Consider the following 72,089-nt stretch of genomic DNA (forward strand, 5'->3'; position numbering starts at 1 on the left):
TGTATGCAGACTGGTAAGGCTCCTCTCTCCCTCTCTCTCTCTCACACACACACACACACACACACACACACACACACACACACACACACACACACACACACACACACACACACACACACACAGCTCATTCAATGTGCAAAATGTGACTTCAAGCAGGAAATGAGATAAAAGTCACACAAGCAAGCACAGAGTCATTTTTCCATCTATGGCCAAATTCTAACTGGACTGATATTATTTCCAGCTGTTTTAAAGCCAATACACACACTGAAGGGACAGCTGAAGGGCACCACCACCTGGCCGACAATGGTCACTGAGATTACGAGGCAAACAAATTCATGACAATTCACAGTAGAGGTGATCTGGCGGTGCCCAGTGGATTCACACTGCCATTACAACTCTGGAAAAAGTATCTGCGGATGCCTCAAAAGTAATGATCATATCACTGACTGCAAGGTTAACCAACCAATCATTTAATAAATGATTTTGCAATACAAAACATCTGTGCAAAAATGTTCAGACAAAATACAAAGACAAGGCCTCTCTTGGTCAAAAGGATATGAATGTAAACCTTTTGTGATGGGTACACTGTTATTGAAATATAAATTTGTTTGTATCTTGTTTTTTTTTTTGTTTTTGTTTTTTTGAAAAAAAAAATGGATCTAGAATAAAACAACAGAAAAGGTACAATGATGATTTGCTTTTGCCAAATACAAAAATACCTAGACTTGATTAAGATTCACAGTCTTGTGTACAAGTGGTTTTTGCACCATTATAGTAGTACACATACATCTTTTACATGTTGGAGGTTATGTGTACAAACTCAGATGCCTAGGTAGCTCAATCTGTTTCAGCGGGAAAAAAAAAAAAGATCCAGTATAGAGACAAGAGATAGAAATGAAATAGGAACTTGATGGAAAAATGTATTTAAAATGATTCAAATTATTTTGGCTTGGATTTAACATGAGGAACAGATGGAAACAAAAGCTTCTCCCTTCATATTGCTAATGGCAGAGCTTCTCCGTTGACGATCACATTTGATTTGGGTAAATGATCTCGGGGAAAACTAGAGCTCAGTCTGACTGATGTAAATCTGATTTATTTTCACGTTTAATTTGAGCAGCTGCTGTTTTAGTAGCCGTGACTTTAAGACTAGATGAACTAAATATCTACATTCAACAGACGTCCACTGAAAACTTGGCCATTCAACAATGCACTGTTTTTCTTTTTACTGTGCTTTATGCTTAGCACACCCACAGTGAAGTGTGTGCTTGATTAACAAATATAGCTGATTGGTAAAACAACAGTCTGTAAACAACAGCAGAGTGCAACATATACTCTTAGAAATTTGTGAAAGACCATAACCAATGATTGTCTTCTAATACACGGGAGCTGAGGGGGATTTCATAACAATAATCACAGACTCTTCTGTTACTGCAGCTTCTTCTATGACTTTTCTCAACAATAAAAGCTCCATATTTAGCATCATCATGAAATATTAGCAAGACAGATGCAACATCACTTGTGTGATTCCAGGACTGAGACTTTTTCCAAAACACAAACGCTTCTTCATATCACAAGAGGATTATCAGAGTAAATGCATCCAAACCATACGTGATTACATGCTACTGGACACTGGATATGTCAAAATATAAATACAGCTGTAGTTAGTTGAGACTCAAACAGAATAGGCTAATTTGATTTATCCTTTTTTTTTTTTTTTTTTTTTAAACTTTGCTCTTGTTGGGATCACCTTCAAGTTAGAACAGTTGGTGCTAGTGTTATAAAAACATCTCCATTTACTGATACAAAACCAGATAAAAGCAACATACATAAATCTCTCTGCACACTGGACTGCAACCTGTCCCCAGCTCATATAATTAGTTCTTTGCACAATGCAGATGCCGTAAAACAGGAAAGACAAAGGACAGAGATATGAAGACGAGCCCTGTGAATGAAATCTCTCATTTCCTTCAAAATTTAAACACTGAAGAAAAAAAAAAAAAAACAGAAAAAAAACTCTGCCATAAAAATTAAAATATCACGTCCAATCTACAATAAAAATGTTCTGTTCAGCCCTCAAGCGGTGAATGAAGTGTTTGCCCTGAGAGCGGTCCAGTTAAGCTGTTAGGTGTGAGGATGATGTGAGTGCTGTGTGATTTCATTTGCAGATGTGTAATTTGTTCTCTGCAGCAAGCTTTGAATTTAGATCTGCTGAGTTAGGGTGGAAGTTAGTGACAGTAAGGTAGAAGACAAAATGATGAAGGGAGCACAGAGAAAACTGAGATGCTCAAGTAGGCAGGTAAGACAGGGAAGTGAAGGGAGAGTGAAAGGCTGATGCGGAGTTTAATATTCAATCAAAAAATAGAAAAACAAAAACAAAGCAAAAAAAAAAAAAAAAAACTCCTTCCTTGTTTCTCAGCCTGGACAGCCTGCAGTATACTGAGGTTTCAAAAAAAAAAAGGCAAAGAGGCCTGCGTCCATGTTGCAATAGTCTCAGACAGTCATGTTGAGGTTGCACAAAAAACATTCAGGTGTCATTTCTGAAAGGATTTTGTGTGAGAACGAGTATTTTAATTCCAGCTGCTTCGATGGAGAGCTCTCATGTAACAATCTAAAATGCTGAAGTTGAGCTTCAGGGTCCAGCCTCAGGGCAGCGTACATCACCTGTACGCCCGGTGTACCTGTTGTGTTTGGGCAGGTCAGTGCTGTTTGTTCAGGCTGCTGTTCCTGTTCTTGCTCACTTGGCTGTCGCTTGCTAAATGCAGTTTCTTTTACCGTACAAGCAAATGCGTTTCAATGTCCAGAAACAAGCAGGTCACACCACTGCTGCAAGGCACCTAAAGGTCATGATATGAATATCAGTGTCTGCATGAAACTGTCCTTTGAGTTGTTGACGCAGGAACTTTTTGTCAGAATGTAATACATAGTAAGGACACAGGATGGACTTCCTACTTTTTCCACTTTAAAGTGTTTCTCCATAATAAAATGTTCTTTTGAATATATATCTTTGTATTTCATTCATTCAGGACGTATGTACCGTATTTACACAGAGGTTAAAATAATAACATTTTGAAACCATGGTAGTAAGTACACTTGCTTTAAACAATAAGGCAGTAAAAAGTCAAACAGCTGTGTATATACTTGTGTAGCTGCGACAGTGTTTCTTGCACACCAAGATGTGCTGCCTGTTTCTGTTCGGTCTCTGTATGACCAGAGTAGAATTATTAGACCAGGTCCCTGGGTGAGAGGCAAATCGTCTCATATTTGGGTCCCAAGAGGAAAGAGTGTGAGTATCCGTCTATCTATCTACAGGTCTGCGGTGATGACCGAGTCGTTGTACATCAGTACGTCAGAATCTGCAGCGAGCAGCGCTGATGTTTGTGATGCGTGGTCCAGCTGTCCCTTCTGGGAAACTTGTCCATACATCTGAGTTGGCCCTCCGCCGCTCCCCGGCATGATGCAGTGGGAAAGCAGCGGTGCGTTGGCGTCATGGTTGGAGCCTGTGGTGGAGGGTACGCCGCTGACGTGACCCGTGCTGGTGGAGCCGCTAGCGCTGCTGGGTGAGCGGCTTTTAGGGGGTGGCAGGTGGTGCTGGATTACCCTGGTGGGCGGAGCCGGGGGAGGGTAGTGGGCAGGGAAAGCTGCATATCCTGGTGGAATGGGGTATCCGTTGACGGGGATAAAGCGCTGATGGGTTTGGGGCACAGCCATGGGCGTCCAGGCAGGAATCTGAGCCATCTGGCCTGGCGTGGGAATAGCCTGGGCTGGGTAGAGGTACCCTGCTGCAGCAGCGGCAGCAGCGTAACGGGGGTTGCTCAGGTTGCTGACAGGGCTGGCACTGAGTGAGGTGGTCTGGGTGGTGGCGTTGCCTCCGCCCCCAGAGGGTGTGCTGGAACTGGCGTGCGATGACAGCCCCTCCCAGGCTCGCAGGCGGGCGTGGATGTCTTTGAACCTCGGTCTACGTCCTGGTCCCTCCTGCCAACACTCAGTCATCAAACCATAGAACCTGAGGGATAAAAGATTTAGATTCCTTATCATGTCTGGCCACTGTAGCATCAGTTAATTTAATTTAGATTAATTCAATAAACACATTTTAATACCTAAATCTCTCAGTAAAAACTGAAATCATATTTTTGGGATACTGTGAATGAATACTTGGTTATGTGACATATTCAGTCAAATTCTATAAAACTTTACTTATACTGAGAACAAGTATGTGTTTAACTGAGAAAATAGATAAGATTGCAATACACTGATCTAAAGTCTGATCCAAATCTCTGAATGTTGGTCATCCGGCGGTCCAGTGGTTGAGACGTATGTCACATAACTGCAGCATCCCTGGTTTGATTCTGTCTTAACCCTCTCTCTCCCTCCATGTTTCCTCCTCAAAGAGCCATTCCAAAAAATCACTGTAGGTAACTGTGTAGAGTAGTTCTGCTTTTTTCTTTTCTCAGTTTTTTGTCACTGACACCCCCAGCACAGCTAAATGTATATTTGTTGTTTTGCTCATGACATAAAAATGTCCAACTCAAAACAGAGAAGAAAAATGATGAACTCTATGGAACTCTATTTACCCCTCATATTGCATCAAGCAACTGTAACTTGAAGTTGTAATTTTTTTTCTGTTATGGGCCACATTTCAATTTTCAATCCACTTAGGCAATTTGTTAATTCTGTTACAAGTGTATCCTACATCTCATCAGCAAGCTATTTAATGTGAAGACAAAAGAGGAGACCTCGTGCTCACTGTGTCACACTGGCAATGAACCCAGGAAGCGTTCAGGTGCACTTGATGATAAAAAAAACTATAGTATGACAAATACAAGAACAGTCGTGCTCCTAAACTTGCCTGAACTTTTGAAATAACGTGACGATACAGTTTAAGTTCACTGGCTTTGTAACACAAAGTCAGGACACTAAGAAGTTTGATTAAACCACGTACAGTATGTTCTCTCTTACCGTCTCATGATTCACTGGACAGTTTATGTTGACCTGTAATATTAACATGAACACACCTTGGCGGGCAGTCCTCCGGGCACGGCAGCAGCTGCCTCTTCCTCACCATCTCCATCACTTCCTGGTTGGAGAAGCCGTAATAGGGCTGCAGGCCGTAACTGAAGATCTCCCACAGCACAACTCCGAACGACCAGATGTCTGAGTCTGTGGTGAACTTGCCGTAGGAGATGGCCTCGGGGGACATCCAGCGGATGGGCAGCAGGGTTTTGGGCTGGATGCAGTAGTAGTCTGAGGAGTAGATCTCTCTGGACAGACCCAGGTCAGAAATCTTAACGTGAAGCTGTTCGCCCACTAAAATGTTGCGAGCAGCGAGGTCTTTATGGATGTAGAAGTGACTGGCCAAGTACTCCATCCCAGAAGCCACCTAGATTAGATTAGATTAGTTAGAAAAAACAGTAACTGAAGCATTTATTAGATACGCAGTGAAAGGGTGCGTTCTTGTTGAACGGTCAAATAGGAGAAGATCCACTCATCAACTAAACTGCTTTCTAATCCCACCTGTATGGCCATGTGCAGGAAGTCTCCGTGATCCAGGCTGGATTTCACTGTGCCGTCCTCATCGCTGCTGCAGCCGACGTCAGAGTGCGGCGAACGCATGATGAGGAACTCATGGAGGTCACCTTGAGGAAGAAACTCAAACAGCATGCAGACGGGCTGCTCCTGGGTCACCACACCCAGCAGGCACACCACGTTCGGGTGCTGCAGCTCTGTCAGCACTGCAGCCTCCTGTGTTGGAAACCACATTAGTTAATGGTGATTTTTGCGAGAAAAAAAAAGAAAGCGGCCCAAACAAAGATTAGTCAGGAAAAAAAGGCTCAAAACTTTGAAGTGATGCTCCATTTGATTTTATTTTTTGGAGTATGAAGTATTGTGGCCTTGAAAGATGGCTGTGAAAGGTTTGTATTTGTATTTGCTTCATAGCGGATCTATTGCAGCTCACTCTACTTTTTACAGCCACATTTCAACACTACTGTGGTGAGAGTTTCATACTGAAAAAGTCCGATTTTGGGTGTAGTGTTGCTTTAAATGCCGGCAGTTTAGGTCTGCGTCGCCAGTGGAAAGTGAGGATTATGTTTTACACAAGTCATCTGTTTCAGTCCTCCTTAACGTCTAAATTTATCTGGACAACCTGCCGGTAGTTACAGTATATTTTTGGAACTATTTCAAGTGAATTCATCGGCTGTTCAGTGATTTTTAACCATATGCAGTCTCTCATCGCCCACCACATTTACCTTCTGTGGAAATATAACAAGTCATGCTTCAAGTCTTGTGGGAAGAGCAATCTTTCCACTGGGAAAGAAGTCCCTTGTAGTTTCAAACAGCAGTATTTTAGTATCACATTTCATTTTACAAGTCCACACACAACTGCCCGTTAGCATGTCTTTTAAAATGACTCAGAGCTGTTGTATAGATTATATGGATTGTTGTTTTTTTTTAAATCTTTTTTGATATAATCCTTGTTGCATACAAGTATTTCTTTAAATTATGCAAAACTGGGAGAAGTAAACTTAAAGCTTTGGTGGCAGTGATCCATTCTGTACCTGCTGGAAGTCGCCCCAATGCTGGGCACTGGAGAGATCCTTCAGGGTCTTTATGGCCACAAGCTGTGCCTGATCCATGCCAGGTAGATACAGGTGACCCTTGTAGATCTTCCCTAAAGTGCACTCTCCAAGCTCCTCCATGAAACGCACAGCGGACAAAGGCAGCTCTTTGGCCTTACTCTGTGGGGAGAGAAAGAGAAGAGGGGAAGGAAAAGGGAGGAGGAATGAGATCAGTGGGTAGAAGAGATGTGACAGAAAAATTAGATCATTATTTACTTTGTTAGACCAGCACTTTCTCCTCACCATTATCCTCGTATGGAAAAGTGAAATGTTGACATGACGTTTACATTGCTGCTTCTAATTCAATGCAGGCAAAGTGCCTGATATAACACCAAATATGCGTCTGAGCTTGTGTTTTAATGTCAGTGCATGTGTGTGTAAAAAAAAAAAAAAGAAAAAAAAGTATAGCCCTGAGAGTTGATAATTGTCATAATCAGACTCAATCCATTACATCAGCTCATAATGACTCCCTTTAAGCCTTTGGAAAGCAATGTGGGAAAATCATGAAATCTGGCAGCTTAAAAATGTTATTTATCTGACAGGTTAGCAGCGTTTAGGAAGACTAAGCATTTAATTCTCTTTCCAGTAAAACTGTAGAATCAGCTGCAGAAATAACAGAAAGAGCTTTAGCTTTCTTTGTGAGGGATGGCAATGCCTTCTTAGTCTTCCATGCCCACACTGAGAAGGACTCAGACTGGAGGTTTATTTGTACAGTTAAATCCAACAAGGGTGAAATGAACTGTGGGGTTTTAACACAGCAAGAAACCTTCATAATTGAGCTGGAGTTAATAAAATCTAGTTCTTAATAAAAATGATGAGAGAGAGAGAGGGGAAGGGAACGAGAGACAATAGTGTTTCAGTGGGTTACCATTTCATAGAAACATCATGTAAACAATAACGATTTGTGTGCCCCGAGATTAAAGGGTAAATCTGTTGATATTCTGTATTTTTCTTAATGTCAACAAGACTCCATTGTTGTCGAGAAACTATAAAAAAAAAGCACAGCACTGTTGCACTGAGCTCATTCATTACGATGAGCATGAGTCCTGTAGTTTATTTTCAGTGAATCCCACTAGTTCTGCTGTTATAAATAGTTCATCAAACATGTATTAACCTGTAGCTGAAAACACTACCTCTCCTGTTTGAGTGATGTTTGCTGAAAACTAAAGTGTCCAGTTGTCTTAGAGCACTTTAAAAAAAAAAAAAAAAATCAAACAATATATTTTGTAACCTGTTTTTACAGATTTACATAGGAACAAATGGGTTTCCTATGGGAAGTAGAGAAGTTGGAAACTATTGAGAGACGGGCTGTCACATTGTTGTTTTGTTGTTTACATGGGACTTGTTGACAAGTTAGACCAAAGATAATTTTCGGGTTGCATTATTGTAATTTTTTGCTGAGCCATTTCTAACAACCGCAGTGCCACAGATTCAAAACTAGAGTAGATACTTAAAACATGAATTGTTATTTGTTTAAAGAACTGCACAACTACGAGAGACATAATCAGAGACATGATTGTGTGCATGTTTGTTTATGAGTGTGTGCGGGAGTCCTTTGTCCCTTTTGGTTTTGTTGTGTATCCTTGGTGACTCCAGCTAAACTCATATCTAAGAGCTATCCAGGTGATCTCAGAAACAGTGGGAGTGGGAATGTGTGTGTGTGTGTGTGTGTGTGTGTGTGTAGCTGTACTTGGGAGAAGATAAAAGGTGAGGAGAGGTTGGCAGAGATTTTCAGATTCCAGGAACTCAGAGATGAATAATGAAATTCCTCGGTGAGCAGGACACACACACAAACACACACACACACACACACACACACACACACACACACACACACACACACACACACACACACACACACACACAGGCCTCTATGAGCTCTGTGGGGGGTGGTGTGTGTGTTTCTGATGTGTGTCAGATTGTGTGTATCAGAGGAGTGTGGGGCCTGCTGATGTTATGAGAAACACAGATGTTTTTAGTTATGGGTTTGTTTCACCCCTTCTTTCCTCCCCACACCCAAACCCTCAGATCCTCCTCACACCGCCGCAGGTTTGTGTGTGCGTGCGTGCACGTATGTTTATGTGTGTCTAAATGGATTGTCACAGGCAAGTGACCCCTGGGTGACCCTGCGGCAAAGCCTGCTGGGTAGCAGCCTAACCCTAACCCAACACAAAGGTGTAGAGAAAAAGGGTTGAGAAGAAGGAGACTCACCATGGCAATATTATACACAAATTAATGTAGAATATGAGGATTTACCACTCATCAAAAAGTTTTGAAAAGGTAGAAATGGAAACTGTCTTGTAGGTTACAGTAGTTAGGAAAAACAGCAGATAGCTGCACTTCTGTAAAAGCTTTGTTTTTTGCTTTTTAAGTCTTACAATGGCTGGTTATGTGGTCTGACATGTGTGAACCATATCACAAGACCTTGTTGTTCAGAACGACCGTTTGAAATCAACTGTATAATTCCGCAACTGCAAAACTTTCTTTGATGTAGCGTAAAACTTGACTCTGTGCAGATGCAAGGTCGCCATCTAAACACAGCGAGGGAAAGATTCCCTTTTTAGGTCAGTGAAACATTTGTTCCATTCCAAAAAAACAAAATAAACCAGAGATATTAATGGCTTCTGACGCTTCTGTGACATTTCGCAGTTCTCTCTACAACTGTTGATGGTAATGTCATGCACATTACCTTGAGCATCGGCTCTGGTTTTGCACAAGCAGACACACTGTCTACAGAACCACACCACCCACCACCACCAAAATTATGTGGAAAAAGATAAACAGACATGATATGACTGAATGTGCAACCTTGAAAGAAATATGATACAGATCCTAATGTGAGCGATGTGGTGGCTAATCTACATTACAAAGAGATTCTGTGAGAGAGGGAGGGGAGGTAGGAGAGATTGAAGGATGAAAAGGAGTTCCTGAGGTAAAGAGATGGAGGGAGAGAAGTTAAAAAAAAAAAAAAAGGAGACAGTTGGAGAGAAATAAACAGAGAGGAGAGCTGCAGTTGAACACTCCTGGACCTGCTGAGCTCTGATGATAGAGATCTGAAGTTCTGGCTGGGACAGGTCATTTCCACACACACACACACACACACACACATACAAACACTCAACCCAGTAACCCCAGCATGCTGCGACGTATCTCAGTTGACACACAGAGGGCTGTGCCAGTGTTTTGACTCCTTCCTCAGTCTGCTCTTATGACTAAAAAATACCAAGACAGCAGAACAGTGCTGTGCATTTTGAGAAAGCACAAGAAGAGTCCAAAATGTTGTGCGAGTATACACTCAGCTGCTAGTTTATTAGTTACATCTAGATAAAACTAATGCAGTCTAATTCTACAGTCCTGCAATAAATCCTGCTTTCACGAAGTTCATCAATGTGGTTTTTTTTTTATCATTTTATCCAATCCATTCATAGGCTCAGTAAGACACACAGAGAACCTTCATCATTTACTTTCCCTCCACACAAAGTGTCATTTGCTGCGACCGTGCTGCTCTCTACCTTCGGCTTGTATGCAGTTGCGAGCATGGACATCTCAACGTTTTGTCCTCGGACAGGTTTGGGCTGGCGGGGGGCAGGAGGCCTGGAGGACTTCTGGTTGTTGCGGCACACACAAATGAAGAAGAACAGCAAGGCAATGGCTAATGGTATAGCCACACTGGGAACCAGGATGTACAAGATCTCCATGTTGCTGCCGCCAGATTTGTCTTTATGGTCTACGGGGATGGATGGAGAGAGAGGATTAATATCAGATCTACAGATTATTGCATGAGTATGAATTGCAAAAACAGTACAGACTTAAACATATTGTGGTCTCTCACCACAGATGGGTATGTCACAGAGCTCCAGTGGGACCCCCTCATCCAGCGTGAAGCACCACGGGGCCTCAAGTTTGTTCCCTGGGTTGCGGCAGTACGAGTGTCCCCCGTTCAGCTCTGGATAGCGGACGGCCAGGTAGGGGTGGGTGTGAGGATACTGTGAGTTCCACGGCTGACACTGACGCCCCGACTTTGTCTTACTGACTGTCCCGCGGTAGTCTGACCCGCTGTTGTTGTAACACTTGTGATCTGGGAAGCAAGGACGAGGTTGTGTGTTACTTGATTGTGTGTTGGGTTCGTTCTTTTTGGCTGACTGGTGGTGGTGGATGCGGCTTATGACTGAACTCAAGATACCCATGTGTATTTAGCGCTCATGTGTAGCAGCATTGACGGATGTCTTTGGTGAGCTGCTGGTGGACAGACAGAAAGTCTACACATTTGTTTAATGGCTTCCAAAAATCATTACAAACCACTTTGCAGGAATATCATATAATATTCAGAGGGAAATAATGCGATACCTCGAGTATCACGAGAGGGATACTGTAAATTTTTGCATTAAAATAACATATTCTGCAGTTAAATTTGATGTCTACAAATATAAATAGCATATTGTAGCATAATGAGAACTTGCAACTGAGGAGAGATTTCTTCTGAGTTTGACTAGAGTTGTGAGGATTACCTGATTGATTTATTAGTTTATTAAAAAAAATAAAAATAAAAAATTATTACTTTGATAGTAATCATTTTTCAAGCAAAAATGCCAAAAGTCTTCCGGTTGGAGTTCATCAAATTCTTTGTTAAAGATGATAGTAAATGAAATTTCTTTGGACTAAATGATCAAATAACTTATCTGAGAAAACAAAGGGCAGAGTGATTGACGATGACAATAAAATTGTTAATTTCTGCACTATGTTTAACCATAGGTGGCCCATAAAGTTAATTCTCATATATATAATAATGAGCAGCATTAGCAGTAGTAATAAAGGAAGTCATTAAATCAGCAGGTGAACTAGTCTTACTCTTGTTAATGGGCTCGGCCATGGGGATTCCTATCCTCAGACAGTTCGCGGCCTCAGGACTGTCGGGGGCGGCGAGGTCGTCACAGTTGGGCAGCTTCAGTCTCTTCAGGATTAAAGGGTTTGACCGGGCAATGATGTACTCCGTTTTACACAAGTCGTTCTCCAGGATCTCACACTCGTCCTTACACAGGTCCCGGGGTTTGTCGGTTCCCGAGCTGCGGTCGCATGTCGGGAAGGCAAAGTGGCAGAGAGAAGGGATGGCAAACTGGGAGCAACGGTCGGACAGATGGTTGGACGTCCCAATCATGGTGAAGGCCGCTGAGAACGAGGCACGCAAAGGTGGGATTAGAACAGATAAAGGCCCATGAAGATTCTTTCATCAATACAGTTTGGCCTCAAAAATTCATCAATAAATTTAGCATCTAGATGAATATTAAGGTTTTTAAGAGATAAATACTGAATAAAAATGAATTATTTCAGATATTCTTTTAATTCATTGTTTCTTCATGTGGGATAAAAGAGGGAAACTGACAATCGAAGCTGAAGCTTCAAATGTTTGATTAATGGTCACACTGCATGTTTATTGCAAACATATGCTTTTCTGGTGGTCATTGTGAGTCAGGCAGATCTGCTGCGGCTGGAGGAGAAGATAAACAATTAAAAAGTAAAGTTGGCTCTAATCCAAATGCTTCTACACTGCATCTTTATAATAATAGAGATCAGTAAAGGTGACATTAAATTTTAGACGGTGAATGGCTACCAAATGTGGATTTTCTGGATATGAAATGAATGATTTACAGTTCCACAGTAGGCTTATTACAGCTCTGTGGCATCATAAATCTTAATTATCACTTCTCCTTGATGTTTCACATTACAGTCTGAGTTCATGGCCCCTTTGTCCCTGAACTGTTCGGGGGAAAAGCTGACGGCTGCACGGATGTAATCAATAACACGCACATTAATCTGACCTCTGAGGACATGCACATGCAAACACACAAAACAAAAACGCAGACGCAGAGACACGGACAAGTAGAACAGTATGAAACAGTTTGTGGGCCATGTGCGCTCCATACAGTGGTGACCCCGCTGAACTTCCTTTGAACTCCATAAATGATGTTCTGCTTTCTTCCTACTGCATTTTAATTAAGGTTTACCTTCTTAATGGTCTTTATTTGCTGAGGGTTGTCACTGATTTAAGGGATGAAGATTTACAAAGGTGCTCTATCGGCACTGGCTGCTGAAGACATATGTGAGCAGAGATTTCAAGTCAGGAAAGAACTGCTAAATCCTACTGAACTCACTGGATGAAAGCAGGCTGTCGACTTTTCCTGTCAGACACAAAACTCCTGAGAGGGAACGACTAGTTTGTCCTTAAAAATAATGTAAGGCTTTGTTGATCTGGCAACATTCAGTGTGGATGGATCATCATCAAAGTCTGACGCGTCAGAAAAAACAAAATGATACAGAATCTGTCCAGTGAAAAGTCTGAAAGAAATGCCAATGTGCTGCAGAAGAAGATGTATGTTATGAATGAATGCCATCTCACTTCACATGCAGGAACAGATTTGGACCAATCTCAAGACTCTCAAGCAGAGGGACAAATTGCAGTGAGGTGTGTGAAACCCACGGAAAAAACATTTCCTCTTTCTCACCTGTAATCTGAGTCTCGATCTCGCCCTGCATCTGCAAAGAATCAACGAAGATGCTGCGGTTACCGATGAAGCGGGCGCAGGCTATGCCTCTGTACGGTTGGCAGAATCCCTCTTCATCAAATTCCTCCCTGTGACGTACAGAAGCACAGAAAGGGGAAAAGAGAGGTGGAATATTTAGTGAGTAATAAGTTAGTTTTAATTTGGCTGAACAATATTAGCTTATCCCTCGGCTACATTTATAGTTTAGGAGAGTTAAAAAAGACCAGATACGCAAATACGCTGCAATACACAGAAGCACCACTAGATGTCAGTCTCTCTTTGTATATCACACAGAACCATCTGGTTGCACTTCTGTGGAGAGAATAGCCGTTTCTCGTTGTGGGTACTATAACAAGAGGTCTCCCTTTGCTTGGCTAAAGATAAATCACACTCAAGTAAAAGGCAGAGATCTAAAATCCAAACACCCACACACACACACACACACACACACACACCCCAGTTCACAGTACAGATGTAAACCGCGTTAAGAATTAATGTTTGGCTGTTTGACTTTATTCCTGTTTATGGCACAGAGATGTCATCATGAGCCATAATTTGAAACATATGGACAAAGAGAGAGAGAGAATCGGTTGATGATCACGTTTGCACAACTATACAACTTTTACCTCCTTCAGTGACTCTTGATTTCACACATTTTCTGATTTGAAATCCCAGGTTACGTTATTCGGTGTTCATGCTGTTCTTTTTTTAATCCATTTATCTCACTCCCTCTTTCTTGTTCTGCCTCGATCTCTCACCTCTCCAATTCTGAATACACACGCACGCACGCACGCACGCACACACGCACGCACACAAACCACATGCTGACTAGCAGGCTATTTGCTCAGTGTGAGATCACTGTGTCATGTGCTTTAAGTTGTGCCATATGAGTACTGTAAGACCAGGCACAACCACAATATATAGGGGAGTGCATGGTGCCACTACACACGGACACACACAGACACAGACCCACACAACCGAGCACAAAAGAACCATACTGTAGCTACTGGCCGAATGAAAGTACATCCTCGTGCTTCAGACACCGCTGCTCGTGTAATAACAAACAGAGGCGCTCCATTACGAACTGACAAGACTGTGAATTCTTTGGAAATACTTCAAAACATAATTATAAAATGGATAGGTGCAGTCTTTAGCTCTGATTCGCAGATAAATAATGAGAAAAACACTCGCTAAGAATCAGCCTTTCTACTCTGAAAGAGCTCTGTTTTAAATAACAACACAGTGACTGATGTTTCATGGCTTCATGTTGATTTAACAAACAGTACATTTTCTACTTTGATTCTATAATAAACTTTTGCTCCCTCTTTCTGAAAACAACAGCAGCAGCACAATGCTTCACTTCAAATTGTGCCTGACAGTAAAATAGAGCGTCTTGTGGCTTAACGCTTCATTATCACCAGTACATTTCCTGCTGCCTTTGTTGACATGAGTCAGGGAGTTTACAGGGGACGTGTGTGACAATGTGTGAATTACACTAATTACTCCACAAACTGCAAACCTGCAATAAAATGCTTTAAAGATGCACCTGAAAACAAGGTGACAATAGTATAGGCATGCACACACAAATGCATGAGCATACACACATACAACTTTAGTAATGCCAAAGGTGTGTAAGCACGGTGTGAGTTCAGGGTCATTAGGTTCCCGCTCTCTGAGGAGTGTTAAGTGACTGAAAGGCCAAGGTCAGATCTCTGACTCTACCTCTGTCTGTACAGATTTAAATGAGCTTTCCAGACATGGACACACACAAACACACACACACACACACACACACACACACCCACACGCACACACACACACACACACACACACACACCCACACGCACACACACACACACACACACACACACACCCACACGCACACACACACACACACACACACACACACCCACACGCACACACACACACACACACACACACACACATACACACAAACACACACACACAGTGGTCTGCATACTGCCAATTCCACAGAGATATGGTAACATAACATTTACAGCTTAATACAGGTTTAAGCAGATTTTATCCTGGGAATATGTAATTTCCTACTAAAATGCGGATATCAGTAATAATGAGTTCATGTTGTGGTGTGCCTGCAGATGGCTTAGCACCCCCTTCATCAAACCACAAACTGCTACATCTTCAGATATTTTTCCTTTTGGTGGAGGCTTCTTCTCTTTAGGTGAAAATCATGTCTGGCATTAAATCTGTAAGAGGAGAGTCTCTGTGTAAAAAAAAAACTTACCAGTGTGAGAAGTACTCGAATGATGTAAGGGATCGCTGATTGATTGGGCTTCCAACATTCTGAATGTAATGAAGCAGAATACGAGAATGCAGCTAGGGCATGAGAAAACGCACACAGAGGATAAAGAGCGAGGGCTGGAGTGTGTCCAGGCAGCCGAGAGGTTAGCTTGGTTGTGCGTCACTGAAGACGGTGGACACACACACATCCACACTAACGTCAAGCCACACACAGACAAGTAAATGACAAGGGAGAGCAGACGATCCACCACAATGCAGCCAGATCCCCGCGGGCAAATTACAGCTCAGGCAGGTCCAAACGGCCTCGACCGAACCAGCTCAGTCAAAATCACAAATCGCCCCTCACTGCTTTCTGTATTTGAATTTCTTTCACTTTTCTCCAAGTGCAGTTAGATTGAAAGCTGTGTCTGAGAGGCATATTAAAGTGGCTGTATCCTGACCAGTATGGCGTAAATGACTTATAACATGTTTAAAGAGAGAACTTGGTAGGAAAGACGCATCTACAAAAACCTAATCACTCTGAGACATCTGAGGTTTTCTGAAAATCTTTCCCTAGTATCCATTTATTTCTGTGTGTTTGTATAAGCTATCCCAGGCAAGGAAAGCCAAGTGCGGTTGCTATTTGTGTAAACAGTGGATGGCTGTTTAGGCCTTTTATTTTACACACCAACGCCACGGGCCCTCTGTGTAATGTTTTATAATATTTAATTACAAGGAGAGGCTTTTCCGTCTGAGACCCAATCTATAATCCAGAGCTAAACAGAAAGGCGAGCCCGACCACAGAACCTAAACAATGTATTCAGGACACTGATTCATTGTCCAATTACATTTTTTCCAACCTCATTATTTATTCAGGGAAGCGCTTGGTTTCCAGCACCACTCTGATTCAAATCCATATGGTTACATACATTTACACCTGAGTGGTGCCAATAAGAACAGGGAAGTTTAACAAGCAGTTTAAAACTGTGCATCTACGCAGAGTTGCAATGTTTGTTTGTTTTTTAATCAAATCAAGTTTTTTTTGTCAAATCAAGTGGAAAAGGTTCCTTAGAGAATAGTATGTAAAATGTATGGATTAGCTGAAGATAAGAAATGTAGCCAGAAAATATTATATAAAGCTAAATTGGCAACATATCTGCAAGGCAGCAACAGGATACAATATACTTGCTTTCTAATGTGCACACACAGACACAACAGCACAATTACAGACACACTCCCCTGACCTCAGAGACGAAGGTTTTGCGGGTGATGACCAATGACAAATGAACCATTAACAGGAAAGAGAAAGTTTTTCAGGTTGAGGAGGTTGAATATTCAGCCCACAAAACACGGATGATTCATTCAGAGTCGACTCCACACTTAATCATCCTCGGAGAGAAGTTCAATTTGGCATCAAAGACAAAACAACTGGATTCTTTTAAAACTCATAATCGATCAAAATGTCAGGACCCGCCAACACCCCCACCCTGAATCTCTCCTGCAAAGATGACTCTTGATTTTTTCCACAAAGATTGTCACACAGCACAGCACTGAAAACTGCTAGATAAAAAGTAAATGGAGAAAACGGCAAAGTACCTTCAACGAAGACGACGGAAGAAAAGAGAAAGAAAGACACTAATTGATTGATCAGCTGTCTTTGTTTTGATGACTGATCAATCAATGCCATAGCAACATCTCTTTGGCAAAGCTAGTGATGTGTGAGTTTATGCTGGAGTCTGTGTGATCTATCCAAACCCTGCAGCTGGACTAGAAAATCTATTTTTTTCCAGCATTGTGAAATATCAAAGTATAGGCCTACATGTGAGAATGACTACACAGACTTCCGAGCATGGGAGTATTCCTTAAAATACCTTCCAAAAACACCTTGGAAAGTGTGTGACATTCCTACTGTAGCACATCTTCTGTTTATTACAGAATAAGCAAACCCCGTAGTTGGGTCTGTGCTTTGGTTTTATGTTTTGATGATGGAGGAAATCTTTAGGCAACAAGCTGTGGGCTGGAATGACGGGTTTGCGTTGAATTTTGGGGTTAAGAGGATGTGAAACTTAACACTCTTTGTCGGAGGGGATTCGGAGAGGATGCAATTTGAGGGTGAGGGGATGAGGGGCGGAGCCCAATGACATTTTAGATTTCAGGGTTTCGTTTCTAGGAGTCACTGCGGGTGTTGAGTGAAGAGGAGATGAGCTGCATGAGGTCGCAGCTGTTGTATCCTGATTGGGGATGCCCCTCAGCTTGTGCCATATGTGTGTGTGTGTGTGTGTGTGTGTGTGTGTGTGTGTGTGTGTGTGTGTGTGTGTGTGTGTTTTTAAAGATATATTGAGCCAAAATGTCTTCCCAGCTCCCTGGTGATGTTTTGAAAATACACATCTTTGAATTGTGGTGACTTATGAAACAATGATAAGCTATTACAAAAATTGTGGATTTGATGACACAATTCAACAACTTCAATTAAATCAAGAAGTGTGTTTTTAGCATAGCTCAATTTTTAGGTCCTGAAATAAAAAAGAATTCCTTTTTAACATCTGGTCAGTAACAACAGATGAAAATGATCTTCCTGGACAAACACCGTTTCTTCTTTCTTCTTTTTTTTTTATCGCAGTTTCTGGTTGATCCATCACAGTGAGCATCAAGTCTGTATCTATTTTGGTAAAATTTGCATTATTTATGTATATTAGTGAAGTTTGAGTGTTGATTGATTTGAAAAGTGTAAACGGTCATCAGTCTGTACTTAAGATGCTTGACCACACAGCAATAATGTAACATTGACAAAATGAAGCCTTGAAATTCACTGGGATATATTGTACAACTAAAGCAGGTTTTTAGAGTCTGCTAACTCTTTTTAACACCAAAGGGAAATGAATGGAAAGAAATAGATGCCTGAAACGGTAAAGAATATTAGATTAAGATTATTTTAGGGCATTTCTCTATCATTTTGTTTTGTAGCAAATTCTTCCTACCTCAAGTAAGATAAGGTGATGGACTGCACAAATGACATCTAACACACATTACACTGTACCTCCTCTGTGTTTGTGAATATTTGTATGTGTGTGAGATGTTGTGTGCATGTGTGTATTAAAGGGAAGGTGTCCAACAACAAATCAAAGACACTTGTGGGTCTGGAAGGGAATGGATTGGTAAGGAGGATGAGAGGAAGAAAACAACAGACAATCGTGTGGTTGCTGTCCTCAAGAGATTGTGTTTCCTCCCTGGGAGCAGGTCTGACACAAAAGAAAATGAGAAAACACAATCTGTTCAGCATTATTATGTCTGTTTACAATTACGAAAGGTACCACAGAATTAATGCTGAGCTAAAACATAAATTTAAGATGTTGCCAAGGTCTCACTTTTTCACTTTTATCTGCACAATGTTGTTGAAATATATGCAGATATTTTGCAACGGCCAACAATGACTGTACGGTCGTAATTCATGTGTTGGGTGCTCTTATACCGGCGTCAACTCATGGACAGCGTAATTCAATTATCATACGAGAATTGGAGAATGCATGTGTGGCTGCCATATGTAATGATCTTTCACTGACAATGAGCCAAAATGGCCACCAGAGGCTGAGGTTGACTGGGGTCTGTAGCTGCCAGTGGCCCGTGACCGCATTGGGAATGAACAGCGGGCGAGAGCAACTGAGGCGCTGCATTAAGATACAATGGAGAAAGAGAAGGCCCTCCTGGGTCCTCGTGTTACTACTGCTCACTGACTGCAACAATAGAGGCTTCTGTCGGAGAGAAGGTCGGAGAGATTCAGAGTGTACTGAAAGAAGAAGGACGCAAGACGAAGCATAAGAGACGATGCGGAGAGAACATCAAAAGACTAGAAACTGCAGCAATCGTTCGTTCTCTGGAGAATTTATTACACAGTTATCTACCTGTAACTTTCACTTGCATACATGTGATTGACCAGTGCAGTGCATTGCTGTTGTCATATCCTGTTGTGGCAAATAAATGAGGAGGCTGCATTTGAAAGAGTGCCATATTTTTAGGCTTTTAGTGAGCATTCAGACTAAAAGCATTCATTCATTTATCGATTCATTAGCCATACTGCTGTCTGTCAACGTGCTAACATAGAGACAAACAACCATTCACACTCATTCACACCTACAGCTAAATTAGAGTCGCCAATTAACCTAACCTGTATGTCTGTGGAGCGTGGGAGGAAGCAGGAAGCCCAAACAGGAAACCCACACAGGCACGAGGAGAACATGCAACATGGATTTTCCGAATTATATTTGTCTTCTCACCTGTACCTGAAGCAACAATCCCCGTTAAGGCAGCCTCTTGACCAAAAACAGCCAGGTGTTAAAAAAAAATAAAAAATGGAATGGGCTGCCTCAGCGGGGGGAGAAGACAAATATAATTCAGAAAGTCCATGTTGCATGTTCTCTTCGTGCCTGTGTGGGTTTTTCCTGCTGGTACTTCCTCTGACACTCCACAGACATTGAGTAATTCTTTCATGAATTTATTTATCAGATGTCAAAACACAAAGGATTTTACTTCTTTGGAAAGTTATTGTCACAATAGTCAGTCTTCACGTTAAAAAATGTGTGCTTGAACGGATTTGAGTGACTAACACTGATTCAGCTCAACTGAATTCTTTTTTTTTTTTTTTCTGCCAGAGGCATTTGCATCTAAACCCATTCAGTATCAATAGAGTGGTCCCATTTAAATGAATCAGGGGGCTGTGTCTCTACATGGAGGGCTAATGTTGCCTGTATATGGCCCAAGTCATAGTGGCTATCTCTGCTCATGCTAAACACTGTGTACAGTGCTGTGTGTTTATTTCAAACAAGCAACAGTTTCTGTTGCCAGAAATGTAAAATGCATCGCTTCCAGTGAGTAAGAGGAATTTTCCCAGAAAACACACAGCTGGCACTGCTGGGCTCCAACAGTAAATGCTAAAGCGTTTATGAAACTGCTCACGGTTGAATTATTCTTGATTTGAGATAGAAAGTAAACATTTATTTATGTTAAGATTTCACTGACTTGTAACTTGGATACCAATTTGATCTAAAATAGTACACAGAATGACTCCCAGATATAGATGCTGGTGTTTGAAGTGTTGGACTGCGCTCTGCAGAGGAATTTGTTTCAGGGCCCAGTCTTTGCCCACACAGGCTGGAAGTCATGACTGTGGATGAAGCTAAAGAGTTTTAATAACAGGGTTAACACATACTCAGTGATTTGACATGCAGGGAAGGACCCTACATCAATCCCATCACTCCTCACAATGCTCCTGATCTGATGACATCACTTCCCTGGAGGGTTGCAGGGTATCATGAGGTGCAGTTGGGGGAGGGTTTGGGGAGTGAGGGTGTCAATCAGCCTGTCAATTAGCAGGACAGGAAGGCAATATGTCTCCTAAAAGTTAACATAAACCCAGTGGTGTTTAGACAGACACATACACACACAAACAAATGGAGGACAGGGGTCACACAGTAGAATCCATTACTACAGAGGTGAATTAGAGGAGGAGGAGGGAGGGATGATTTTGTTTGACTAATCGCTGACCCACTGGGGTTAGCGATCCCTGAAAATAAGTACCACAGACAGAGAATGCAGAGGGTCCAGGAAAGCATAAAAGCAAGGAAGGGAAAGTAAGAAAAGTGAAGTCAGAGAGAGAAAGTGGAAGGACTGGAAACAGTTAGGAGCTCTAGTCAATGAGTCCAACTGCTGCTGAACAATGTATTATGTGTGTGTGAGTGTGTGACCTCAAAACAACATCAGGCTCAAGCAATCTTCTGCTTTTCTTTTGTTGTTGTACTTTCATTCTCATGTACAGGTGCCACTAAAAGCCTGACAACTGTCACATCTCAGCTGTCAAGCTGCTTTCAGACAGTGAGGGGGAAATTCCATGTTCCCCGGTTTGAATCGTGGCGGCTCCCAACTACCTCCGGTCCTACCCGCCTTTACACCACAGGCTGCTGCTAGCCATCGAGTATGATCTCATCACGCAGCTAAAATAGTGGTTGTGGCTTAAAACAGATGACATGGTTAGTCATATGAAACAATTAATGCTGCAAGTTTTGCTTCTTAGTGTTATGAACGTTTATTGTCTCAGACAGGATGATCAAACTTTGAGGCTGATGTTGCTCAAATACCATCCCTCTTCATTTATCTGTCTGTTTGCTGAAGAGGTGAATCATTTAGGGAACACATTTCCTTTGCTGTGGTTTTTGTGGTTGCCATGGTCACACGCCGAGCCATGGGAGCAAGTTCCTATGCCTCCTGTGCTATACCCTTGCCGCTGCTGCCACCACTGACTTTGGCGGCATGGCCTATGCCATACAAAAAGGTAATCTGTGGGTTTGGCCTGACTCTGCTTCCCTCTTTCAAGTTCTCCATGATTCCTTGGCTCCTCCCACCTCATTGAGGGGCTGACCTCACCTGTTTACAAGTCTACATGTATTTGGTTCCAAGATGGCTCCCTCCCTCCCTCCAGGAAGACCAGTGCCTGTGTTTAATTTATCCTTTGTTCATGCCACATGTAGTATTAGGTAAGCACCTACAATAGTACCAATACCCACACTTCACCACTGACTACTTATTTCTGACATCATGCTTTGCTTGTTTTGATTATATTAAATAAATTACCTTCTTTATTAATTATAACTATGTGGATCTTTATGACCTTAATAAGCTGGACATATCTAGTATTGATCATCTCTATCACACTTTTACAGACAATCAGGAAGGGCTAACACATGTACTTAATGAAAATCAGGGCTTTCATTTTACAATATAAAGGACAGTGTATTTTAGCACTGACAACAGTATTACAAAAATAGCAGATCACAATCTACTCTTTAAATGTCTTTTTCCCCTGGAGCAATATTACGAACTTTGCAAACATTTTCCATTTGTGCTGCTGTAAAAATTCTTGTCTTTACTTTTTTTTTTTTTTTTAAATAGCATTCCTTGAATTGACTCCAGGCTGCCTCCAAACATCCGTGTGGAAATAATAATAACAGGAAAAGCAAATAGTAAGAAAGAAAAAGGGAAAGAGATAGCCGAGAGCAAAGCCCCCTTACTCACACACACACACATCCACACAAACACACACACCCACACCCACACACTTTCCTGCATGATTTACGACAGCTTATTGCCTAGATCACAGATCAGACTCTGAACACACAAAGGCAGACACTTAAACAGACAGGAGGACACATGTTCAGGCTGAATGGCTACTGACGGTGCTAAAGGAACAAGAATACACACGTCTGAAGACAAGCGTGGCTTCCTGAGGAAAGTGGAATAATCCTTGATGAGAGCGATTAAGAGTCACTAAAGGCATGTATTGTGGGGAATGAAAACACTGTCACACTGTGGAGCCCGTAAATAATCCCTCTCTACACACTACGCTGTCAAAGGTGTCTGCAGGACACAGAAAGCAAACAGAAAGGGCTTCAAGTTTGGTTAAAGGATATAAAGCTTAACACATTCACACAGTCAAACAAAGCTGATAACAGCTGATAAGCTGTTGACAATGTGCTTTGTATGTCTTTGTCCAATGGATCAATTTGCTGTAATGTCAGCAGGTACAAATCATCACAGGAAAATATCAGATTTTGATGCCAATCCCTAAAAATCAGACTCTTGGTTACTTTTGTTGCTTTCATGAATTCAGCCACGGACAGTAGCCTCATTACACCAGACTGCAATGCAGCTGCGAGACTTACTGGTGACTTAATGATGACTTACTGATGACTTATAGAAAAGTTGGGCAGAGTGCCTTCTCTGCCTACACATAAAACCAACATCTGACATTCAAGCATGTCATATGAAGTTTCAGAGAATTTGGGGAAAATTAATAATGACATGGCTTTATGAAACTGAAGCAGATAAGACACGTTGAAGGAATGTGGCCACAACAGAAGGGTAGATCACAACATTTCCTGAGAAAAAGATTCCTGGAGCACACTGATTATCACAGATACTCAGATTAATGAAGTTAATCCTTTGCTGAAAGACAGCCTCTGTGCAACAAGTAATATTTACGTAGGTTTTCACTTTGTCAGGAATCACATGGAGGACTAAAAACACACACTGACAGTTATCAAATGGATAAAATAATATGCAGGCCAAAAAAACTGACATGTACATGCAGACACACTGAATATTTTTGCGAAGTGCTGACTTCTCAAAACAGTCTGGACAGGATATGGCTCCTGAATCTTCCAATAAAAGATAATTTACAGGCTCCTGCACTCTTAAAACCAAACAAGACTAACTAGCACATTATTCAGCTGGTACAAGGGCCAGACACACACTCTCAGAGCTGTCGTCCATATTTTACAACATGGTCTACATGTATGTGTTTATGTCATGTATGCTCTTCTGTGTGCTCCTATGAATTTACAGCTTAGGGTCGTCTCGAGGTAGAAAAGAAAATGTAATACAAAAAACAGCAAACTGATGGAAGGAAGGGGATGGGATGATAATATTATCTTATAAAGCTTAAGTCTGTTTTTCTCTCTCCTTCTCTCTCTCCGTTCCCACCTTCTGTCTCCAGATCCCACCGACATGTCCGCCTTTTGGGACCAATTCAGGTTACACTGACAACACAGGTTACGCAGGCTCCAGTGCTATCCAGCTAAGTTAAATCCAGTTAAATACTCATGTTAGTCCCATTTTTTATTGTGTAATCTCTCTGTAGAGCAAGATCCTCTTGAAGTTAATCTCTACCATCAACTACCACATCAGTTGTCATTTGAATCAGTCCACTGTTGTCTGAACTTAACATCCAGAGGTGAGAGCTAAATTTAGAGCGCTAGACTTTCTGCTCTATCAAAACCCAAAATGACCTACAGTCATATGCATGCAATTTGCTAGGCGCCAGGACCAATAACTACAAAACTGATTGATAAACTGACATCAACTGATAAAGGGAAAGGGCATCCTTGATCAACACTCTCAACATCAAACTGCATTGATCCTATTAAGCTCTACAAATGACTAAACATCCACTGGCTCAGACTCACAGGATAGAAGTTCACACTGCAAACAAAAGCCTCTATTTATACCCAGAAACACTAAAGGTACACTGTGCTTCACTCTGTTTCTCTCACACACTCAGCCACCAGCAGTAAGGGCAGAGAAAGAACACGTTCTGTGCATACTTGCATGTATGTGCGTTTTTTTTTTCTGTGTATGTGTGTGTGAGTGTGTGTTCATGGGAGGTTTAGGTCAGAGTTCAGGGAAACCCCACATACCCCATTCTAGCCCTTGTAACCCTCAGGGAGGAGCCATGATTCACACACTCACACACACACACACACACACACACACACACACACACACACACACACACACACACACACACACACACACACACACACACTTTCTTAAACCATAGACTTTACCAGACCTGACCTTGACCAGACCTGCCAACAGGATCACCAACAGACAGACACAGGGGATTCTGGGAAACAGGAAACAGGAAGTGGGCCCTGTCCAAGCTGAGTGTGAAAGCCCTGTTCACAAAGAGTTGTGTATGAAACTCTCCGTGTGTGGTAAAGTGCGTTAAGACAGACTTGCGCCCTTACTAACACCTAACAAGGTAAATTGCTTTAATGGTTAACGCCGGCTACACATCATGACAGTCTCCACGTGTGTGTGTGTGTTCACATGTGTCGGCCTGTATGTGTGTGAAGCCCCCCTGACCCTGGGCAGCATTTGGCAGAGAGGCATCCAGGCTTGTGGGAGGGGGCTGCAGTGGGATCTCTGGTTTCAAATAGGGCCGGTGCCCTGGGACCGGGCCATGTCAAAGGCCCTGTCCCCGATGAGCCATATTAGGGCCCTGATCCCCAATCAATCAGCACCATGCTAAAAAGAATCCACAACAAGACGGCAATTAAGCCCCAGCGAGGACTTAACTAAACATGTGTGAGAGATAGGGTTTGCACAAGTAACTGTGTGTGTGTAAGTCTTTGACTCTGTGTTTTATGAAGAAGTGTGAGTGTGTGTGTTTGTGTGACTGCGAGTGGGTAAAAGCCTTGTGAGACAGCCCCTGTTCACTCCGGACGTGCAGCGTGGAGGACAGAGGTGAAAAAAGTCTCAGGAGGCTGTCTTTGTTTTTCCTTGTGTATCAGCGTAACCACATACACACAGTGGTAATGTACACACACATTTAACAACCGAAACGCCATCCAAAAATGAATGCAAACATGGAGAGAATACTGTTTTTTACCTTTTGCCAAGAAATTTTAATCCATTTTCCATGTTTGGCAGTTAACAGGACCACTATGCAATTTGGGGATACTGCAGCAGCTATTGCTCTCACTCCTGGTTAAAAGTATGGGTTGAGAAAACTCCACTGCTACAGAGTCTGTTGTTGGCAGGTCCAAATAGAGTCTCAGTGACTTTCAGAGTGAGAAAGATGTTTTTTTTTTTTTTTAAAAACTGGATCCCGATATTGAAATAAGTTTAGCAGAACCCCCTGCATCAGTCTGATTTGGAGTGCTGAAGTGCATCAGTATGTGGCAGAAGAGCAGTGCCTCCAAAAAATGAGTGGGCCTGTCATCCCCTCAGTCTGAATGGGTGCGATGCTTGTGGTGTGGAGCAAATCATCATCAATCCTGGCCAGCATCTGAGAACCACAGCAGTGTTGACACTGGCACTGAGGTGAGGAGAAGTGAAACCAAAATCCAGGGTTTCTCAATACAGCAAACACACGTTCACAGTCTGAGTTAAGAGGCTATTGTGACCAAAAACAGCACTTACTCTATGCTGCGGGCAGCGGGGTGGTGGGGTGAAAGAGGGGGCTGGTTTTTAAACAGTGGACCTGGGTTCAAACCTGCATATGTGGCTCAACTGTCCTTGAGCAGGACACTCAGAGGCATAATTCATTTCAGATTCTGCACCGAGGGAGGGGCATGTTGTTTATCAAACAAGCACACCAACACTGCACTGCAATTTGTCGACCAACATGTTACCAGCAAGTTCTTCTCCTTTATGTATATGCATTTAAAGCAATAGTTCAACACTTTGAGTAATATGTCTATTCCCCTTCTGGCTGAGAATTAGATAAGAGACTGATATTCTCTAGTCTCTGCATGTTGAATATAAAGCTACAGCCAGCAGCCGGTCAGCAAAGCTTAATGTAAAGATGAAAACAGCTAGCCTAGCTCTGTCCTAAGGTAACACCATCTACCAGCACCTTTAAAGATTACTGATTAACACTTTAAAACAAGTTATTTTTAAACAAATTGTATTGTATGGGTGTGTGACTAGTTGAGCTTTAGAGGTGTTATTAGGCAGATTTCTATTCCTACCGTCAAACAGAGTAAGCTTAGCTGTTTACTCCTCTCTCTGGTCTTTGTGCTAAGCTAAGCTAACTGGCTGCTGGCTATAGCTTACAGACATGAGAGTGGTATTGATCTTCTCATCTTATTTTTTGCCAAGAAAGTGAAAAATTTCACAGTCACATATAAAGTGGGATTACCGAAACATAGAGAGAAATACTACATCTAAGGTTAATTGCATATTCCTGTGGATTTACTTAGGTACCAGCGACTTGCAAAAGTCGGTTTTGTGTGGAAAATTCTCAGTCTATAAAAAAGCCGGTGATTAAGAGGTGCAGGTATATTAAGAAGGCTGTGGTTGGGAAGCTAAAATCCAATTACCTTGTATTTTACAGAGGGACAGTGGATAAAAAGTGAAGGCAAAGAAGACTGCAGGGAGTTTGCAATGAATATTAAAAAAAGGCAGTAATACATGACTATAATATCTGGAAATAACTGATATTGTCGCATCAGTGAGCGGCAGTGAGTTGTGTCTCTGTGCTCATTAAACTTGAAGCAGCTAATGCACTATAACAAATGTGCTATACTGATATGACATTTTCTTTGCAGTGACTTGTATTTTCACCACCCAAAATGCAAGGCATGCAGATGCCAATGTCAGCTGGTTGATCAGTCAGTTGATTGGTTTGCTTGTCGGTCTGGATCTTGAGAGGGATAACGCAAGATATAGCTGAGAGCAAAATGTTTGCAATATATTCGAGAAATAATTATCTCTTTTAAGATCTTAATTGCATCTTAAGTAAATGCCGTGACATGTTGTTACTTCATTAAGGAGGATTTCTGGATGCTTTGCTGATGTTTACCAGATAAAACAGCATCTTTTGATCCTCCTTTACTTGCAGAACAGAACAAAAGAAGAAGCAGTCCCTGGCAATGATCGTGTAATTACTTGCTGTCTTAATAAATCATGTGTTAATTACACATGACATTGTAAGTACAAGCGTTTCACAACAGCTGCGTTAGAACAGAAAAGAGATTACAGTACACACGTATTTTAGAGCGAGTTTGAGCAAGTTTCAAGATCAACTTAGTGTGACACCTTCAAGTCATTACACATTTTGGAAACGGCTTTCTTAAACTAATTTGTCAATCAACCCCTGCACTGCTGTGGGTGATACACACACACACACACAACACAAAATGTAGAAAATACACACACAAGTTTCTGTGTTTGTACTGTATTACAGTTAAACACACCTAATTATAGTATCATTCTGAGTCATCAAGTTACACACAAACAAGATCTCTACTGTCAAATCAATTACAAACTTACAATAAAATCCTTATTGTATTACATAGATGTAACTATACATGTCCATATAAACTTGTATATGGACACAAAAATGCAATCATTAACAAACCAGTGCTTTCAAGCATGTGATTGTTGGCTCTACTGGTTTCAGTTGACATATGACAGTGAAACACTGTTCAAATAAGCTCTGTTGGTGTTTGAAGGAAAATAAAAGGATCAGCGGAGCGCATCTTCCATCAAATATGATCGAACATCCATTTTTCAAAAAGGGGAAAACGCTGAAGCAAAATGACAGTTGTAAAGATAAGCAAGGAGCAGAAAGGTTAAACGAAAACGACGACAGAAAAAACAGGCCAGAGAGAATCTGTTCTTTGTTAAACCTGTCTCTCCTTCATTCTCCAGTACAGAGTGGACAGGAAGAGAGAGCAGAAAGGCACAGCGGAGGGAGAAAAAAAAAAAAAAAAAACCCAGCTATTTTTGTAATTGCTTTTTTTTGCCTGTGCTGAAAGAAAAGTGGTGGGGAAAGTTTTGAGAAATTTAAACAGCCTTGACAGCCAGGGTGTAGTGGTATTAATCTTTTCAAACAGAGAGAAAACCCTTCTATTATAAACACAGACAGAAACTCTGGGATCAGCGGCCATGTCGCATAGTCTGTTTATCGCTGCTGTCGGATTAAACACTTCTATATCCAGAAAGTCAACATTTTCAGAAAATGTAGAAGCCGCTGGTTTTCAGAAACCGTACAGGAAATTATGAAAAAAATGAAATTAAAACAGTTATAACTGATCCTTTGGTCAGTTGGGAGCAGCAGAAACAAGCTGCAAAGACAACACTGACATATTGCCACCTTTTAATTTGATGTTTCTTATTTAGACATCCAGCAGACACAAACCAATACTAGCACTGATTTGGGGTCCTGATTCTGGCCCCCTGATGAATGTAAGTCCAGCATTTGCTCTCTTCTAGCTCTGTTTTTGGTCTCTATGAACTCCTGAGGGAAATATGTGGCTCTTTAGCTGCAAAATGCTCCACTATGATCACCAGCTAGTTGCTAACTTTGTCTGTCTATTGTTTGGTGCTGGAGGCAGCATACACTGGGGTTTTTTTTTTCCAGAACAACTACCTGCTGCTGCTGAAAACCAAAAACCAAAACAATGAGCTGAAAGACGCTGAAGCTCCATAGAGCTGAGGGGAAATGCAGAGTTGAGAATAATTCTCTGTGGGTTGGACAATACAAGCATTAAGTTTCACATTACTCACAGTCATTTGAGACATCATTATTGTGAACACATTGATTATAGTCACTTAAACAATGCTCACAATGCAAAATACCAACTCAAGAAAGCTTGTATATGTAGGCCATGTGTCATGCCTTACCCTCCACCAACATGCAAGCAATACGTCATTGAAGAACTATGATAAAACTAATATGACAATATAAGTATTTAAGAGGAAAATCCATTCTCAGTAAACATGTTTTTTATATCATTCTCACTATATTTTAATTAATCCCTGAACTATGTCTTTGGTTTCCAACTTTTTCATTAATTTTCTGTGATCAATTTTTTCCTCATTCAAATGCCTCTAAGAAAGAACGAAAGGAAAGAAAGAACTAATAAAAGTCATTCACAGTTCAGTTTCAATCCCACCTATCTAACATGCATCTAAATAGAACCCATTGATTGTAAAAAAAAATAAAGGCAAAAAGAAAAGAGAATATAATCGCATCAAGGACACTTTTAGCCTCCACTGTCATAGCGCTGGCAGTTTGCACGCCGGCCTCAGTGTGAGGACGGTTAGGGTTAGGAGTTATTAACTGCCTCTGATCTGAGCTTACAGCTAAACCTCCCGTCGGCTCACACTGCTAATCACACCTGAATGCTGCCGACCCCGCAGAACCCGGGAATCAAAGAACAACATGCAACCCGGAGTGTTAATGGTACCATCCTCCTCCCACTCTGCTAACACTGTTTTTCTTTCACTCCTTTCACCCTCCCGCCGTCTCCATCGTGCTCTTTTTTTTTTCCTGCAAATGAAAGAAGTGTGGCAGCGCACAGAGAGAGAGAGAGAGAGAGAGATGGAGAGAGAGAGAGAAAGAGAGAAAGAGAGATGGAGAAAGTCGGGGGTCTGATTTTGGCAGGCGAGACTTTTTCCCCTCACCCTATGTTTGTTCTGGCTCTATGAAAACATCTCCAAAGAGGGGAGGTGAGGGAGGGAGGAGGAAGATGGAGGGAGGAGAACGTAGAGGAGGAGCATGGGCACTATTTAGAGGCGGTGCACTAATGTTTCTTATTTAGTAACAACGACTGGCAAACTGACAAACTTTGGATTGGAAATTAATTTGCATCCGAGATGTCGACGCAAAACTCTAGAACTTAAGCCAAACAAAAAAAGGGATGTGGTATTTGACTTAAAGGAACAGTGTTTTGCCTAACAGTACGGCACACACACACACACACACACACACACACACACACACACACACACACACACACAGACACACACCCATAAAACCAGAATGTGACTTTTACTCTTTGTTTTTTTTGTATGGACTAAACAAATAAGCTACATTGTGTTAATTAGTGAGCTTCAGAAGTGCCGGTGGATGGATTTCCTTGCCATTAGACAGAGCCAGACTAGCTGCTTCCCACTGTCTGTGGCGTCGATCAGGACAGCAACAGATAGACCCTGCACAGCCATTTAATTATTTGGCCTCTATATTGAAAGGACACGGTCTCAACTACGTGAAACACTAATCACAGGTTTGACATTAAAATTCCGCTGTGTCATTTTAACACCAGAGACCTGTCTTGACCTGACATTTAATTTGTAATATGCTTGTAACGTGACTCAGACTTGCCTTCGAGGACTTGACACTTGCTCTGACAGATGTGAGACCTGACTTATAAACTTGTCTTGAATGACTTGAACCTGGACGCGCTTTCAAAGACAGCACTGGAAGGAAGGACTTCTAAAAATATCTGCGCTTAAGGAAAAGTTCATGCTTCAAACTTTCCACCATCTCTTCCCTCTTCCTCTGTTCATCTCAGACCATCCTCACGTCTCCTCCTTACTGTATTTCTGATCTGCTGTACTTCTCTGTTCTGGTCTCAGGTAGTTATATCGGACACAAGCTACCTGGATTTCAGTTGAAACATCGAGGCTGTCAGCTTTGAGTTTGCCTGTGGCTACTCTCAAAAACCCAACCCTGAGGATATATATACGAACACACACACACTGTAATGTCCCGCACACCACAGAGTGTATACTTAAGGCCAACGTGGAGGGGATGGAAATCAGAGCACAGACCGAAGCAAAGACAACACAGAGGATATGAAGTTCATGTTATGTTCAGGTTCAACAAGGTGGGTGGCGAGAAATTTTTCCCCAAATTTGCGAGTAATATTTGTGGCTAATTTATCCCAAAAAAACGGAAGTCACTGAGCTCGCTAGCTTGGAGGTAAAAAAAGAAAAAAAAAAAAGTAGTGGAATGCAAATGAATATATTTCATTTAAACCGACAAGTTTCAGAGCCAGATGTGTTTCCAAAAACTTTGAGAAGCAGAAGAAGCAGAAGTTTTGACATTCGAACAGCTGCGTTATGAGGTAAGCAGACACAGGTCATCATGTGTCATCATTAGGTGACCTTGTCTTCTTGACGGCTGCCACCCTAACTTTACAGCTAATAAGTTGGCCGTGACACTAATGATGAGCAGCAGTGACGATCTACCCACCACCACCGCAGCTCCACCGCCGTCAAAGGAGGCCCCTGTCTATTTAAATGAAGTCTGTAATGACTGTAATGAGACTCAAGATTGCATGCTGGTCTTTGCTTGACTGAAACACTTTCCTTTACAAGTTGGCAGGGAAAAATAATAAATGACACAAGGAGAAGTTAATTTATTTGAACTTGCAAATCGTAATGTACCGTGTGGTGTGTGAAAGCTGAGTTTGAATCTTTGAGATCGTCACATTAAAGCAAGATGATGCAAAAAGCTCTTCTAGGATTTAATCGACTTGTAGCCAAAGAAAAAATGATTGAATATCTTCATCATGGTGATTTTCATTGTAGGTTATGTCATCACTAGTTGAGTCTTTGAAGACTTTTATAAGCCTCTAGAGCCTCAAAATTACCTCACAACATGCAACATGGTGATGCTAGAGCACAAAACTTTTTTTATTCCTGAAAAGATACAAGATGTAAAAAAAAAGTTTTCACTGGACAAATAAATCCACAGAAAATGTTATATGTGTGCACGTACAGTATATAATACAGACTTCAAACTGTCCAGATAAGGAGTTGAGAAGTTAATTTAATTATCTGTTATCTAATTTACTGCAATATCATCCTCTAGATATGAGAAATTGAATTAAAAAAAAAAACCATCATAATAAGTGACAGCGTTGCAATGTCATCCTGATAATCTCTTATCTCAACATATAACTTGAAGCCAAAATCACATCTTCCTGATTTAATTCTCCATTAGTTTATTTCAAATATTTGCACGTCTCTATTGTGAGGCCAAATCGATTAAATTTCTTTTATTGATTTTTCCCTCATGAAATTGCACTGTGATTTCTTTGTGAGCCAACTGTCTCCTCTCCGAAACGAGCTTTAATTTAAGTTGCACAGGAAAAAATCAAAAACATGTAAACAAAGGAATGGCAGAAACAGATGTTTGAGAGCGAGCCTGCGTACGCGCGGATGTGCGCACATGTGTATGACTGTGCATGCGCTCGTCCCAGCGTGTGAGTGGATTTAGTAAGTGTCTGATATCCACCTTGTGCCAGCAGTTTTGATTCACAGAACGCCGCATGGAACATGGCAGCGAGCCTTGCCATAATGTCATTGGGGAAAAATCATCCAGCTTAACTCCTTTGATCCTGCGAGAATCAAACGAGCTGAGAAAGTTCATAGAGTTTTATCCCATAACACTGAGGAGACGTCAAAACAAAGCAGAGGAAGCTCGCCAGGCTCAAACTAAATTTTGATTCGGGCAACAGCATCACTACGGACAAGACCATGGGAATGTTTTAGTAGAGGGTAATTCAGATACTTTCTTAAAATATTTTCTATCGTTCAGTTTTATTTGCTGCTCTTGAGACCCTTAATTTGATATGTGTGTGTTCATGTTAAGAGATCAGGGCTGAGGTTTCTTTTGCTATATGTTCAGACAGCTGGCAGCTAATTGCACGTCATATAACAGCAACCACACAGACAGTTAATCAACTAAACTCACAGAAACAGACATAGAACATTCACTCTTAATTATAATAAATTCATTACAGCCCTGGAATCAGATGAATTCCTCATTATTGCCCTTAAAATAAATGAATGGCACAGTTTATGAATTTTTTAGCATTTTGAGTCTGATTAGAGTTGTCTGAAAGTAAATTAACTCGATTCCACCAATACTACGAGGATCAGTGTGTTAAAGATCCCATATGCTTTAGACTCTGGTTTGTGATTGGCAAACAGAGCCACATGGTCCACATTCCAACCGCACACAGTCTGTATTCAGATGTGAACCACGTGAGCTGTAATGATTGGGCAGAAACAGCAGCATAAAACATCAGAGCGAGTGATGGGGATTTAAAGGCTAATATTAAATATTCATTCAGCTACACTGAGACTGTATCAATGATACGGAAACTAGAGGCCAGGCCTTTTTGTAATGTGAGTGATTATCCAATGAACATGCTGTATGGGACTTTTTAGGTTGGCTCTTTGCAATCAATTACTAGGGGAAGTATAAGATACAAAATAATGCGGCATGGTCCAGATGACAAATTAGTATGTCAGCAAACTGTGGGGACGATGTTGGATATGTTCAAGGCTCTTTAATCTATTTCTTTCATGGCATTTGTATTGTCTATTGTGAAATTTGTTCTTACATATATAAAACAGACCCACAAATGATTATTGTATCATCTTTCTCCCTCTTTGCGTGATCTATGGTGACATTTCACTAAATTTGCAAATGGCGAGCTTTGATTTTGGTGTTTCGCTATTCAAAACAGACAACATACTTGTGATGCTTGCATGACACAAAAATCGATCTGCAATTCTCAAGCGACAATCATTTCTGAAATGAGATCCCGATACCATTTGCAATTCTATGTCTGAGCAGTGCTTACAAATCACTTTTGTGAAACAGTCCCCTGCGTTGCATTGTGGTAAGTAAAGCATAAATAGAGTGATAGAGAGAAAAATGGATAGAGGAAGAGAAACTTACGTTGGCCTTCCTGGCAGAGGTGTAGGGAGTGGATCTGGAAAAGAAGACAAGGGGATTTTTTTTACAACAGGATAAATAATATTGCTCCCAGATTTTTCTGTGTGCGCGCTGCCAGCTACAAGCAAGAATCAGTTGAGACGAGTGTTGCTAGAAGGAGCCAGAGCTCTAGTGGGAAAAGATCACTAGAGAAAAAAAATGTTATTGTTTGTCACAAAAAGTACGTAAAATACTCGTCACAGAGCCACTTTATTGTGACATCTGCACACCAGACATCTTTAAAAGCTTTGTCTTTGCAACTTTAGATCAAATGCAACTGTCAGTAGTCTAACTCATCTTACCGAATTTGACAAAAAGCACGCCTGTTGTGGACACGGTGCCCTGGGTGTTAGTGGCCACACACTGGAAGTAGCCCGTGTCGGTGGTGTCCAGGTTGCGGATGCGGAGGCGTGACCCGTATGGCGTGGACCTATAGGAGATACGCCGCGGCTCCTGCACGACGGGGGCGTCATTCTTCAGCCAGCGCACAGTGGGCGGTGGGTTCCCAGACACACGACAGAAGAGCTCGGCGGTTTGGCCCAGAGAGGTGGTGATGTTGTTCAAGGGAGCTTCAAGACGGATAAAGAAGGGCCCTGGAAGACACGATAGAGATGAAATAAAAGAATATGAGTGACATAAATGGAGAAGAGAATAGGAAGGGGAGCAGATAAAGGGATAGAGCATGAATGAGAGGATGAAGAGAATTCGAAGAAAAAATATGAAAAATGGGCCAAGGGAGAAGAAACATCAGGAGAGAGATGATTGAGAGGGAAACAGACAACAAGAGAGGGAAGACATTGTATTACACAAGGCCAAGAACTACGACATAAATCAAACAACACTTACTGTACTACATCAGTGCCAGATATTTTCGAAAAAACACATGCTGCTGTATGAAAGAACAGTGGTGAAACAACTCAGTATTTTCAGGCACACATATTCAAAGCCTGGTTTTGCAAGTTATTTTGTGGTTGCCACTGTGGTGACACCTAATTTCACTTTTCATCATGGCCGTATGATGCCAGAGGGTTTTCCCCGGCCTGTGCATGATCTCATGAGGCAACACCACCTGTGTGTTGGGTGAAAACTTTGAAAAGGAAAAAGACCAAACAACCTTAAGGAGAAAAAATAAGGTTATCTAAACTCATTGTAATACCACAGTGTGAGGCTGCTGTGTTCAGAAGGTGTTGGAAAAGAAACAGCAAAACATTTTTGCATGATTATCTCCAGGACCACATTTTTCCTCGAGGTGGTCAGGAAAAAAACAATCTGGAGGGCCACCTAAGAGTTTAATGTGCAGGAAAAACATTAGTGTTAATGTCATGAAATACCTCTGGAAAGTTCCCTCAACCCCAAAACCCATCTTAGGTATGCAGAAATGCTCCTGGTTACACAAACTGGCCAAAACAAACAAAGAAGGAAAAGCACATAGAGGGGAATCTCAAATACTAGTCAGATGAACTTCAGTGTGTGTGAATAGAGAGGTTGAGAAGTCAAAATAGAGGCACGCACTTACATATGCAGGGAATACCACACATTTAAATCTTTACTATGCCATGTAAATTAATTAGTTAGACCATCTCTGCACTGAACAACATAACTTTTAATATTCCTGGCCAGTCAAAAGTTTGGACACACTTTTAAGTACAATACTGGTACTGTATGAGACATCTGTCTGATGAAATCACAAGACAGACCCGGAAAGATGTCAGGAATGTGGCTTTAGAGGTTGAGGGTTGTCGGACGATTAACACATCAGCACCAAAACACTTCACAGTAACCAGGTCTTGTTCCCAAACTGGGTTTTCCCTACAAGGACATTGCTGTCTTCCCCAAGCTGCTCTCTCTCTTGCTTTCTCCTAATATATCAGTTTATCCTCTGTTGTTCATTACGGTATAGTTACGTAAAAAATATTGTAAGTCAGCAGGAAAAACGTATTAATATAATTCTGGATAATCCTGACAAAAATTTTTTATTGATTCCTGGAATAGCTGGTATGAAGCCGTCTGTGCAGAGAGTGTTTGTGCCCTGAGTTAGGCCTGTCAGGTCTACTGGCCTGAGAGGAATCCCAGGATACACCATATAGTAAGTGCTGCCTTACTGGCCTGAGAAGTCAGATTTTGGGCACAGAAAGACCATTGAACATGCATCTCTCTGCAAGAAAGCTGATACGTTTGGGTCAAAGTTTTATTTAGTTTGAACTGGCGTCCTAACAGTGACTCTAAATCTGATCATTAAGTTCTCACAACTAATCCAGAGAAACTGCATTAATTCTTGCCAACACTTCAGGTTGGAGCATGCTGGTGCCCTTACTTGGTACTCTCTTGTCACCATAGCAACCCTTGTGGTTATATGTACAGCCCATCTGATGCCAGCAGTGAACATATTGTCATGAAGTGCAATGAAATGAGTGCCTACGATGTGTCTGCTAAAAAGAGAAGTGGGCACATTTGTCTTGGTTAACAGCCTGTGTGTGTGTGTGTGTGTGTGTGTGTGTGTCCATCCACCATACTCCCTAAAGCCCCAGGCTTAACATAGCAATGTGGTACTAACAAGTGTATGACAATATGAGGAGACTCTCACCATCGACCACACCACCACCACCACTCTCCCCTCACTTCTCCCCCTTCTCACCCACTTTTTATCTGTCCTCCTCTCTCTACACACACAATGGCCTCCCTTATTTGTACAGTTCTGTCTCTCCACATTTCATATGCAGTCAGGACAAAACCTCCAGCAAGTCAATGTAGAAGATCAGGTCAATATTTAAAAACTACATAAAATCATCCATCCATCTCCTCCACTTAAGATTCTCCTCCTTTACTCCTTCCTGTCTCTCGCCATCTACTTACTCCTCCACTCACTTGCCCAAGCACGTGCTACAACTGTAGACATAAAAAAACATATCTCACTTAGGTGTGTGTGTGGGGGAGAGATCCTCTTGCATTACATCATATACACACCATATATAAGCTAGGCACTTTGTTGTCGTATGACTGACCTTCTGCAAAGCCTGGAGGTCTTTCTATCCAGCCAGCAACACAGACACACACACACACACACACACACACACACACACACACACACACACACAGACACGGACACAGACACACATACTTTGATCTGTGATAATGCCCAGACACAGATCCTTGTGTTCTCTGTTTGCTTTAACAAGCCTTGTAAATGGATTATCAAGGGAAAATTTGATAATATAATGTAATGGCTGCTGTAACAGAAAGGATTGTACACAATTGATAGCCAGGTCAAACTCTGATATGATCATAAACGAAGACGCACGCTGTGACGAAAGGGGGCTGTATGAGTGCGTGACTGGATGACATTGAGAGCGGCGGTGTCTTCAGTTAATTTGTCTCACTTGTTTCTTTTCATAACTTGTTTATTCAACTGTTTTGCCACTTTTTTGTTTTGCTTTGCTTTTCAATTTAATCTGTCTGATTATGTTACTAGTTGTAATCACTTTAAATGTCATGAGACAACTGAAAGAACACCGGGATGGACTATGTTTCTTCTGTATCGAGCATTAGCTCTAGTTTAACAAACAGTAACGATACTTTTGTCTAATTTTTGCTGCGTGGTATTTTCTGAATTTGTCACATTAACTTAACTCAACCCAAACTCCTCACAAAACTGAACTTTCACATCTCTATGTATGTTCCCAGTCTAGAATCTAAAATTTTCATGAATTCTTATTGTACGCTTGATAACAAAGCTTTAGACCTCTGATTGGCTTCTCATAGAGTTTTATCTGTCTAAGAGGTGGGAGAATTTTCTCAGATCATGGGCACAGCTTAGAAAACCTCTATTTCCATTAGAATATGATCATTACACCATTGCTTTTATCTATTCCCTAATGTGTGGCTGAGTTCAGATATATTTAAAACCACGTGGCTCAATGTATTTAAGTGAATGAAATGTGAAAGGTTAATTATCTATTTTACTGCTATGATTACCATTTCTCTCAGTGTTATTTAATAAGCAACTAGTCTCAGTATAAGTGGCATTCATCAGTAGAATCATGAATATTTGTTGTCTGATTTACTGCTTACTGCTCTTCCTTTTGGAGTTACATGGTTTTAGGTCGGTTCTCGGTGTGTGTAATGTGTGACTCAGATCACGCAAACTCTGATAGGAATAATGTTGCAACACTCACAGTCAGTACTCACACTGAAACATCCGCACTCATCATACCCATGCTGGTACCAATCACAGAGTTGTTGTACCACACACTAAGGTCATTCCTACTGGCTGACACATTTATCTATTGAAAGAGTACATGACAGTAAGTCCAAGCTTACTTCTGTGTGTAGGTGTGTGTTTTAATTATGATTTGTCCCCCAACTATCAACACAAAGTCATTGCCTACACACTGTCATGAGTGTAGCGGACTGAATCCTTCTTACATGCTGACCAAACACTTCACTGCCTTAATGTGCCTGTTGAGTCTGACTATATCTTCTAAAATCAAAAGAGTACTTCATACTGTATATTACCTCATAAACTGAATATTAAACAGACCTGCTCTTAAAAGACACGTGTGTTTTGCCAAAGGCAAGAAGGTCACACAAACTGAGTCACTTTATCACCATCTCATTAGTTGAGTTGATGGAAAAGAAAATGGTTTTTGGGGTTGTGTGCCTGCACACTTCATTAGCTGTTATAATAAGTCAGAATAAAGCAGCAGATTGGGAAAGAAGAGACAAGAGGAGATGATGAGAAGTGAAGAGGGGAAAGAGAGCAATGAGTGATTTAACTGCAAAGATGTCCTGCCAATGTCTGTGTAACAAAGCCACTCTGTACGTAATTGTCTCGCGGTGAGTGTTGTGGTATTTGGCACCAGGAGCACTGTGAAACTCAAGCCCTCGCTGCGGACTGTCCCTTTAATGTGGCAGGCGACTAAACGGTGCCCTGTCATCAGCCTGCATTTTCTCGCAGAGGTTTTGTACAATCAAACACTCACACGCAAGCATCCAAACGTAAACACACGCACACCCACACGACCGCAACACACACAAATTATCCATGCTCAAAACGAGCCACGTTACACTACACCTTCTCATTTCACCAGCAACGCTGTATTCTATATGTGAATGTATGTCTATATTCAATAACATACACGGCAGTAAAGCTGTGCTAGGCAGGCCGTTCTCAGCAAGACACGGGCTCAGAAACCTGAGTGGCTGCACAGCTAACTAAACATACTCAGCAGATACACTGAGGAGCTGGGACTGTAGCACTGCCAGCTATGGTTAAAGGTGAATTTCATTAAAGTTGGGTCACTCTCCAACAGAGAGAGAGAAAGAGGAAAGGAAGTAAGAGAAGAAAAAAACTGTACAGAATGAAACAGTGAAAAAGAAAGGGAGAATGAAGGAAAGCCAGAGGGAAAATGAGTTCAGTAAACTATCATCACCCCTGATTTTAGCCCAATAATGAGCCTCTTTCAGCATGATAACTTCCTGCTACTGATGCATACTGATAGAGCCACGCTACCTGAATGCTGTCTGCTTGGTCAATCAAAACCATTCCCTGCCTGCAGACAAAACAAGTGGTGCAATCACCATCCATCCATCAGATAAGAAACAGATGTTCGTCATGGGGCTGAGCTCAAAATGACACACACACACACACACACACACAGACACACACACAGATACACTACTTTGAACACATGGTTTGCGTGCATGCACACATGCACAGCCTTTGTAGATTTTCATATTTCATGATGTTGTGGAAAAATAAAGCTGTCTCTATGATTTGTTTGGAAGTACTCCTCATTGTATTTATGACTTTTTAAACATTCTTGATTGGTCACCATAACTATTATCTTGACTTAACTGCTCAATCATGCCCAGAAACTACTGTCCTCATTCTTGCCCGTGTGTTTAACAATGCTTTTGTGTACACAGAATTTCTTGTAGGATGGATGTTGTGGGAGAGCTGGCTTTGCAAGAGATGAATTAAGAAAACCAGGCAAAATGAGAGAGCAAAAATAAAGGTCAATATCAATTAAGTCTTATGCTGAAGATCTTCCAAGTCAGGGTGTCTTCGTGGGGGATTAGGCGGATGTTGGCTCTCCAAACCCAGGGGAAACTGAGGAGAGGGGGGCAAGATTTGACTGATAACTCCGGGCAACGGTGTTGAGAAAATATCCAGAAAATTATGAGTATCTGACTCAGATGTTCCTGCGGTGCTGACTGAAGACCAGCCGTTTTAAATGCCTCCACTGTCAGGATCGGCTGATCTAAACCTGTGCAGCTCCAGAAGACGTGACCATCCTCACCACAAAATAAATAATTTTAATAAACTGGAAAGAATCCTTATTAATCAAGGAAGGGAAGGAATAAGTCTATGCTTGAGAACCAAGCAGCATTGAGACATTTTCATCTCCATATTGCATCCCACACGTATTTTTTTTTTTGGGGGGGGGGGGGGGGGGTAGACCAGGTGGAATGCATGTGACTTGTAGAGAGGTTTATTTTACAGGCCTGTCAAATGTAGAGATCATTGCTAGAACTTCAGGAGATCTTGAGCATATCAGTCCAGTGCAGTATCATCTGCAAGTCATCAGGTCTCAGCATGTACAAAAAACAAACTCGCTGAGACAGATTATTTATGCGTCTGCAAGATGCAAGAAACAGAAACAAACACAACAATGATTCCATCCAATGATTCTTAATATCAACACTAGTAACCCCATCGAGTGTCGTCGTGTATAATTATGTTGAAAATCAAAGCGGTCAAGGGAGATACTCTGGTGTTGCTTGGTTCCAGACCTGTGATATTTGTTCAACAATTCAAAAGGGTCTGGTGCCGTGTACAATGGGAATTTTGTATGTGGAACTAAGCTTTAAATGTGGGGATGTCATCTTCATACATAGCGAGCTACCGAGCTTCAGTAAATCCCTAAAAACAGAGAAAAGTAGCCACAAAAAGGACAAGCGTGGATGTCATGGAATCACTGATAGATGTACTAAAAGCAGCAGCAGCACATTCATTTTGAAGCTCCGCTGGTAGCTTTCTCTTAAGAGAGGACTAAAAGTAGGTCAGTGGAAATGAGTGAAATGCGGTGCACCTGTGGCTGTATTCCCACATGCTGAGTAGATCAACGTGTAATTTGTTCCATCAATTATCCTCCATAGTGGCCTACGCTGGGACAATGGGTGTTGTCTGGGTGGCTGAAGGTGACCATTCACAGAGGATGTGCACGTTTTAACACATCACTGAATGTGTTCAACAGTTTTGATGGGAGGAGGGGCTGTCGAGGTGTGGGCGTGTGTGTTGAAACTGAACCCTGCTTTTTGTGAGTGTGTGTTTATGTGTGTGCATTTACCATCACTAGAGGTGTTCCATGAAGTGGTAGCTAGCACACTGGGGTCTTGGGGAAACTCAGACCCTGTAAAAAAAAACAAAAAAACAAAAGGAAATGAAGACAACTATTAGCATGTTTCTGACTGTCGGGCCCTAAAGAAATAGCAGGGCGGACTTGTCACTAGTTCAGCAAGTCATTTCACTTGATGGATTGAGAACCCTACAATTCACAAACAAGTGTTTTGGTATATTTTTGTGTCGGTTGAAAGCATGGAGTAAAGGGTCACAGTAAATGTGGAAGAGCATTAAAAAAAAAAAAAAAAAACGTCAAACAAATCAAGCTGTGAGCTTTATCCCTGTCCTCGTGGTGGACGGGTGAATGAACCTCAAAAAATATGCTGGTGCTGTCTTCTGCTGCTCAAAGAAACAAAAGTCACCAGGTGGCGTGAAGTGGGGAAGTTTAGAAAGGTTCAACTTTATGCAAATGTCATCTGATGTGCACGAGCAACAACCCATGTCATTGCCTCGTGAAACAGAAGTACAGCTGTTTTTGACTCCGCTCAACTGCATTAAAGTGATTTAGACTAAATGAAGGAAACTTTCACAGTCAATGGCTTCTGTATGCTCTATATGACTTGAACAAGACTTGAATGAGACAAACAATGCGTGGCAAAATCCCTTGGGACATGTGGCAACAGGAAAAAATAACCCAATGCCCAATCAGAGCTGAGTATTTAAATTAACGTACGGGCTCAATGCTAAACACATCTGTAAGCTTCATCTGTGTGTGTGTGTGTGTGTGTGTGTGTGTGAACAGGAGATCACTTCAAACAAACACAGACACAGTCCCAACCAGACCTTTTGGGCCAATGGGACGCCCCTAGTCAAGTGACAAGATAAACATTTGAATAGTGGCTAATTCTGCTTTAATCATATCATTTAATAAATCAACAGAGTGGTGCAGAGCAGACACTTTTCTAGGTAAAAGACTGCAAACAGAAACAAACACACATTTCTTTTGAGTTGAGTTTCTCATCTTAAATGTTAAACAACACTGATGATAGCATTGTACATTTTGTAGTGTAGATCAAAGGTTTGAATGTACAACAATGAGCCTATCAGCGAGCCATGTGGACCTAATGCTGCGTTATTACGAGCTGACGACAGAACAGCCCTCTGCTTTTCATTACGGCACAGAGGAGACAGAAAATGAGCTTCAGTGTGCACGGCCACAGGTCATAAGGTGATTCCTGACAAATGAAAAAGCCTGTGCACGACTTAAAAACATGCAGGACCGACAAGGATGGAGCCTGAAAAGGTTTTTATCTTTGCAGATTCTCAGGGCACCAGACAAATGACGAATGCTCAACGCACAGACTTTATCCCACGGTTACAATCAGCTACAACACACCAGTGAGTTCTGCCTTTTAAGCTAACCCACTGGGGCTGAGTGTGTGTGTGTGTGTGTGTGTGTTTTGGGGCAGGCAGGGATAGTTTAACATGATGAATGAGTACATGGCTGCTTGCCAACTAAGGACTTGCACCCTACAGTCACAAGCACATGCAAAAACACAAGCATGTGCAACGAAACAACTGTGCGCGCACGAATGCATCTGCAAACCTGACCTGCTCTCAAATATGTTTGTATGTATAAGCTGAAAAACAATTCAATAAGCGTTGAAAACAGTTTGCACTCTTGAATTAACAACTTGAAAACATTCTCGTTATGTGTGTGGCGTGCAGGGTGACAGTTGTGGGCGTGCGAGGAGAGAAAGTCTGCAGTCAAACGGGACCAGCCGTCTGACACAGGGTCATGCTAATTGGGTGATAATGTGTTGTTTCACACGTGCTGTGTCAGGACGGTAAAGACTATGTGGTGGTGCTTGTGAAATGAGCTGTGTTAATGAGCAGCGCTTTGGGCCTCTGCACCTGTTAGTGAGGGAGTCTGGAGGCTTAGCAACAGGCTCATAACATGAGGCTGGCAGCTAAGAGTTATGGTCAAGATATGTAGCGACCGGCAAGAGGGGCATGATACACCATAAAGATAGTTGTGTATTCATTATGTTATCTCTTTACTAACCTGGTATTGCATTCACACAATGACATAATCTCTCCTGGCCATGTTTTTATCCTCTTATATCTCTTCACTTATTTCACAGGCTCACGAGTTGTGCTACAGTACGGGATCCAAAATGACTTGCAAGTTTGTTGCTGAGGGCTTCTAACATGACAGTGAATTATAGCGAGGGCTGGCCCCAGGGCGAGTCTAAATTTTCTCTTCGTTCTGGGTTGACAGACTTTAAGATGCACAGGGCTCTGTGAAAAGAAAAGACAGAGGAGAGGGGGGAATGCAGCTCACTAGCTCCACTAACACAAAGCTAGCCAAGCGCAGCCAGGTGAGAGTTCAATGGAGGGGGCTGGACATACGAGCGGAGGACAAGGGGGATAAGGAGGGAAGACTGAGAGTTGTACCATGCCAAAGTTTATAAAATCGACATGGGGGAGGCACAGCCGCATCCTGTAGTATTTTCAGGAACATTTTTGGATCTTCTTAGGAAATACGTTTTTTTCAGGAAAAACAATAGCATGTGACTTCATTGACATTTTCCAGATAAGACAGTTGTCCAAATAGACACTTAACTCTCAATTTCTCTTCCATTTTATTTCTCCTCTATTTAGGTCACATCTGTTACTTGTCTTTCATTGAGACAATCATCTGGAATATGTGGGGATGAACTGCTGAGTAATTTTGAGATTATCTTTCTAATGTTTCTCAGCAATGGAGGGAAGCAATTGTATTACACCCATTTGTTAGTAAGGGGCTAAAAATAGGCACCTTCATGGTGCCTGTGTCAGTTTAGATCAGCCGTTCTTGCAGTTGCGGTTTGCGGGCCCTGATTGGATCATGATCCTGATTCTGATGGTTCCTCATATGTTAACTGGATCTGTGTATTATAAAGATCCTCGTCTGACAGTATGAGTCAGTAAAAGGGATCGAAGGCCCTGGTTTTGATGATTGTAGAATAAAGGAAGAAACTCTTACAGTGATTTCCTAAGGTTCTAGGTGGTATAGACACTCATACTTGTACAAAGTGTCTGACAGAAGCTCTGACTTCGCACTGAGCATACGGTTAACATCTGTTCTCCAGTCAACAGTCAGCACTTGTTTCTTTTAACCATGACCAAAACCTTGCAGTTTTAGTTCCCTGCACTTCACTAAAAGCTTAACTATTGAGGTGGAGGATCAGGAAATAGTCTTATGAATTGTTCTTGTAACGGTCATATGCGTTATTTCAAATGGGCAAACCACACTCCCTTGTTGTTTAGTATGAGCTATGTTTATGCAGATTGGGACACCAGATCAGGAAATGCTCACACCCATCTTTTGGAGGGGCATTGACAGTACAAGTACATGGAGAACATATATGCACGCCTGCACAAATACAGATGCACATATGCATTAATCATAGAGAAATTTAGCTATATTAATTTAATTCAGGTATGCACTTTCATTGAACATTCAAAGCTATTTTATCATGACAACTGCACATTTTAAATGATTTCAAATAGCAACTTTACCATGGTTCCTTAATAGCAGGTAGGATAACAGCTTTAATCTGGAAGGTCTCAACAGCCTAAGATATACTACCACTTTAATTCATCTAAAACACTGAGAGCCAATAACATGTACACAGATCCAACAGCCAATCTCAGTTCATTCTTTTACTTGTATATTAATTGCTGTCAATAACATATACAACCATCAAGCTCATTTATTGGTCGAAGAGTGTTTTCGTGCTGTCTCTTCAGCTAAGAGCCAAGCTACCCTTCAGCTTGTTGTCTATCATTTCACATCGCTTCCATTTTTACAGCCACAAATCAGCGTCCGAGAACTATTGGTGCACTGATATCATCTTTGCCTGTTGGTTTTTATTAGAATAACGATTACTGTTAAAAACCCTAATGTTACAGTAATTTCCCTTTAGGTACCTTCAAAGAAAACCAATATAACCTGGATCATGAAGCCGGGCACATATTTCCATAGCACGTCAGGAGTGATATGTTAACTTCAGGCCACTTCGGTATGGCAGTGAACACGCATCACAAAACTGGATGTCTGCCGACCTTTATTATAGTATCACTTTCCCCTCTTGGCTGATACGGCACATTTCATGCAGCTGAAAGTTTTGGAACCTCTTCTTTCATTTGCAACTGGGTGCCACTCAATTGCCATCCTCATGGCAAAATAAAATATACAGTGAAAGGTTGACATGAAGGATCCTTTGAGAGGTCCAGACAGCAAATCTCCACACAGAAAGTTCCATGAGAGCAGCCTCTGATCCCCATCCAGCTGTATTTGGCTTATGATGATAAAAATCACGCAGGGACATGAGCTTAACCCCTATAAAGCTCTGAGAATTTGGTGTGACTTTACTGTGACAGCAGCATATGGGAATTAGTGCAGAACTTCAAACCCAAAGGCATGGGAATGAGGGAAAGGAATGAGGCAAAGAAAAGTGAAGGAGAAAGTGACAAAGGGGGAGCCTCAGTGGGCAAAGCAGAATCAAATCAGAAATGTTCAATCTGAGCGGTTATGCATAGCAACTAATATGCTGTTATATGGTCTGGGGCACTGTGTTTGGAGCCAGGGTGTTTGGTGTGGTGAGTGAGCCTGATGTATGAGCTCTCCCGCTCTGTTATTAGGGCCTCTCCCAAGGTTCGCTTCCACCCCTATTAGCTGGAAAACTGATCTAACTCAGAGGTTATCTGGAAGAACAGCAAACCCACTACTTTCATAATGCAACTGTGTCATATTTTCTGACTTAAAGAGGTGAGGGATAGATATGCACAAATGAAGAAAATTCAGGAATGATAATCATTTCCTTCTCAAATTTGTCTTAATCGGATCTCCCTTTCCGTCCAAATTTCGTTTTCTTTTCTACTGTGCGCTCGCTGCCTATAGTTTTTTTTTTTACTTTAAACTTAGATGCCACTGTATAAAAAATGCTCTCATTTCCGCAACAAACCACTGTCTCATCCCACTTTCCCATTGCATGCTCACTTAAAGTAATTACAACTTTTATGTGAACATGTTCTCCCTTCATATACCCAAACGTTCAGTTACCAACAACGAGAAGAGTGAATCAGGCAGCTAATGTTCGGCTGTTGCGTGCACCCAGACCCAGACTAAGTACCATATAGGGCTCGAGCTGCCTTAATGACTTATTAGCACAATTAGGTTCAAGACTGGAAAACGAGCGGAAAGTTATAGTCTTGGCGAAAGGACAGGGATCTGAGAGAATGAAGATTTTTCAGGCCAAGAGGAAGAGAAAAAGAAGAGTGGCGGAGAGCAAGGGAGAGAAGAAAAGTCGGGGAGGACTGTAAAGGAGAGCCGAGGAATTGGAGATAAAAAGAAGGGAAGAAGACTTGGAAAATGTGAGACTGCAGAAAAAACCAGCAAGAGAGAAAATGAATAAAGAGAAACGTCACAATAAACCCAGAGTAAAGGCACTCATAAAAATCTGCTTTTTAGGAAGTGGGCTTCTGTCCCACAGAGCAGAGTGCAGATTTGTGTTGGCTGGAGATTTTATTCACTGTCATTGTGTCAAATGTGAAAAACTGTTTGACTGGTCATACATGGGCCTCACAGAGTCAGAGAAGTGGCGGCCAGTGGGAAGGACGAGACGGAAATTAGCTTAAAGATGGAAAACGAGACGGCAGATGGTGATTTTATTTGCTCAAATTGAGGGGTTTGGTTTTATAACAACTTGGCTCTCATTTTTGTCGTTTTGGCCATTATTTCTATTGGTTATGGTGACACTGTACTCACCAAAGTACCTGCTGGGATATGTGGGGAACACAGCAACATCACTACACCACATCCCTTCTCGATGATGATTTCACAAACACGTGAAGTAGTTTAAAAACTGGAGTTTTCAATAATAACTTCATTTTGTTTTCTAGTTCAACAAAATCTGGGAATGGTCTGAATTCTTGTGTGTATTGCCCATTCTGACTTCTTTACTACTAATTGTGATGTGTTCCCAATTTGGTTTGTACAATGTTTTTATTACAAGTATAAATGATTCCTCAACTACAACTAACTGTAATAAACCCAAGTTGAAATAACCTGAAATTAGCCTTAAAGAGAGACGAGACGAGGAGACAGTAGGGATAGAAAAGGGATAATAATGTGTATGTGTGTGTGTGTCTGATTGTATAGCTGCACCTGTGTGTGTGCGTGCAGGTGTTAGTTCCCAGGCTCAATTGGAGCGTATAGAGGAATAAAAGCGTTCACCTGAGGACATCATGGACCAAAGAACACAGGATTCATCAAGCCACACACACACACACACACACACACACACACACACACACACACACACACACACACACACACACACACACACACACACACACACACACACACACACACACACAAATTTCTGCAAGTTCTGCTCTGTAACCTTATAAGACCACAGAAGGGGGCGAGGAAGAGAGAGGCAGGAGGGCTGATGGGGAGAGGGGTGGGGGGGGTTAGCAGGGTAGATGACAGGAGGAAGAATAGAGAACAATACACAACAAGAGAAAGAAAGGGCTCAAGTTGCAACAGACATTTGCTCTAACATGAAAAAAAAACTGTTTAAAAAAAGTAAAAACTGTTGCTTCCCCTCCAAAAATCACACAGAGCTGAACAGGGAGGATGTTTTATGCAACTTTTACTACATGCTCTGGAACGCTGCATTGCATGTGAAATTATAGTTTGGCTTGACCTCAAATTCTTGTAAAATTTTGGAGCAAACTCTGGCCCTTTCTTTGAGCCAAACATGATACTTGTGCCTGTTTTCTTATGTTTTCATTTTCTTTAATATTCGGGAGGTGACATGGAGGCACAGGTATTGAGACAGTTGTAGTTTTTTTTTTAAATATATCTTTTAAACAGCTGTGTGTGCACTCAACAGTGATTTGAATTGTATGTAACTGTCCCATTGCATCAAACATCAAATCCTGACTCCCAACCACCTCAGAGGCTTTTTTCCAACTCCTGCAGACCCACGTCAGAGGAAACCTGAGCACGCCAAGTATAAGCTATAGCTGATACAAACCAACAAGTGCAGGGAAGATGCCTTTAAACGGCAGCTCGTCACTTCACAAATGATCTCACAGCATCAGGCTCACATTGACAACTGTCACTACCCAGCATTCCTCAGTCCAGTCTGCAGAGCACGGCTGAGTGACGACACTAAATCTGTGCAAACTGCTGGGATGCAGGTCTGAGGCCGATCCTGACCTTTGACCTCTCTGGAGCTAACAAACAAAACAAGAATTTCCATAGAGCTATCAGAGGGGATTTTCTTGTCCGAACCGTTAATGTCACCTCCCAGTCTCCAGCACCACTCCGCGTAACCACGCACTACACAAACAGGGGGAGGGGGCTCCCACTGTTCCACTGAAACTCTAGAGCAGCCTCTCTCCCACAACAAGGCCAAGCTGGGTAGGGACCAATGCCAAGTTTAATACTGAAAATGAGAATATCATAACATGCACAACAACATGATGGCTAGATACAGTATTCTAAAGTATTGCAGATGAGCATTTTTTACCGGATAGGACATAAGAAACATAGAGCAGGAAACAGGAAACAGGAGGTTAGACTGCCGGGTTGTTGGGAGCAATTTAGCACCAACCACAACCAGCATCTATGATCTGAAGCGGTGTTCCTTTGACCTTTATACCTGCTTAGGATAATTGGCTTTCAGTGGAATTGTATTATGATATGATCATACAATCATATGATATGATTGTTTTGCAAAATTTAAAAAAAAATAATGATTCCATGCTGGTAGTAATTTAAAAAGTTCAAATCAAAATGAGTTTCAGGTTTTTTTGTGATCAGTTTGATCTTTTTATGTGGTAATTTTGCATAAATCTACGTGATAAACAATGATATTATGATTAATAGCTAACACCTCAATAAATAATGGTCTTTTCAACTGGCTGTTTCCATATGCACATCCACACCAGTGGCCAATGAATAGTTTCCTGTCCACTAGGCTACTTGTGTCAATGTGTATGTCAATGAAATATGGGGGGAAACCTGAGAGCGCCAAGGAAACCAACACAAACACACAGCATGGGCTGGAGCTTCGGAATGAACTTAGTTTTTTCGTGGATTCATTTGGATTTATGTGCAATGAAGGCAATTTCACACATCTCCCCTGTATGGAAAGATTAGCTATGTGCTATGAATCTTTTATTAAGCCACAGTCTGTCTTAACACATTTGTCTCTTCATCATGACATAATCTTTGCTCTTGGAGTGACTTCATGCTGTGTTGATGGCTCTGCAGAAGAAGTCCTGCCTCTAACCGTGTGGCCCCGTTGGACTCTGCTAGGCCTCACAGGTTAAAAAGACAGATGCAAAAGCCCCATGCTGTCTCTGTGAGCTTCTGCGTTGGAGACCACGCTGATGAATAAGATCTGGTTAGTCCATTTTGGGTGAGGCTCTCCTCAGCTCACGTTACAAGGGGTGTAAGCAGACTGGTGAGGAATCTGCACAAGCATGTTACCACCTACTGTGTAGCTCATCTGTTTTCACCTGACAGGTCTGGTACAAGTGTGTGTGTGTGTGTGTGTGTGTGTGTGTGTGTGTGTGTGTGTGTGTATGTGCGCTCAGCTTTCTGGAAAACCTGATCGCTTCCAAGCAGATAGACTGAGCCCCGAGACCTTGACGCAATCTGCAGATGTAGCCGTCTGTCTGTTCATCCGTCTGCGGAATGTGAACAGTCATCACACCTGCATGTTAGTGTGTCACTTTATTGCAGAGGATGTGCAACTTAGTGCACTATGCAGAATGACTGTAGCGTTTAATGTGAATATGGTGCATATTTATGTGCCCATGCTGAGGTGTGTGTGCGTCATGGGTCGGGTGTTGAATATAAGATTTAAGACCAAAGTCAGCCAGGCTGTCTGTCTGTGTGTGTGGGACATGAATACAGTCATCTCGCTTGACTTTTTGTACGTGACATTTCTGTGTATAGTGTATCATGCCTTCCAACAGTGCGCATGGCGTGAATAAGACACGTGCCATGTTGCATGCTTGCTTGCGTGCTGGACAAAAACCTGTGCGTGCATGTGTGTGTGTTCATGTGGGTGAATATCTGCTCAGGTGCAGCCAGCGACATCTACACACTCCATAAGCTCAATGCCGGCATTCCCAGATTCCTCTAGGATGACAAATTCAAAAGGAGAGGCCCTCGCAGATGGAATCCGGGAACGACAGGATAATGCTGCTGGATTTCAAACGTGACTCGGATTTAGACATCATGTGACTACAGTTGAGCTGGGCGCCATTCCAAAACCATTCTTTACGTCTGTTGGCATTTCCTCCCTCGCCAGGCTGAATCTCCCCTTGTCTGCAGGACATATAATGACTGAAAAGTGTTGGCAGGTTGACTTAAATCAATGAAGAGTATTTAGGCTTGAGACTATTAATAAAAAACAGAGCGTGACCATTTCAAGCTAATGATGTTTGATTTAAATGACACTGTGATGGTGCAATTTGGAAAACATTAGCATTATTAGCCTGAATGCTGCTGGTCTGTCTTCCATCAGGCCGTGGTCATGCTTGCTTTGACTCGAGAGTATGACACACACACACACACACACACACACACACACACACACACACACACACACAAATGCAACAAATCAAGTAATACAATTCAGTACACATCTGAGTATTTTTATATTTGTAATTCCACATTTAATGAAGAAAACTTTCTGTACTAATTGTACAATAAAATACATTCCCATGGCCATGCTTTTTAAAGTGGACCTGCACTGATCAAACTCTGTTTATAGTTCTTGGGGAATTTTACTGCATATGCATTAGGGCTGAACAATATGCAAAAAAACAAAAGAAAACAAAAAACATATTGCCATTATTTTGGCAGATATTGTCATATGAGTCACGATTTCGTCACGATTGCTATTTGGATACTACCCTTGGCCATACTGCGATTTCTATAATATTTTGATTCATTGTTTGGCCCTAATTTGCATGAATGAAAAAATGACTAAGTGTGATAAATTGTGACTTGAGGCAGCTTCAGTTGGGGCTGAAGATTACATGTTTGAAAAAGAAGACTACATTACCAGCCCTCCTCTGCACCTAGTTTATTCACCTTTTTAAAACCATACATGTTATAGGATTGCAAGGCTAAAATCAGTGGAGTACTCCACTAAACTAAATAAGAGATGTTTTCCATCAACAACTCCAGTAGTTTAACCAGCCTGGTCTGCAAATGTTCTTTTTCTGATTGACCTGATGTATTTATCTGTGCAGTCAATGGCCCGTGCTGACTGCACAGATAAACTATGCTGAATGATTCTGGGATGCTTCTGGGAAACTGGGTGTGAGACATCATGTCTCCATCAACTCATGACTCTTAGTCATAGCTGACGCTGTAGGATGGACTCAACCACACAAAATTTGACTCCAGGCCAAAGTGAAAGTATGACAGGGACACAGAGAGATACTGATATAGAGACGTGAAAGGGTAGCGGGAGAGAAGGGAGAGAGACAGGGAGATGTAATGTGGAGACGAAGACAGAGAGAGACGAAAGTGAGCGCAAGAAATACTCATTCCAGTAAAAACGTCCTGTGTTCTTATTCTTTGCTTTTCCAGCCCTGTCTGGGCTGCCAACAGCGAGAGGCCGAGGCAAACAGAAAACCTCTGAGCGTTTCCAGCATGCTTCCCTGTCAATCACACTGATGCTCTACAGGAACCCTCTCCTCATCCCAGGTTAAGAAAATAAGCACCAGCATTCCTCCACTTGTTTGGAGGAAAAGGTACCCGACTGATGAGGGAGACAGGAGGATGGGAGAGAGAGAGAAAAGGACAGAATGAGAGAGGTGAGTGGTGGGAAAGAGAAGTGAGAGCTTTGTGTCCCTAAAGACAGAGCTGAAAAGAAGCCAGAGAGACAAACCCACACCGTCAGCTTCCAAAACACTTTCCGCCGCTGCAGAAAAAATTATTTAGAGCCGGGGAATTGGACTGGAGCATTTCCACAAACTACACCACAAAAACAGATTTCACATACATCTCAGAAAGTGCTGAGAGAGACAGACTCAAAATATACAAACACTAATGAATAAAAGTAGTTGACATGTTGACGGCATTCATTCAACATGAGACATGTATCCAAGATCATAATAAATTAGGTTGAATGTGCAACTGACTTAAACATTGACAAATGTTTGTCCATGTGATGTAATGCTGTGATGGATCTGCAATATGAGAACTAAAAAAAAAAAACAGGTCTTGCTAACTGTCCCCTCATCTGAGATAATTTAGTACATTTTGTGAAGATCTGGGAGATAAACATGAGACAAAGCCATCCCAAAATAACCCTCTAGCCAAGCTTCTTCTTAATTCTAAAAAAGGATGAAACATGGATAATAATGGAAAATATATTGGCTATAGTAGATCAAAAGTTACTTATCAATGTTTCTTGAAAGTTTCCAGTTCATCAGCAATGTGGGTCAGAATGCTTCTTTCACTATTGTGTGTGAAAAACACACAGTTGTCTTACTCAGCAGTGAAACTGTTGGTCAATAAAGGCAATGTGATAATCCAGTAATGTCATGCCTTCAGGGTCCACCTTGTATTAAAATCTTAATCAACCTCTCAATCATAAAACTGAACTGTCCTATCCTGTCAATGCTGAGCAGCTGAACAGTATCAGGTGCAGTAACTGCACACTACACCGGCATGTACAGAGACTGAGGCAATCAAGTAAAAATAATACAAGCCAATAAAAAAAACTATAGGCATATGACTGCCCATAGTTCAGATGGTATTTTCCGGTTTCCCCATACAAACGTCTCATGCATGACTAATTGTAGATTTTCACTCTTTTAATGACCTGCCTCGAACGTGAAAGGTTACAGTGTTGGCAAAATACCAACATTTTGATGTAAGACTGAGCTGGTATTATATATACACACATATATAAAGCACAGCCATTGCTAATATAACAGCAACCAGGTAAAGATCTTCGACAATTTCCACTTTCTGCAACAACAAATGTTTGCTAACAGTGTAATTCTGACTATGAAGAGCCAGAGTCCCGTTCTGTCAATCAATCCTTTCCAGCCAATCTAAAACCAACCACTTAAAAAAATCTTAGACCATATACATACAGGAAACTTTGAAATCCAGTTATTTTTCACAGCAGTGCACAAATATTTAATTTCTGTCAACACTAAAATGGTATAAGAAACAAAAATTGAAAAAGAGTACTGCTTCTTATACTGTTCGTGCGAGGGAGGATTCAGGTGATCAGGGCCAATGAGCCTAGTTTAATGGGAGGGATTTGTCAGAAAGGATTCTCTTATAATGAAATGTACCCAGCTGCCCTAATAAGCAAAGAACCAGATGTGGTGTGTTTGTATGCGTGTACACTACGTGCATTTCGGAGAGATACAATCCCTGTTTCCGATTCTTCTTCAACACATCCTTGATGCCAAAAAGAGGGGAGGGGAGGGGAGTGAGGAGCGAGGGGGGGGTTGGGACACCTGCTCCGGATCTGCCTTAGATTGTTGGAGAAAAAAAGACGCCAACAATATGTGAAAGAAGTAGAAAAGGGGAAAAGAGAAGAAGAAATGTCAGGCAGATGTAAGTGATGAAAACTGTGGCGATGATATAAGGCAAACTTGACAATGTGGGAAACGCACTGAACGGAAAGACTGGATTTTTTAAACTGTAGGTTGGGAATCCCCAGTGCGTGAGGAGGAAAAGAATAACAACATGTAAAGAAAAGAAATCCTTAAAAATAGCGAAGGAGGAAAAGGGCAGATAAGTTACAGAGTGATGAAGAGACAGAGGGATGAACGATGGAAAACCCAGCGTGGAAGAAGACGAGCAGAAGGAAGGATCTGAAGGAGAAAATCAAGGGGAGGGCTTGGTTTAGCTGCCCCAACCCTGGATGTGTTGTATTGTCAACATTCATTTTTTGTTAAAATATGTGCATACATCCATTTTCAGCTTTACACTGAGGCCCACACTAGAATAAACACAGTCAAAATCTAAAATCTTATTTTATGAGTATGATTAAAGATATTCTAATATTTACTTCCTCTGATGATAAAATAAAGCTTTCCTGCTGTTGTTTTTCTTCCAATGTTTAAAATCTCATCATCTGTAATTTACACAGATTTATTATGATCATTTATGCTGCAGAAAGTCTCAAAGACACAGCTCAAAACAAACAAGCACGCCGGCTGGAACATCATGCCTGATCTCGCTTTATTTGACGTAGTTTTCCATTGGCTGCAACTGCGTGCTGATTATGAAAACACTTCCACCCAAAGACATCTTTCTGGACTGAGCACAGAAGACGTTTAAAAAGAAGAGGGGCTGCGGATGACTGAGGGATTTACAAAGCCTGGATTTTATTAGAGTGGGCAAAATACAGACAAGAGAGCAAAAATACGAGCGCCAGACAGAGAGACACACACAAACTCCGCCACAAGAGACAAAGACGATCACAGTCGCTCTCACATTTCCAGAGCTTGTTGTCATTTCCATCTCATTTGACCAGACGACCGGTGCGGGGGCTGACTAGGCACACCTTGTAAAGCATCGCAGCTTGCTTCTCCAAACACAGTCTCACTTCACCTCCCATAAACCCGGTTCTCTCAAACACACACTTCATAACTGATCCACCTCCACCCCAGACGATGGAAAGGAGGATAGGCAGATGGCGACGCACAGAAGAAAGAGGTGTTAAAGGAGCACTACAGGCACAGAGAACTCTATTGTATTACCTCATTTCCTGTTCAGAATCTCCCAGGTTGCAGAGAAGAAGTCTGTTAGATCCCTCTGAGTGAAGGATCCCACCGCCTGCTACGCACCCTCATGTTATTTCTGCTCCTTACTTCTCATCAGTTTACCAGACCTTTGAACCTCTGACTGGTTTTGCTTATTTTGTTTTTTTTGCTCCTTTTTCACAGACTTGCAGCTCACAGTTCACCATTTTTTTCATATAAGTTAGGCTGCATCGAAATGGCATTATCTGACATGCTGGTGGAAATATACATCATTTAAATAAAATTTTTTTGTTTGCATTTATAAAGGTTCTAAACAACAAATATGAGGATCTTAGTGAGCCGGGGATTTCACTACCAAGCTGATGGGACATTATACTACTGTCAAATTCACTGTGTAAAAAAAAGAAAAAAAAAATCACAGTTCATGGATTTATCACTCGTGTTTTACTTTTCCTTATTTCCGACTGGGATGAATTTAGGTGAATCTGCACTATGAAAACTACAACTGCATTAGCTTAGCTGCTTGCAGTTTATGTTTGCACTGTAAACATGGATGTGGTGGTGCTGGTTCAACTGGTTTACCTTGGATAAACAAAACAGTCTAAGCTCGATAAAGGCGAGGAAATGAACTGAACCGATTTATGGCTATTTTTTCTTAAGAGGGATGAAAGAAACATCTTGGCTGATTCATAAAAGAAAAGAAGGGGTTACAAATATTTGTAACCGTAGTATGCGGAGTGTATCTGTAGTATATTATCACATGCTAACTGTGGTTAGAAAACACAGTAAACAGAGGATAATGTAGATAAGAGGGAAAAATGGTTTCCTGCTGGTGCTCAAGGATACGCGAGCTAGTTTAAGCTCTTAAACATCACCAGCGTCACTGTCATAGAAATAAAAAAAAGTTTGCTGGTCTATTATTTAATATTGATTTTTATGGGACTGCTGTTGAGGGGAGGCAAAGAGAGAGAGAGAGAGGGAGGGGTGAGAAAATGTGCGCAATATAAGCCTTCAAATGTGGTGAGCTGTGTGAAGGCTGTTGTCATGACCAAGGCTGCATGCGTGTGTGTGTGTGTGTGTGTGTGTGTGTGTGTGTGTGTGTGTGTATGTGTGTGTGTGTGTGTGTGTGAGTGTGTGAGAGTCCATGCATGTGCAGTGTTCATGTATGTGTTAGAATTGGCAGCAGCCTGGGGTCCTCTGGCCTTGATTAGGCGTCTCTTTCCCGTCCACCAGTCCCTGAGTGAGGCGGTGAGTTACGCTGCCATCGCGGCGGCGTAATTGGGGACACATGCAGCCTTAAACCCCTCCTCCCCTCCTCCCCTCCTCCGTCGCTGCCTCCTTCTCTCCATCTCTAGGTCAAAGCAGCAGTAAGATCAAATGCTCTCCTCAGCGGAGCATTCCTCAATAAAATAAGCGGGCAGGAGAGAAGGGGGAAGAGTGAGAAAAGCAGAAAGAAAGGAAATCAAAAGAGATGGGGTGAGACAAGCGGAGAGGAGAAAAAGAAGACGACGGAGGTGGAGACAGTGAGAGCATATGGAACATGTTTACAGTAATATCGTTGGGCCCTGATGTTATCGTGGTGCTTGATTTGGTGGATCAGAGCTACTCATCAAATTGCACTGTGGTCTGTCCTTTTCTCTTCTCCACCTTGTCACTTTCCCTCTCGTCTCCTCTCTGTGCACGAGAACACGTGCCCATGCTTTGTTTTACTTCACCACCTTTGCAGGAAGCTTAGGAGGAAAGCTTATACTGCACCACAGTGTCACTCTTTCTATACACAGCACACAGTGTCCTCTTAAAAGCAATAAAAGCCATGATGTGCTCAGGTCTGGTTCATGCTAACATAAACAATCCTCCGTCCTCTTCAAAAGGCAGGGAGACACAGAGGTTGAGAAATGGGCTGCTAGGCTACTGAGAGTCCACTCATTTGAGATCCGTGGTGACAAATGTGGACACCAAAATAGTTTGGATCAAAGCAGCTGCGTAGTGTGTGAGAGCACAAAACAATCTATCATGAGCGTAGGACAAAGATGAAGGAATTTTTCCCAGTTCTATCCAAGTGTTTGATGATACAGATGGAATCTAATGACGCACGCGGCTAGGCAATGTCAGAATGATTTCACAGGTTTCTAAGCCGTTTTATGAATTGTGTGAAACTGATGTGTGAGATAGAGGAAAACCATTTAAGGGATAAACTGAACACAGGTCTTGTGTATCAGGTTGACAGATAGTTGAATGGTCAGTTGGAGCGAGTGAGCGAAAGAGAAAGACTTAGAAACAGAGAGAGATGAAGCTTTAAGCTCCCAACGATGAAGTGGAGAGATCTACCATTAATTCTACAGTTTGATGTCTGTGTGTATATGTATGTTGCCTGATTGTCAGTGTGTGTATTGTATAGCTGCAGACTGCAGACAGACAGCACAGACACTGCAGTGTGTTGACTCCACATCTGGTGGATGGACTCTGTTAGCTCCATCTGTCTGCATATTATTATATAGTATGAAGCCTTTGAACTGAGCAGCCACTGCTGACAATCACCAGACTCCAACACACCGGGTCAGTCCTGGATTTTTAAACAGGGACGACGGGCGCAGTTCTTTCTCACTAAGTGTTTTTGTGCTGTAAAGAGACAGTACAGTATGTTCACTTTCCCTCAAGCTCAGAAAACGTGACAGCCAGGTGGAGGGACCAGGAAAGGCTGAAAAGTTGCAGGAGGAAAATATTTCAGTTTGTATATTGTATTGTTTAAGACAATCCAGAGTTTCCTGATGTTAGAGACGGAGGGTGGAGGAGAGAGAAAAAAGCCGGGAGTTACTAAAGAGTGTAGTATATTTTACAGGCAAGGAGAAAGTGAGTGTGTTGCTTCACAAAAACCTGCAGAACAGCTGGACCTACCAACCATTTCTTAATGTGCACCTGTCATTACTTTGTATGGAATATATTGATGAAGTGCTTCGACACATTTTGATATACACAAGACCTTCGTAAGTCTTTCACAATAGGGGAAACTAAATGTGGTGTTACTGGGTGGTTCTCACTGGCTGGCAGCATGTTGAAAAGTATGGTAAGTATTCTGCTCTTCATGCTGTTTCTACTGTGAGTCAGTCAGTCCAGCTTTTTCAGCTGTCCCCAGTGACAGTTTGGACAAAGACTTACTAGAAATATGAGGCATAGCAGAAGCATTTAAAAAGACTTGTTTCTAGTGCTCACAGAGGATTTGAAAGGTTAAGTTCAAGATATGTTGTTCCAAATCCCACAAAAAGATCCTCTGAAAATGAAAATATTTCAGTGCGTTGCCCACGGCTCTGCAGAGAAGCCTAGGACATATTTGACATGAATCTCAATACTGTATGTAACTGGTGATTAAATTCAATTCATGGTAACCTTATTTGGATTAGAAGTAGAGCCGAGGAACCGATATAAAATATTCATAGCTGGTTTCTGTCTGGCTGAACAGTTTACTAAACAACACATTTCTCCCTCCATAAAGCTTCATAGTGTTACAAATGAACTCAGTGACTCCAGTCTGAGGTTTGCCAGGGTCAAGGTTTGTCAGCTGAAGTGGTGACTTCCTCCTAATGAGCTGAACACAGAGCAACGAGAGTCAAACTAGTGCTAATGACATTTACAGCCCCACTAAGCCTATTTTTGTGTCTGTAACACACTAACAACTACACAACTTCAATAAAAGTTACTTATTTCCCTGAGTATGTGTGAGTGTATGTGTGCACCACTGATCCAAAGGTAAACGTATTTTGGGTTTACCAGGAGTGGCAATGTGAAATAGAGGGTGCATGATAAAATCCTGCAGCCACATATGAGAGTGAGTTGGTACATTATCAGTGAACTCATTCTGTCCGGGTAAACACACACATAAAGCAGCAGCAACAGCAGAAAGACATGTAAAACCTCCACATCGTTCTCATGTTGTTCCCACTACAGGGAGGATAAAATTCAACAAATACATATCGGAAAATAGTAGACAATTTAAAGAAAGGAGATAAACTGCTATGTGTGAAACGTGATACATGCATTATAATTCAGGGGAATGGTAACTTGTATGGTTACTTAATAAAGATGTATAAAGATAATCACTGTTTGTGTCTGATTGGTATCCGATCGCTCTGTCCATATCTCGGATATATTTAAATGAAAAAAAAAAAATGGAATTGAATGTTTGAATTTTTCCAACAAAGACGACAAAGTGCTGCATTCACCAAGGCAGTGTTAGAAACACGGCTCCTGGTTTAACTCATGTAGCTCTTTCATACTTTGCTGTTGGACGCAGTTTAAAGTCAGAGTGTGGGCCAAATAAGCAGTTGACACATCCTGTAGAGTCCTAACAAAAGCCTTGCACAGCACAAAACCAGCCAGACTCTCTCTCTCTCTCTCTCTCACCCACTCACTTACAAACACACACACACACACACACACACACACACACACACACACACACACACACACACACACACACACACTCTTAAGAATGCTCTTAAGTACCAACTTAAGAGGAAGAAAGTTCTTGGCTGTGTGTGAGCAAGTAGACAGTCATTCATCAAGCGACTTCCACCTACTTAGAAAAGAGTGAAAAGTAAGTCTCAAGAGCAACTCTCAAGTGATCACATGACACATCTCATTTATGCTCAGGAATCGGATATACACTGACCCTCCATTTGCCATATTGTAAAAGCTTTAAACAAAATCAAATCCTTGCAGTTCATTCAGTGGTGTGTTGTTCTGCAAGAATGTAGGTCTAATATAACACTTTTTTTTTTAATTGGTTGGTTAAGAAGGAGTAAAAGTGAAGGATTTGTATTTTAATCTTTCACTTTCTAGAATTGATCTTTTTGCAGTTTGATAAATACTGGCCCCGGTCTCACAAGAGTCCCCATAACCCTGTATGGAAAGAGAGGAATACAATAACTCTCATTTCTTATTTCCAACAGTTTGCTGTAGCTTGTTTCACATAGCACAGCACAGCACAAAGCATAAAGCCCTATTTACAAAAGAAGATGTTTGGAATAAGCCTCTGGATCACAGTATTATTTCCAAATGTGAAGGAATGAAGCTGAACAGAATTAAACTGAAATCTGAAAACAGTTTACTAGTCAAATTTCACCAGCCAACCAGCTGCAACTCTACACAGATAGTTGGAGGGCAGCATGTGCACTGTATGTGTGTGTTTATTTTTCTTGCGTGAGTGCGTACTTGCACACAACTAACCATGCAGGTCCAAGAAACCATATAATGCAGTGAAATGACTGTGAAACGAGCACATGCAGAGATACAAACACACACACACAAGCTCGGTCACACAAACTTCTTTTGGATAACAGATCCTTTAGTTCTCCTCTTGTACTGGATGCAACCGCATACGCAATCTATGAGCACAAACACATGAATGCTAACACACACCACACACTGTATTGTCAGCCCCCTGATTTAAATCACTTGCAGGCTCGGAGTTTTCCTGCTCTCCAAATGCCTTATTACTCCTCCTTTGTTTGACTGGAGCGTGATTTGAGCTCGGGCCCTTTTACATTCTTTCTTCACTCTCCAGTCAACACACAGGCCTGCCAGAGGGACTCTATGATCCACACTTCACTTACTTTGATTGTTTTTGGTAGAAATTGCTATTCTGGCTGGCACTCTCCTATTGGTGTAGCATGCCTGGGGTCTACTAAATGGGATAGTCTGTGCGCGTGGTGGTCTGCTCCAAAGCGTATAGCTGATGCCTGATGAAAAGATCCTCAGATTTTTGTGATTTTTGTATTCTAAACTGAATTGAAGGATTTCATGCTTCTCTAGAGGTTATAAATTCCACAACCCTTGGGTTTATTAACAAAAAAGACAGTTTCTCTGTCAAGGCTGTTCGTGGAAAGCTGATATTTTAGAGATGTGACATTTTCTGTATTTTCAGCCACACTATAGTGGGGTGGGTTTAGGGATGGCAATGTCAGTCTGTAGGTCAGTCTGTCGGTTCACCACGCTGGTCCACACTGAAATATCTCAACGACTACTGGATGGATTGCCATGAAATTTTGTCAAGACGTGCATGACCCCCACAGCATCGATCCTACTGACTTTAGTGATCCCCTGACTTATAGTGCAGTGTTTTCATTCGTACCAATGACTTTGGTGATCCCCTCACTTTTCCTCCAGCGCCACCATAAGCTTCATATTTCAGGTTTTGAGTATACGCGTTTCAGCAACTATTGCATGGATTTGGTACATGCATCGATATCTGGATGAATTGTGGCAGCTTTGGTTATCTCTCCCGCTAGCGAGGTCATCAAAAGGTTGTCAAAATTCATCCAATACTTTCCAAATACCTGCAACCTAATGACATTACCATCAGTGTTAATTAGCCAACTACATGTTAAACCAAAATGGTGAACGTGGTATCATCAGCATTTTTCCATTGACACTGTGAGCGTGTTAGCGTGTCGATGTTAGGCTTCAGTACAGCCTCACAGAGCTGCTAGCCAGGCTGTAGACTCTCTGAGTCACTGTAGTAATATATGTCCAAAGAATATTCAACTCTTCTTCATTTAGTTGATAGGCCCCATGAGGCCCCTGCAACAACCTGTGAGCTGCTCAGCTGGACTAAGAATCCAATATTTGTCAAGGTCACTGTAAAGCCAGACTGTTATATATCGAGACTCTTTGTGCTCTGTTTTTACTTTCAGAGCAGATGACATAACAGACATAACCGTTGCCTATAAAGGCACAATAGTAGCAACTGTACCATTCACTACTATCTGACCTTCCATAAGAGGAAGAGTGACAGTGAGGCAAGACATCTAGGCAGAGAAGAGAAAATGAGCAGTCACTCAGGCTATGAATAGATCTTTGTATCATCTCCTCTGTTGAGAGGAGGGGAGATTGCAAAAAAAAAAAAATGAAGAGAAAACTAGCCAGGAAGAGATGAAGAGAGAGAAGAAAACAAAAACTGCAGACGTATAGGAAGGAGAAGAGAGGAAAAGGAGTGACCTGGATGGTGTTAGCAGATAGCAGGAGGGTTCTCCAGAGTCCCATTTAACCAGTTAGGATCTGAGGGATCCTCACTGCTGTAAATCCACTGGAATTCCGAGTGTGCCCGCTGCCTCGAAAACAAAGCTTGTGTTTTCCTTCGGCCCTGTCGTCTAATCACTTGCACATGAGGGGAGGAACAACAAAGCTGGAGCAGTGGAGACTAAAAGACAGAAAAGAAGGGAAGCACAGGGATGAGAGGAGGAGGCCACTCGGGCCCAAAGCCTTTGATGCCCGCTCTGTCTTTGAAGCTTTCCAACGGTTTGGGAAGACGGAGAAGACAACCAACGCAGTCGCACAGCAAGACCAGACAATAAAAAGGTCCAAACAAGGAAAGCACTATTCACAGAGACAATCAGGAGAAACAAGATGATAAATTAGGGAAAATAGGATGAAGCTGAGATCAGCTTTACTTATTGATGCATCTGTGTTCCCTGGACTAAATGCTGTATCTCTATGGGCCGCTATAGTGAGATCACACGACCATCACCTTGCCATTTTCCAACATTGTCCTTATAATACAGCCTCCTTTTTAGTGCAATCAACAGGTGAAAATGTTACACGATCCTGAAACTCAACTCTCCATCATGCACTTCTCTACATTATTAACTTGTGCGAATTAATCCTGAAATAATCCCTGCGCTGGGGTTAAACACAGAGCACTATAAATCCAGGTCACTCCAGAGGCTCTCACCCCTCTCTTTCCTTCCATGACAAAAACCAGGTTTTTATATTCTTGCTTGGCGCACTCCCCTAATATCTATTCCAAGGATAACACTGCAAAAAACATTGTTGTGCTTATCAGATTCTTTTTTTTTATTTCAAACTTTGTATCAGTTTCATCACATATTTAAACTCAGATGATCTTACTGTGCGCCGGACTGTTTTGTTTCATGGTAACACAAAATCTTTCAATAAGTTTACTTAAAATTAGTCCAAAGCCAAGTTTCCTCTTTTGTAGATGTTTTCATTAGTGGTGAAGTAAGTGATGTCATTTCTGAAGTGAATTAATTTGACTTGACATATATATAAAAAAAAGCGCAACGTTTATTTTGCCTCCTCTGCAGTCGCACACAGGGAGAAGAGTCCATATTAACGCGACTCAGATCAGTTTTAAAACCTGACAGTTTAGTGGATTTCCCAAAGGCAAACTAAAAGACAGATTCTCTGTAACTTTGCAAACAGGAAACAACTGCTGCTGCCTACGAATGGCAAACAAGTGAGAGAGACCATGCACTCCAACACTGTAAACTTAGTTTGAAATACTGCAGTTGAAGGTCTAGAGCTGGGTTGTTAGAATGAATTATAACTATACTGTCTTAGACGATTCCCCAAACACCTCTCATGTCTTATTTTACATTTTATTTGTGTGTCTGCCGTGCTTCCTCCCCACTCAGTGCAGTAATCCACTTAGGAGAAATCTCCCCTCGTTTTTTATTGTTATTCCCTCATTATATCGAACATTTCACTTGACACTTGCACAAATCGTCACCTTACTTGAAACTCTAGAGAAGCAAAACTGTAATTTATAGCGCCAGTCCTACGTAAAGACAGGAGCCATGGCTCTGAATTCTGGGGAATGTGAAAGACTAAACACAACAGCTGAGACACAGAAATGAATTTCATCTTCTCCACACATGCAAAAACACATAAAATATCTCAAACATTCAGCCTGAGCTTTTCCACTGCACTCACACACACATACACACTTTATTACTTTTCATTATCTTTGATGGCTATCTGTGCTGCCAAATCCAGCTCTGTGTTGTTCTTTTGGCTGTGCAGCACAACGCTAATCCAGTGTCTTGAAAGACAATCCTCCTGCGATTCAGTTTATATTTCAGCTTTTATTTCATTTTAAACTAAATGTTTATGCTGAGCAATGCTAGCCAAGATTATGGACTCTTCATTTAACACTACCAGGAACATTTAAACTAAACTCTTAAAAGCTTCTCACTAATTCTTCTGCAGTTGAGCTCACTGCAAACGAATGGCAAGCTAAGACAAATTTATCAACAACAGGGATTAATAAGTGTCATCATTCCTGAATGGATAAAATAACCGTGTCTACTCCTTTAACTCCCAGTTGAAACGAGAGCATCAGTTTTCATGCCAATAAAAGTACAAGGCAGCCAAACCATAACGCTCTTCTCTGACCCCAATAAGAAAATCTGACATGCCCATTTCATATGATAAGGGATTTTCATGAGGACTTGTGAACGGGCATTGCATTCCTCATGTTTGCCCTGATGTTCCTAAGCCTCATGTTTGTTTGAGTCTGCAGTCTTCAATCCCCATGGAAAACTCTCTATTCTTGCAATATTAGCTCCCTCAGATTTCTCTGAAACCCAGAAATATCCCATCACACCCTCCCGGAGGCCAAACTAGGCCACTGACCAGTGCTGAGAACCCCAGCCATAATACTAACAATGTTGGACTCGCACCATTAACCATCATCAACTGCAAAATAATGGTGAAGACAATAAAGCAAACTTGTCTTTGTGGAGCTTAGCCAGGGTTGTTAGAAAGTAGTCAGCCGTGGCCTATGACCTGCTGACCCTCTGTACTGACAAAATCCACATTAATCACACTTTATCAATCAAAACTAAGATCAAAGCAAATTGATATCAGCAAACAGATGAAGTCTCTTTTCCAAATGAGAAAAAAAAAACCCAACAATGATCAAAGGATGTGGGACCAAATGATTTTGTCCTTTAGGCTACCTTAAAAGATATACTGTATTGGACCTGGTGACAAATAATATCACTGAAAATGTCCAAAAGGTTAGTACATCATGGAAATCAATACTAGTGGCTGAGACCAAGACTAGTCCAGGTCAAGACTTCAGAGAAAAGACCCAGACTGCCTCGTTCTGTATGGACAGTGTTGTGGGCCGCAGAAACTATAGTTACACATAATGAGGGTGCTGCTGTAATCTACACCCAATCGGTCACCCACCCATAACTCTTCATCTAGTAACATTAGAAGACCTGGACCATTTAAAAACTAAGCCCTGATCTCACTATTTATGTATCTTTGCCAGAGCCAGATGTTACGAAGTCCTACAAAATGCTCCGGCTCTGTGTATGATGTTGGGTAATATGGATTTGTGGCGGGCAAACACAGGTAGTTAGGCCATAAAAACAGTCCAAACGCTTCCAGAGCCTGGGCCTGTAGAGCACATTGTGGGCTGTTAATGTTGCTCAAAGGACCTTTCTACCCTTTCGCTCCCTCCCTAATGTGCCCTGGATATTTTCTGGTGTTGCTGTCAGACATATTACAATTCATGCACATTTGTTTCTGTATATACATGTGTTATGTGTGTCATTTGTTTTATCAGAGAACACACTGCATTCATTGCCATGAGTGTATATAAACACCATAAAGTTGTTCCTGGTTTTGCTTAACTTGAAGAAATTTCTCCTTTTCCACTTCGCTCCAAGTCAAGAGGTGTGACAGCAACGAGCTCTGACTTCTCCTTCCAACAAGACCGTCCCAGTTCTCAGTGCAGTCCCATAAAGAGGGGTCTCCTAAACTTTTACAGGCTGACAACAGCCTGGCTTCCACTAGCAGCCCAAATAGTCGAAGTTAGATTTATATTGTTGCTAAGTGACAGTTTCAGCTGTAACTTAGGGCACACTGGATCAAACTGAAACTGCCAAATGATCGAGCAGCAGCCCTCCTATTCACACCATTCTGGTGCCTTAGGGCAAAGCACATAGTAAACCATCACAACAATTACCCAGCATGGAGATTGGAGCACGGCATTGCTGGACAAGAACATCTGCTCAGTAGACATACCTTGGATAAAACAAATAAGATTTTGAAAAAGTTTAAAACTCAAAATCATTAATAGTATTTCAACAGTTTCTGGAACTAATCTCAACAATGTGCATCCAAACCTTTTACACTGTTACATTAGCTGTCACTTGTGTGTCTCACTTGGGATGGAAGTAATTTCCACTTGTTTAGTCATAATTATGACTATGAGAACTGATACTTTCTGTACGTAGAAGTTTTCTTTCACAATGTTGTACAAACTGTGAAAAACTACCTACAACAAAGCACTAAGTGAAACCAGGCTCGCGCAGCACCGACTGGAAACACCATACACATTAGCTTGGATGCCACTGCACTGGAAGCTACTTTACACTTGAGCCCCTGCTGAGTGGTCGTAATGATTGAAAATGTGTCACTCCAGCAGGACGGCTATAAAAAGCAGAGGCATAATCGCCAGTCTGAGTCGCCAAGCTCGTGGAAAAGAACTGTCTCTCATGCTGCTGCTGTCTAACAGATTTGGCATCGCTCTCCATCCGTCTGCTCAGACGTACAGCCCGGCGATGCTGGTCAGCATGGAGCCAGATCCGATTGCAGGGTTTACGCACGATGCAACATTGTCATTATCCCCAGAGACCTTCAGAAATTCCATGCCCTGGAATAACTGCAAATAATAAGCAGGAATAACTGAGAACGGCTGGTCATTCCTTTTGTGATTTATGAATGGTGGCTGACAGTTTGTGCCATCTGAAGGCGATTGTGTATCCATATTTATGACCGTATTTTTCTGGCTGATCATCACGTTGACAGTCTGTATCGTTCTCATTCTCTGTGGTAAAATCTAACGTTGTGGCTCTTTGATGAGAGCTTTGCACGTCATTTAGAGCTTGTCGCAAGGTCAGTTTTAGTCCAGCTTCAGTAGTGCAGAGTGAATCATCTTGGTTTAATGGCCCGCTGAAAATGGCATCTGACAATTGAGACAGAGAGGTCCTGAAACTGTAAACAAATATCTGGGGAGACGAGAGGAGAGGGGTAAAAGGATGGGAGACAGAAAGAAACAAAGGATCGAGCAAAGAAAAGTGTTATGACTAATCGAATCAAAGTATGTGCCACAAAGTACTTTTAACCTCGCAGTGGGAGATGGTGAAAGCAAAGACACAGGGGAGGGGAGCGGGGCAGACTCAAGACAGAGAAAAAAGTCAAAGAAAGCTCATAAAAGCAGCATGCATCTCTTTAATTTTCACACTCGCAGTGACTTTTACAAGCTGCTGTGGCAGAGCTGGGAAGCCGGTGAGTAAACGAGGCAGGAGCGAGGCCCCCAGGCGCCCACATCACACTGCAGCACACGACCCCGCTCAGGCTATAGTGTGATCACAGGTGGGGCAGGTCCATTCCTGAGCAGAAATGATCCAAAAGCAGCACTGTGTAAAAGCATGTGTCGTTTGCAACACGTCTGAGGGAGGGTGTTTGATGACAACACCTCAACACACAAGCTCGTGTTAACAACAACAAATGAAGGGGCGTACATGAACAATTTTACTGATCTCTTAATGCTCCATATAATCTGCCCCTATCTACAAACGTGACACGCTCTTACAATAAGCAGGCATCTGTTAGCTACATGTATGTGTGTGTGTGTGTGTGTGTGTGTGTGTGTGTGTGTGTGTGTGTGTGTGTGTATGTTTTGGGAGGTGTGTCAAGGTAAGTATATTTTGCGAGGGGGGTGGTGGCGAGCTGTGTGGTATTGGAGGAGGGGCTGAGTGAGCTCATTGGGGTTTGGCGGTGTGACTTGATCTACTTGCAGGTGTGTGTGTGTGTGTGTGTGTGAGAGAGAGAAAAGAGAAGCACATTTGTATTCAGATGTATGTGTGTGCCTTGAAAATGCTTGCCTTGTGTAGTTTTAAAAAAAATGCTGACTCAGAAGTCCTTTCTCCTGACAAACCTGTAATTTCACGCTCGTAAGTCGAGAACAAGGAAGGATGAACATTGAAGAAATGAAATGAAATGTAAGGGAGATAAAGAGAAAGAGTTCATGTTGGAGTGTTTGTGCATGGCTGCATGTAGGTGTGAATGACTAGCTTTTTGTGTGTGAGATAGGAGTCACTTCAAGAAACTAGCCTGGAGGCAGTTCGGGGTTAATAAATCTTTGTGTGTGTATGTTGGTGGTGTGAGTGTCAATCTGCGAGCTCTTTGGTGGGTGGAGGATAAGACACTGATGTCAAACTTGATATGGTAACAGCTGGAAAGTTCACTTTACCCCCGCCCTCTGCACGCTTGCTCTTTTTCTCACCTACTTCCCCTCAGGGCAGTTGTTCTGCTTGGCATGTGGCTAATTTGGCTAAGTTCTGCCGTCTGTCTGCTTTTCAGGGTGTGCACGTTGCACGTGTATGTGCACTTCTGTGTGTATTTTTATTTTATTATCTAGGCGCCTCGGTGCTAGTAACTTTTGGACAAGGCCAGTGTACATTTTGTCTCAACGATCAGAATTCAATGTGTTTTATAGTGTTGGCATCCTTATGCTTTCCACCAGGCTTTAGTCCAAAATCCATCCAACTACACACTTTTCCCTGAGTGTGTGCTCAGGCAGGTCAAACATGATTAATAAGATAATTACCTCTTCTACACGAGTTCACTTCGGACATCTCCATTACCTCCATGTGTTGTTTGTGCTCTGAACCCCTGTGAGCACCACAGGGAAATACAACCACTGGGATGACACAAGACCCCAAAAATGTTGGTCATGAAAACTTAAATGTTTTATTTGACTTGTGCATGATGTAACCTAATTAACACCCATAATCACATAAAAAAAAAATCCATCAATCAATTTAAAAAGAAGAAAAAAAAAAAAATTCATCCAACATCGTCTAGACATCTGCAGCTGCCTTTTGGTGACTAAAGAGCCTGAGAGACGAAAGCCAATCAGACAGTTATTTATTGCTTTGCTGGACTTCTCCTAACCACTCCCTGCTGCTACTGTTGATAAGTGGAGTAAAGGACGTATTACAGGATTACTCTTTTATCTTCAGTATCTCTGTTCATCTCAACCTCTTTACAAACCAAGGGGTCAAGCTGCGTCTCCAAGCTCTTCCCCTCCTTTTTTTTTTTTTGAGTCTGGCTGTATCTCGTCTCTTTCTAAGAGGTAAGGAGTTTAGATCAAGGACATCCTAAGGGAACCCACCAGCTGTTGGTGGACCTGTCCACTTATACAAAGACTCAAACCTGTGACTATGTGGTAGCACGACGATCTTGGTGTGAAATTCACCTGTTAGTTTTTGTGTCTTAATTCTGCACGATTTTCCATCCATCAAGCCATCGTTCTGCTCTCCATATCATTCCTCCCTCCTCCTCCCTCCCTGTTTTCCTTTGGGGGGAACCCCTGTCACCGTCATTACACATCCCACCCTGATGAAAACCTGACAGGACCCAGCAGCAACATTCCTGCTTGTTTTACAACCTTCTTTCTACTAATGGTTCAGTATCCAGCTGCCTCCCTCTCATTTTAACCCCGCCGCCGTCTTGCACGCATGCACACACACACACTCGCACACACACTCACACACACACATTCAGGGTACAAATGCAGGAGAGATTACACATCCTTGCATTATCTGTCTGTTTATTCTTCTTCCATCTTTTTCTTGGCTAAGCAACTTATTATTAATTGTCAATCAGGGTTTTCTGTTTCTTCTAGACGTAGGAAGAATGTACAAAAACAAGATGGTGTTTCACATCTGGGAGGTGGAGTGTCATTCATAATGGAGGAGAACAGTGGGCCTTCTTTACCAGCACATACGCTCAGACCGGTGACAGCAGGGCTGAGACTGACGCTGAATGCAGCCCAAAGATTACAAATCCACTTTTTGTGACGTCAACGCCGATCTAATTAAGTTAAGCTGATATCCAGCTAATGAATCATCAGATTCCAAGCACCCCGGCCTATAGACTCACTCAGTGTCTCCGAACAATCACTTCTTTAGTCTCTGCAACATCGTCTGTCACAAATGTTTCTCCTGTCTGTCTTAAACACAGACGGAGGAAGCTATCAAATACTTCACATAACTAAAAGTAGCAATTCCACTCTTTACCAAATTTGGACTGCCAAATTCCTCAAGCACTGCTTCTTCTTTTTCTTTTTTTTTTTTTAAACCACTAATAAGAGTCACTTGTGCTGTGACAAAGACAAGCTGTACCAGGCTGTGAAGTGCTTTTGGCAAAGTGGTCACAGTCGAAACTGCAGGTCATGTTTTGTCCCAGAGTCGTATCGGTATGTTATTTTCCTGCCATTCATAACATCCAGCTCAGCCAGGGAAGGACTGCTTTCATTCGTCAAATTGAATAGTAAAACAATAATCTTTGGGTTTTGGACCAACGCTTGGACAAAATAAACCATTTGAAAATGGGCTCTGGAAAATTGCACTGGACATTCCGACATTTAATCAAACTAATCAATAACAAAAATAATCATTAGCTGCAGCACTAGAACACATGACAAACTGTGAGTCTCTGCAGTGGTGGGTGAGGAATCTTCCCTCGCACCTCTTATGTGCAATAGTTCAACAAACGTATTGATTTAACAAATTCAGACAAGTTGACAGCGCAAACTGGCAACTGGCCTTTAATGAGCCCTGCACAGAGATATGCCAACTTACAATTTCACACGCACATACAATTTCAAAACATTATCAGTGTAACACAAGTCCTCTGTTTTCACCCACTGCACTGTTAAATCATATTTATATCACATATCATGAAGACAGCCAAAGACTGTGTATCTCCAGGGTCGTGAACATATGGCAGCGTAGATGACAATGTCTCATTCAATCAGACACTAATGCACACACGCAGACACGCACACGCACACACACACACAAGACAAAGGGCCTATTGAACGCAGTGTGGTAACAGCCCTTCATAATAAAGGCAAGCTGGAGCAGACTGAAAGAGAGAGCACACAGCCAGGTCCAAAGTCTTCATGAAACTGGACATTTGATCGCTGCTCGCAGGGCTGTTTGTGTGAGATTGTGACATTGATACCTTCTAATAAAACAGCCGACTGCATCCATGCATCCATGCGTCGAAAGGTCACACCTAATAGGTCAACCTCGGACAGATGGGCACGGACAGAGAGGGTGGTGTTTGAGTGTGTGTGTGTGTGTGTGTGTGGGGTTAATTCCCACAGAGAGCTATTAGCCTCAACAGGCATTACACCGCTCCCTCTCTTTACTCTACTTACACACATTGATATTAAAAGGAGAGATGAGATGAGGAAGCAGTATATATGTGCACACCTCATTAAGGAGACCACAGTCACCTCTGATTGTTGTGGAAAAACATGGTAACGGAACAATGATGATAGGATGACCAGCAGTATGAAGGGGTGTGCACCAGCCTGATGCCTGTGTCGCACTGCATGACTTCGGGCAGAAGAATTAATAGAGTAAAGTGTGTGTGAAAATGTGCGGCATGTGTGCGGTAGCTGGGTAATTCTGTGCCATGCTGGGTTTACCATCTTTTTTCAGGAGTGCCCCTGTTCTTAAATTACTTCCAGATTTGGGATCAGCGAACACACACAAACACACACACAGACACACACACACACACACACACACACACACACACACACACACACAGACACACACACACACACACACACACACACACACACACACACACACACATACAGAGACACGTACACACGCACGCACACGCTTTATGCACAGTATAGCGTGCTTGAAGAGGGTGTGTTGTGCTCATCCACATCCACTTGCCAAGTACTGACAGGATACTGTATACTGTATCTACTAAGTCTGCATGAATGTTCATGAGGACTACGCCTGGAC

The 72,089-nt window shown here is 41.9% G+C and overlaps 1 protein-coding gene across 1 annotated transcript; it reads right to left on the reverse strand.

Moving 5' to 3' along the window:
* Nucleotides 1-2,645: 2,645 nt before the first annotated feature.
* Nucleotides 2,646-43,416, reverse strand: ror1 (receptor tyrosine kinase like orphan receptor 1). The gene is made up of 13 exons (XM_022765723.1): nt 43,407-43,416; nt 41,624-41,686; nt 34,577-34,867; nt 34,239-34,272; nt 30,736-30,738; nt 13,118-13,245; nt 11,466-11,783; nt 10,450-10,695; nt 10,130-10,344; nt 6,558-6,737; nt 5,515-5,742; nt 5,016-5,380; nt 2,646-4,006 (listed from the first exon to the last, which is right to left on the reverse strand). The coding sequence occupies exons 1-13, from the start codon at nt 43,414-43,416 to the stop codon at nt 3,307-3,309; spliced, it is 2,781 nt and encodes a 926-aa protein (XP_022621444.1). The 3' UTR covers nt 2,646-3,306.
* Nucleotides 43,417-72,089: the final 28,673 nt, after the last annotated feature.

Source organism: Seriola dumerili, unplaced genomic scaffold (assembly GCF_002260705.1).
Source record: "Seriola dumerili isolate Sdu_G_001 unplaced genomic scaffold, Sdu_1.0 BDQW01000002.1, whole genome shotgun sequence".
NCBI classification, from domain to species: Eukaryota; Metazoa; Chordata; class Actinopteri; order Carangiformes; family Carangidae; genus Seriola; species Seriola dumerili.

Excerpts from the sequence above, each read along its gene's own strand:
- ror1 (XM_022765723.1), bottom strand. Across the intron at positions 11,784-13,117 it reads GATCGAGACTCAGATTACAG|CGGCCTTCACCATGATTGGG; the intron begins GTGAGAAAGAGG and ends CCTCGTTCTCAG. Across the intron at positions 6,738-10,129 it reads CAACTGCATACAAGCCGAAG|AGTAAGGCCAAAGAGCTGCC; the intron begins GTAGAGAGCAGC and ends CTCTCCCCACAG.